The sequence below is a fragment of the Equus caballus genome, chromosome 8, assembly GCF_041296265.1.
Source record: "Equus caballus isolate H_3958 breed thoroughbred chromosome 8, TB-T2T, whole genome shotgun sequence".
NCBI classification, from domain to species: Eukaryota; Metazoa; Chordata; class Mammalia; order Perissodactyla; family Equidae; genus Equus; species Equus caballus.
Genome location: NC_091691.1, coordinates 99,724,739 through 99,796,827, shown reverse-complemented (window position 1 = coordinate 99,796,827; position 72,089 = coordinate 99,724,739). Strand labels below are relative to the sequence as shown.

At 42.5% G+C, this 72,089-nt stretch overlaps 1 protein-coding gene across 1 annotated transcript; it reads right to left on the bottom strand.

Moving 5' to 3' along the window:
• Window positions 1-43,271: 43,271 nt before the first annotated feature.
• Window positions 43,272-60,410, bottom strand: GALR1 (galanin receptor 1). The gene is made up of 3 exons (XM_001494643.7): window positions 58,969-60,410; window positions 54,672-54,737; window positions 43,272-47,325 (listed from the first exon to the last, which is right to left on the bottom strand). The coding sequence occupies exons 1-3, from the start codon at window positions 59,632-59,634 to the stop codon at window positions 47,008-47,010; spliced, it is 1,050 nt and encodes a 349-aa protein (XP_001494693.2). The 5' UTR covers window positions 59,635-60,410; the 3' UTR covers window positions 43,272-47,007.
• Window positions 60,411-72,089: the final 11,679 nt, after the last annotated feature.

The window sequence follows — 72,089 nt, the reverse complement described above, 5'->3', positions numbered from 1 at the left end:
TTCCTAAAAGCACTGTTGTTGAGGGGAAGGATGTAGATGTTGCAGATTTTCTAGATATAGTTAAATTAGTCTTCCACGAGACTACCAATTTCTACTCCCCCAAACAGTGTATTTTCCTACGTGCTTACCGATTTGATGGAAGAAAAACGGCATCCCACTGTTTCTAAAATTTCCTTGATTACTAGAGAGGTTGAGAATCTTTTCATATGTTTAACATTCAGAAGATTTCATCTTCTGCAAGAGAGCAGGTAGTGAAGGAAGCCTGAAAGTGATAGTTACTAAGCGCTAAGGACCAGGTGCTGTGACAGGCGCTCTACGCATAGGTGGTTGGTGCCGGTTTGACTCTTTAAACAGTGGTTCTCAGCTCAAGCTGCATCAGAATCACCTGAAGGGCTGGTTAAAGCACAGATGGCTAGACCCACCCCAGAGATCCTGACTTAGCAAGCGGGATGAGGTCTGGCCAGCTCCCAGGTGAGACTGACCTCCTGCTCCTGGGACCACATTTTGAGAACCACTGATCTAAAACATACGAGATTGAAAACAACTCCCACATTCAGTGCACATGTTTTTTTATTTACAAGACTGGGTACTTCTTTGATGATAAAACCCATTAGATACCTAAATCCAAGAGAAGTCATGTTAGGAGGGGGAGAAGAAAACCTGTGGTGTGTAAGATGAAACGTGTAGCTTATTCCACAGCACATTCCCTTGGGCGTTTTCCACACAGAATAAACACTGGACAAGACAGTTAAAAAAACCGTTTTCGTTCATGTGCAAATCACGGGAAGAAATACAACATAAACGGAAGGGAGGGTTGCGATGCCAGCAGCCTTTCTGGATCCCTTGGGGAGAAGTCATATTTGGTTTTGAGTTCGCCAGATTCGTTGTAAGTGTGCTATTCATTTCTCTGATATTTCCTCTCCTTTATAGTCCTAAAGCAACCAAGGATTGGATCACAGTTTCTGCCTCTCTACCGTGTATGTGCGTGTCTGTTTCTGTCTTTTCCACATAGTTGCATAGCATACAGATGGAAAGGCTAATTAATCGTTTTTGAAAAAATAATTTCTGTTTTTAAAAATCACCTGAGTGATTTTCAGTTTCTCATTAAAATACTTAAAGACTTCATAATAAAAGTCGTCTACTGAGAACATAAAATATGATGACGTGAAAGTCTCTGAAGGGGGCGTTCTTTCCCCAAATTCAAGCAGTCTGCAAAACTGGGGCGGGGGTTTCTTTCATTTTTACCAGTTAATAACCAACATTTACTAAGGTTTTATTGTAGAATGAACAATGCACCCAGTACTATAAAGAAACACAAAAAAACTATAAATACTAAAATATTTAAGAGAGATGTATAAAGACCAATAAAAACATAACTTTTGATGGCTAGGTTTTGTTTTTTCTATTTCTTTTTATTTCGTAGTAACAAAAACAAATGGTATTTGACACTGATAACCAAATTACATTTCCTTTAGCAAATAGGCCTATAAATCACCCTTTTTCAAGGAATTTGACCTATTTGCCTTCTAAAACACTGCTTTGCCTGTCTATTAAAAAGCTAAGTTTCAGGGCTGGCCCAGTGGCGCAGCAGTTAAGTGCGCACCTTCCACTTTGGCAGCCTGGGGTTCACTGGTTCGGATCCCGGGTGTGGACGTGGTGCCACTTGGCAAGCCATGCTGTGGTAGGCATCCCACATATAAAGTAGAGGAAGATGGGCACGGATGTTAGCTCAGGGCCAGTCTTCCTCAGCAAAAAGAGGAGGATTGGCAGCAGATGTTAGCTCAGGGCTAATCTTTCTCAAAAAAAAAAGCTAGGTTTCCAAATAATGAATGAAATCATATCTCAGAAAAGACTCTGCCTCTAGTCTTTTTATTTTGGATTCAGTCTTGAGGAGAATAAAAGACACAGGTGTTTATATTTGTAAAACAGAATTACATGATTCAATGCGTTGACCACTATATTCCTTTCTTGATCCCCAATTACAAAAGGATAGATTCTTTCAGTTGCATCATGAATTTTAAAACCCACCTACAGGGAACCAAATTCTGCTATTCTCTTGAGATTGCTAATTGTGAATCTGAATATGAGAGACTGAAATATTACTTCCTGGCTGTCAGCTCTTATTAAAAGTGAAATAAGTCATCGTTTTTCTTTTGTTTTTAGCAGTAAGATATGTCTGTCACATATAATGCCAAAGCTTATTTCTTTTGTAGATGTGACATTTTTCATCTCAAAATTTAAAGCATTTCACATAATAATAATTTACTTTCTAGAGACCCAATGACTGCAAAAGATATGTGGGTGTTGGGGATTCTGTGGGTACGTTGCGTCCACATCAAGTCCATGTGGATGGGCAGGATGTGCATTACGCCCGCTCTGCTGGACGTCCACATTGGCCCTGTTTTGCATGATTATCCACTATCCATGCTGAGGGCACTGCCATGGCGTCTGAGGTCCGAGGTCTCCACCACGGTGGAGTGTACACCAGTGTCGCTTGTTCCAAGATTGTTTGGATTCACTCACATTACCTTATTCTTCCTGTAACAGGAGATAGGAGGGAAGGTAGCTTGAAAGGGGAGTTCCCTTGTATATTTGATGAATCTGCATTTTAAGATTTCACATCTCACATCCCCAAAATCTCTCTCTCATAAGATAACCAGTGACTGTGCCTACCCCATTTTAGTAAGGTGATTACTGTCTCAGCAACAAGCTTTAATCTCAAGAAATCTAAAGTGAAGGAGTCTCATGGAAAGAATACATTTTCATCATTCCCTGAGGAATTTAAGTAAAATATAGCAGCTGCTGTTGGAGTGGAAGCTGTCACTCGTGCCCCTTTTAGCCATCTTTACTTCCATCTGGGAAGTCGCCTCTGAAAGAAGGGTTTGCTGTGTCCTATGAAGGATGGATGTTGTCTTCACCTGGACTGTTCCGGTGTGAGATGGGAGCAATCAGACTAATTTTCCACGGCTGGGCTTAATCAATAACTCTGTGACCTGCATCACCTGGAACACTGCCTGCCCTCAAAAAACTGGAATACCCAGTGCCTGTGAATTTGAAGTCTGTTCACGTTCAGGTTTTCATTTGAGCCTCACAACCACTTTTAAAGATAAGGTACACAATGTTCACTTCCTTTAGACTAATAAGAAAATAGAGCCTTTGAAGGTTCAGCGATCCCAGTGTCAGAGCCAAAATGATAACCCACGTCTCCGACTCCAAATGGAAAAGTGTTCCCGCTATCACCTCACTGAGACGCTAAAGGAAATTGCCATATGGGTATGTAATAGAATTTAAGCAATTGAATTCCTATAGACCTGTAGAAATGGACCGGGCAGAAGATAAATGCATTGGTGGATGTGAGCTTGGAGCAAAATAATTATTACTAAGAATCCATGAGTTTCACGATTTAGAAATTGTTACAGCTTCTTTCTTTAGAAATGAACAATATGCTCCCTCATATATTCTCAAAATCATCAGTTTTTCACTAGAATTTCTCAGACCTTGCAATGGGCAGTCGGGAGTCTACTTTTTAAAAGTCACAAGAAAACTTCCCATGGAACACAATTTCACCAAAAAATTAATAAAATATTATGTAAACGAAGAAGTGTCTGCTAACAAATATGGTTGGAAAATGCTGAGTTAGCCAACTTGAAATGAGATTTTTAATGATAAGATTATTCAGGATTATTGATATTCTAATGGACATTTAAAATTGTTAAGTAGAAAATACAATTGGCACAATTTTCAAAATTTATTGAACACAGAATACTTCTTTGTTAAATGTGTTAGGGTTTAGGGTTCACGGAAAACACTTGAGAGGCGAACGTTTAGATGACAAGAAAAACTGCTACCCCAGAGAGGAGGGGCCAAGATGGAAGCCAGCCTCCTGCTGCAGACCAGAGGGCACTTTCTGGGGCAAGATGGAAGCCAGCCTCCTGCTGCAGACCAGAGGGCACTTTCTGGGGCAAGATGGAAGCCAGCCTCCTGCTGCAGACCAGAGGGCACTTTCTGGGGCAAAGTAAAAGTTCTAAGTCACAAAACCTAGACTGTTGGCTTCTCTGTCTTGTAGGCGTCTGAGACGGAGATGTGCATGTGGGTGTCCTGCTGGGCAGCACTTGGAACAAACCTGTAGGGAGTGAGCACAGCAGGGTGGGGCCAGCCCCACGGGGTCTCAGCGGACCCCAGCTGGGGATCTCTGCAGCTGGCGACCCTGTGCAGGGGCTCCGAGTCCAGGCAAGGAGGGGCAGCCGTGGGTGAGGCAGCTTCCTTCAGCTGTGAGTCACAGTAGCCACACTGCAGGCTGTGGGAGATGACGGCCCAGGCCCTAAATGGAAAGTAAGGTGTCACACCCTAGAAGCCACTACGGTGGGGCTTCTTGACGAGCTATGCTGACAAACAGCCATCCGAATGGAGAGATACCCTGAACTGAAGAAGATGTGCTGCTCCTCCAACACACACACACACACACACACACACACACACACAGCGAAAACGTATGGGGACTTGGTTAAAATGTGTTCTGAAACATCCCCAAAGACAGCCCCCTGCCGCACAGCTCATAACCCATGCCTCTCTTCACACTGCGCTTAAGCAAATGGTTATTTCAAGTAGAACCAGGCCCATTCAAATGTGAAAAATAGATAGAAAAATTAATCATGGAACAAATACACACATAGTACCGGCTAAAGCAACCATCCCAACCCACACACACAGGAAAGGAGCTGACCCAAGAGAAAATAAACAACAACAACAAAAATTAATCCAGAAAACAAAACAAATGTTCAGGCAAATACTTCTCGATATCTTCAAAGTAATTAAAGGTAGTATGAACTCCAAAGGAAATATATCCAGGGGAGAGAGATGAAGATCAAGAAAGAGAGATAAAACAAAAGCATACACTTGAGAAAACCGTGTTAGAAGTCTCTCTCAACACGACAACTTAAAAACTGCTCCCAGAGTTACAAGGGAAAGCGTCATAAAGTCATACAAAATAAAGAGAAAAGAAGAAAGCCCTAAAAATGATTAGAGAAAGAATTATTCATAGGTAAGGGTCAACTGAGATTCAACATACGCATAATCAGCGTTCCTAAGTAAGAGAACAAATATGAGGCCAAAAGAAATATTGGCAAGTATTAAGGAGAAAGTCCTTTCTGAAAGAAGAGCAGATCTGAAGATCTAAATCAAAGGGCATACAGCAGACCTGGGAAATAATGAGACAATCAACCCCAGAATTTATGGTTGTGCAGTTAATAAACTTCAGGATAAAGAAAGAGCCCAATGAGCAAGTGAACTAAAAGGACAGAACACACAGTCTTGCCTCAGACTCCAGAGACGGCCGGGCTGGGCAGTAAATGCATATCTGCGATGCTCTCAGAGAAAGAAAACAGACACCTGCCAAACCACTGTGCAAACAGAGTCACGCACACGGAGGACATCTTCAGATAAGAAGAAAGCTTAGAAAACAGAACAGTCGTGAGCAGTCCCTTGTTCTAAGAGATGAAGTTACAGAGAAGACTCGGGAATGGAGAAGCTATAGGCTGACAGGGCAAACAACAGGCATTGAATCAATTTCATAAAAAGAACCAAGGCCAAAAACTTGTAGGAATTGTTCTTTCAAATAAACTATAAATGTCAACAATGTAAAAACTGTGACATCTTAGTAATTACCTGGTGGGAAGCAGAAAAAATCCCTATTCTTAATAATGGGCAGTCAAAAGATACTCTCCAAAGATGATAAATAGAAAAGTAGAGAGAAAATATTATTGGAAGTTATAAAGAAAAATATCATAACTAAAAATAAATTAAAATCCTTCAATATATATAATCTCTAAAGCAAAGACATGCACACACACAGCCCATACATACAAATGCTGAAAGATTAGAAACAAAATAAACAATAAAAATCAGATAATATAAAATATGTTTAAATCATAGAGTTAAAAATAACTCATCCAGAGAATTTTTAAATCTCAAATTTTACTTTTCCTGTAAAAGAGTAAACTTTGTTTAGATAAGCATTTGTAACACTGTGACTCCGAAAGTTTAAAAGTACAGTTTCACATAAAATCACACTTTGAAAATTAGAAAAAAAAAAAAGCAAAGCCAGAAATACCAATAATAAGACCAGTCAAGGCAGAATTAATGGTGTTTAATTAGGCGTAGAAGAGCATTTTCTTATAACAGTATGATAAACAGAACAAATCAAACTGTCAGGAGTCTTCTCATACAAATAGGGATCCAAAATAAAATACTTCAATGATGAGAAAAAATAGAAATGTAATTAACCAACTTCTCCCAGAACAAGAATTATCAAGTAGACTAAAATACATAGAGACGTAAAGATCTAAGTAAGATAATTAATGTCACATCTAAGTTACATGTGTGGTGTAGAAAGATATAAATCTTCTACATCCTGAAAATTAGGATTATACCTTTTCTTCAGGTAACCATGGAAAATCCATAAATTAAGCTACAAGATAACTGAATGTTTTTGATCCAGAGGGGAAAACAATTTAATCCAAAATAATACAGTAATACTATCATGAAAAGGCACAAGAGACAACAGTCTATATTTAAAGTGAGTAATTGTGTCCTAAGGCCAAGGTCAATGAAATGAGTTCATAAATGGACCTTCAAAATTAAAACATATTGCTCTTCTAAAGACACTCTCAAGAAAATGAGAAGATGAGAGCCAACTGAAAGAATATCTTTATAAGTCAAATATCTCAAAAGAACTTGTTTCCAGAATATATAAAGAATTGTCAAAATCAGCAATATGAATAAAAGGTACCCAATATTTAAAAATGGGCAAGAGATTTGAACAGACATTTCACCAGAGAAGATATATGGATGACCAAAAAGATAAAATGAAAAGATGCCAACACCATTAATTCAAAAGAAAATGTGGATTAAAACCACAAGACACCACGATACAGTTGCTATAATGGAAAAATAAAGACCTGACAACATCAGGTTCTGGAGAGAATACTGAGCATCTAGGCCTCTCATCCATTGCCAGGGAGAACGCAAAGCGGTCCAGCCTCTATGAAAAACAGCTGGCAACTCCTTAAAGCTTAAACACACACTCACTATACAAGGTAGCAATTCCTTTTGCAGGTATGCACCCAACTGAAATAAAAACTGACGTTTATACAAACACCTAGACATTAATGTTTATAATTTCATAATTTCCCCAAACTGGAAAGATCCAAATGTTCTCAACTAAGGAATAGTTACATAATTTGGGGTGTGGTTTATCCAAGCAATGGAACCCTCCTGATGGATGGAATAAACCCCAACAACACGGATGAGCCTCACAGCCATTACTCCAGGTGAAAGCAGCCTCAAGAGTCTGCACATTTATGATTCCAAGCCTGTGACATTCCAAAAGAAGCCAGCTGCAGAACAAAGAGAGATCAGCGGTCGCCAAGGGTTCATGGGGACCAGTAAGGGTTTGTGCACAGTGTCCCCTCGTCCCCGACTCTGTCTGATAATGTTGCAACTGCTTCCGAGTTTCTCAGTTAAACTTCCTAATACAAGTACATGAAAGGGAAAGTCTGCTTGGCTCAGCCAATCTTTCAGACCAGCAGGGCCAGCACCTCTGGGGTAACTGGCCAGCCTAGTTAATACAGAGGATCCACTCACCTAAAACACGTCAGACAGCCCACACGAGCAGAGCAGTCACCCTACTGTCTATGAGCTATCCAGAAGATAAGTCGTTCAAATTGCTGAAGAAAAATAATCAAAGAAAATGTAATTCACATTGCAAAAGAAATAGAGAAATAAAGCCAAAGAAACTTCTTAAATATAAGCAAAACAAAATGAAAAGGAACATGACCTATCGATTGAGAATTGATACAATTTTTGTTTATTACATTTTGAACTCAAAAAAAAATCTCACATTGAGAAAAATAATCTCCAACACAAAGCAGGCATACAGAAATTCCACAAAATCCACTTACCCAATGCCCACAAAATACAAAGCTAAAATAAAAGATACGGGAGTTTACGGGGCTGGTCCCACGGCCTAGTGGTTAGGTTCACATACTCCCCTTCTGCAGCCCGGGCTTGGCCAGTTCAGATCCCGGATGCAGATCTGCACACCACTTGTCAAGCCATGCTGTGGCGGCATCCCACATTGAACAGCTAGACTGACTCACAACTAGCATATGCTACTATGTGCTGGGGCTATGGGGAGAAGAAAAGAAAAGAAGATTGGCAACAGATGTTAGCTCAGGGCCAATCTTCCTCACACACACACAAAAAAAGATACAGGAGTTTAAAACTTAAAGAATAGGCATGTTAAATCAGTAAATGCAAACCATTAGGAAGGAAGTTTGCAACATTAATATCAGAAAAAGTAGAATTCTAAATTCAATGTATTAATCAGTATTTTAAAAGGTTATTGTTTATGGATAACATATGCTGTGTCCAAGTTAAAGTATAGCTAAAGACATGAGTCATTATTTATTCTTTATCTCAATCTCTCTGACTGAAGAAGAAAAAAAGAATAGAATAGGAGTCAGCATCCTACAGCCGGAGGGCCAGATCTGGCCTGCCCACTGTCAGTGTGATGGGAAAGCAGAGGCACGCAGTCCTTTGCTTGCCTTCGGCGGCTGCTCTCACCCTACAGCAGGAGGGCTGAGTAGCTGATGTCTGGCCCTGACCTGTACGTGAATCATTCACCAACCCTGATTTACGGTTAACGTCTGACTTAATAGATGTACAGAGAGCATTTGACCTCCCTTCCCAGAAACCATCTATCAGGCCACACAGAAAATCTCAACAAATTCCAAAAAAGAGAAATTACACAGGCTATGTTTTTCTAGCCAAATGCAACAGGACTAAAAGTTTATAACAAAAGTACAAAGGGAACAATCTTAACAATTGGACATTCTAAGAACTTTTCTTTTTTTTTTTTTTTTTTGAGGAAGATTAGCCCTGAGCTAACATCTGCTGCCAATCCTCCTCTTTTTGCTGAGGAAGACTGGCCCTGAGCTAACATTTGTGCCCATCTTCCTCTACCTTATATGTGGGACACCTACCACAGCATGGCTTTTGCCAAGCAGTACCATGTCCGCACCAGGGATCCGAACCTGTGAACCCCAGGCCGCTGAGAAGCGGAACATGCAAACTTAACTGCTGGGCCACCAGGCCAGCCCCCCAGACATTCTAAAAGCTTTTCTGAAAACACCAGTTAAAAATACGGTTAGACTGCTGTCCTGATATTACCATAACTAATATCAACAAATAAAGTGAAGCAATAAGCATACAATAAAAAGAGAAAGATATATTAAAATTTTAAATATGCACAAATGAGGGCCCATTACTTCTATATGTATACTAAGGGGAAAAGTAAAAATTTGATCAAAGATTTCATTTTCCTGCACTTCACCGTAGTTTTGTTTACGAAAGAAAAGAAATCTAGATGTGAAACAGTTGATTGCATTAATTATGGTAAACATACAAAGGAACACTGTAGCGGGCATCTGTGAATGACAGAAATATGATCAGAAATTTCTATTATCTAGAAAAGCAGATTCTAAAACAATGATAATGTGCTCATGCGTAGTTTTTAATTTTCCTATTTAAGTGTCTTAATCTTACTTCTTAGTTTAAATCTTAATCTAAGTGTCTTATCTTACCTCTATAATCACATGAAAGCCATCCACGGATTTTATTGTCCCCAGAAATAGCCACAAGACAAAATAATGTAATTCTCAGCACAAAGAATAGAACGAACTCTATTTGAATAGCATATTTTCTTATTCCTACAACCATTGAAATCTTTGAAAGTGAAAGGCATTTACACTGAGTGCTATTTTGATGTCATATGACTTACATTTCCAAATATAGTCTCAGTGCTAAAAATAGTTCTTGCAACAAAGAAAGCAATGTTGCCTTGAATATGAATGTGACACTTTTCTTTAGACATTAAGGAATCACTTACTTTCAGGGATAAGCTGAGCTCAGTTCAAAGCCTCAGCGACCAATGGCCTTGTGAGGGGCCAGTTCCTCAAAATGGTAAGACCTGTGTGTGACGGGGGTGGTGGTGGGAGGAGAGTCCAGTGGTCAAATCTCTGGGAGATGCTGCATCTAACTGGGTTTCTTTGCTGCAATGTCTCAGATCTTAACAGACTGATGACATATCCTATGCATCTCCTGAGAGGTTATAGACTTCATGAGTACTCAGAGCTTTTGGGTTTTGCTTGATTTTTGTTTTTGCTTTGGTTTGTAATCCTGGAATCGGTTTTTATGAAGTGACTCTCATAATTAGTATCCTGGCAGACATGCTTTGGCAAACGCAGCACTGAACAAAGGCTTTAGGCTTCTAGAAATGCACAAGGATGCCTGGCAAGTCAACAATAAAAAATGCCACAGTGGGTTTCATAAGCCCTGGGTCCCCAGTCTCCATCTTTACAGCGATGGGGCTGACACGAGCGACAGAAAAGCCCCCGGAGCAATCCAAACCTGCAATAGTTCTCTCACGTGGCCCAGAGCTGAGCAGCTCTGTGAGGAAGCCGGAGAGAGGCCTGCACACACACCCAGACACGTCGCTTCACATCCACGTCCAGACCTTTCTTTAGTGACCACCTGGCACTTAAGCTTTCTGTGGAGAACCACGCACACCCGGGGGTGGCCAACTTTTTCTGTAAAGAGCCAAATAGTAAATATTTCAGACTTTGTGGGCCCCACACCCTCTGTCACAGCTGCTCAACCCCGCCTCAGAGCATCTAAGCTGACAAATGGTCATGGCTGTGTTCCAGGACACTTATTTAGGGACACTGAGATTGGAATTTCATATCCCTTTCATGTGTCACAAAATAGTCTTCTTCCGGCTACGTATTTTTGGCAGGAGATTAGAAAAAAGAAACTTCTCCTGACTGCCGTGGACATAGCCAAATTCTTTCTGGGATCACAACCCTTTCCCGTCCACTAATCTTAACTTCAAGTGTGACGTGAGCCATTACCCGCTCTATGTAATTAAAGGAACTCCAGACACATGGGACGTTCCGAGCTGCATTCGGAGCGGATATGCCCTTCCATGCTATTTTGTTTTGTGCTTTACTCCACATACCCGTGCTCAGCTGTGGACACAGCCCACGTGTCCGACTATCGGTGAACAATGTAGCAGCACACTACATATCAGGACACAGCTTGTTGAAATATGCCGTTTAGTTGGATATTTGGGGAGGTTCTGAGCTCTTCCTCTTACAGTGCTACCGTGAATATGCTTGTTCAACTCATCAGGAGTTATTTCTTTGAGATTTATTCCCTGAAATTGAACTTCAAATCAGAAAGTACTAGCAGTGTTATTTCTTATTATATATTGCCATGTATTTTTTAAAAGCGGGTCCAGTGGATAGCCCATGTGATGGCACAAAGCATTTCAGAATACCTCCACGACCTTGGTTTGTCCTTTGAATTTGCTCCTGCTCCGTGACTGGGTATGGCACATCAACGTTTCCTACTCTGCGCTTGCTAACTTAGCTGTGCTCCTCATCAGGTAGTGACTTGCTGTTTATTTACTTAAATCATCTGTGATATTTTCAAAGTCCCCTCAGCAACTGGCAGAATTGCAGAAAATACATGGAAACACTTCCAAAAGAGTTTTTGTTGGGAAAACATAACTTCCAGTGCCCAGGATTTTGGAACTGATATGCTCCTTTCCTGCTGCCAGAGATAAACTCAATCCCAGATTTGGAACGTCCATTTAAATAGCCATTCCGCCCACCTCTACCCAACCTCCTCCGATGCCACCTGTCATTGTGCTAAGCCAGCTTCAACTTCCTGCCTGATCACGCACTCTTCTCAGTCTCTAACAATGTATCAACAGGGCATAACTTATCTACAGGTGACACCCTGTGCCTGTCCCCTCTGCGAGTGTTTACTACGAGTCCACTGCCATGTCTCATGCTCTGTCTGGGGAGTCACAAAGCAGTCCAGGTTCCAGCTCCTAGGAAGCTCCTCGTCCACTGGGACAGAGACTGAACAGGCAAACACTATACATGTCAACATTTTAGGTCCCCTAGGGGAAAGAGCCGGGGCAGAGAACAGGATGTTAACATATCCTATGAAGTTTAGATTTGGTCTGGCCATGTGGGGCCCCTGGTCACCTCTCGGCCCCAGTCCTCATATGGTGAACCCCAGCTTTCTTCTTAGAGCACTTTCTTCACTTGCTCCTAGGGCTTCACACTTTCCTGGTTTCAGTCCCACAGCACAGCTGCTCACAGCCAGTCTCCACTTCTAACCCCGCAAACCCAGAGTGTCCCGGGGCTCAGGCTCCAGCCCTCGAATGAACCTAGACTCACTTCCCCGGATGCCCCGTGATCTTAAATGCAATTTATTCCTGACTTGACAATACTGCATTTGTATCTTCAGTCCCAACTTTTCTCCTGAACTTCAGTCTCATTTATTTCAATGATCCACTTGACATTTCCATGTGGATGTCTAGTCAGTGCCTCCCATTTAAAAATGTCCCAAGCGTAGCCTCGATCCCCCATGCCCAGCCTCCACCTGCGTAACTCCATCCCCCGCAGCGGCTCAGATAAAAATACTGGGAGTCATCTTGTATTCCTCTTTCTCCTACTCCCACAGCTAATCCTGTTGACTCTAACTTCAAGTTACATCCCCAATAAACCACTTTTCCCTGCACCAATCACCAGCACCAACCTCTGTGCCATACCCCTTTAAATGTACCTAAAACAAAAGTGTTCTCACAGGATCCTATTCTCTACATGGCAGGCAGAGCCACCTTCCGAGGGTTCAACTCTGATTCTCACTACCACCGCTCCCAGCCCTCCAGTGGCTGATCCTGGGAGCAGGTCAGACTCCCCGGGACAGCGCGCCTGTGAGCCCTGACTCCCTCCAGGGGGATCCCCTGGCCCTCCCGCAGCGTCTAGACCGATCGCATCATTCCAGACTGCAGGGTCTGCCCTGCCCCTCTGCCCGTCAGTGAGGGAAACTCTGCAGGTTTGCTTCAGGAAGAGCCCTGTCTGGTCCACCAGCCCTTCCCTGGACATCTCTAAGTGTCTGCCCGCTGATCTCTGTTGTATGTACTGCAGGCAGCTCTCCTCTTCTGATAAAGGCTGTGTCGCTTGTACAGACTGACCCTTCTGCAGATTACATTTATGAACTCAGAGTGAAATACCAAACTGCTATTCAAAGGCACTGGAGTCCTGAAAGGCAGGTAGAAACTGGAGGTGAGTCACCCTTGAAAAAAGAGTTCTATGAGGTAGGATGACATTATGTGGCTTTTCATCTGCAGGCCTTCCCGGAGCAGGTGTGTGAGGCAGCCAGGACTCACGTGCAGACTTTCAGCCCTTGGAGGTCAGCTGAGGGGTGGGGCTGTCAGAGATGCCGGAAAGTGGTGGGGAGACGACTCAGAAAGGAGGGAACCACAGGGCGCACAGGGAGCAACAAAATCTGATACACACACATATATACACACATAGATATCTTTTTGCATATATATCTCTACATATATACCCATATAATCTATGTGTATATAGAAGCATATATGCATATATACATTAAATGTATTTGATATATTTATTATTAAATGTTAATAATTATACATTGATAATCAATATTTAAAACACTGAATGATTCATATACCAAATACATTTAATATTTTATATTGATATATAACTTGATGTCTTAATTAATGTTTGCTATATTTTAAATAGTAATTATATTTATTATTCATAAAGTATATTTGATATGTAAAACATACTTAATATATTAAATATATATTTAAACATATATTAAATATATAAATACATTGTTTTTAATGTTGAAGAATTGGACAATTGAGTTTCATAAGGTTCTCTTTGAGATTGCTCCTATATCACTCTACAGAACTTCCAAATATTCCTGCTGAAATGATGTCGTGTTGTGCCAGTCTTTTTAAGTTTCCTTCGGCACTCTTTTGTTCACAGTTAACAGTTTCTTCTAGGACTTTCTAAAGGTGAGTTAACAGCGTGGAAATGTAAGTGTGTGTGTGTGTATGTGTGTGTGTGTGTTGTCGAGTCTGAGAAACCAGGCAGCCAAAGTGGACCAGGGTTCCGACTCTGCAGTTAGACACAGGGTCCTGGGGGTGGCAGCGCCCCTCGGCTCGTCCAGCATCACGGGAGCCCCGCGGCAGTCACAGGCACGCTGATTGCGCTCTGAGCTGCACAGGGCCGCCAACGCTCATGTTCTGGCTAGTGGTTAAAGTCCACCAAGGCAGGCGGTGCACATGTACTCGACAGTGCACGGGAGGCAAAGCATTCCAAAACACAGATCCTTGTCTTGCTTTGTGTCAGCTGTATTTGCGGTGGTGGGTGGGACTAGCAGAAAGAGGCATGTTCCAACGGGAATCCCATTTTGCCATCTTCCCAGAAATTCACAACCCTGATGCCTTTGGATTCACAACCCTCATGCCTTTGGATGCCTTTAAATTGGCTTTTTAACTAAGTACTCTCTGCATAAGCATGTGCATCCTCACTTTCCCCATCTCATACTGAGAAATGAAATTCCTTAAGTGACTAAGTGACAGACACACATTTAAGGAAATGCATTTTTGATTAAATTTCACTACAAGAATACAAAGCAGGAGGAAGACAAGGAGCTGGGAGGAAGGGAAAGAAGAAAAGGGAATAAATATGGTCCTAATCTTTTGTTTCACTTCTTTTCTGTTCGAGAGGACCACAGATTCCCATGACTAGGAAACATGGTCCTGGCTGTTCTGGGAAGACTACAGCTCCATCCGATGAGGGGCAACCTGAGAGGGTCCTGACAGACCAGGAGAGCCATGGAGGGAAAGAATTATAGTAATGACACAAATGGAGGAAAAAAGATCACAGGAAATTAAAAATGCTAGAAGCCTGCTGGGGACAAATTGATACTTTATTCACAAATACTTTTGTAATTGACTTTCACCTGGGTTATTGTCTTATTGTCCACAAAATAGAGCCAATGTGTTACAATATGCAAAATCCCGAGGAATATTAGACCCAGAAAAGAATATTCACCCAAAGCAACTGTGAGAGCTTAAAATGTATAAAAGAATTGGTAAAATATGTTAGAATTTCACAGTTATGCAAAAAACATATCTGAGGGCGGTTGGCCACAGTTTGTTTGCATTTTAATTTAGATTTTATTCATAAAGTAATCAGGGAGGTATATGCCTTATGGGTCAGGGAAGAAGTTCCTAAATGAATAAGGATATAATAAAATATGTAGATACGCAACAGGCCTACCATCAAATTTTTTAAAAGTCTAATAGTGCTGAGGGCCACCAGTTACGGTTCTTGGCCTTGGTAGAAATCAAGTCTTTGTGTCTTGGGCCATCAAATAGTGATTACATGTCTTTAAAGCAAAATGAAATGTTAAAGTGCATTTGTCAAAAAATGAGTAACATAGTAAAGCAACATGTAGGGGACCTCTCTTCTGAGAATTTTATTTTTATTCCAGTAAATAAGCTGTAAAGTCCTCCAGTGTTAAAGCTGGAGAGAATCTTGGGAATATCCTCCTTAGTTTTCAAGCAAAGTGAAGCCCAAAGATGCCGTGTGATTGGCCTGTGCCATGCAGGAGTTGAGGCAGGGAGGGACTGCACTCCACTCCCATCTCCAGAGACACTCTTCTTCCACACACGCCAGCCCTTTCATCCAGATCCCCAGGGAGGGCCCAGTAGGTACTGTGAAGAGGGGGTGACTCTCCTGGTCCTCCCCGAGCAGAGCAGACTCTCTGGACTCCCCAGGAGCTACACCACATGGCAGTCTTGCTGTTGCAGGTCATAAGGCTTCAAACACGGGAAGTTCTTACGGAAACGTTAGTCAGTCTGTCCACGTCGCAGCAGGGCACATTGCTAAAGGAAAAGAATCCTGTTAAATTCAATTTAGAAATGAATCTGCAGGAGAAGCTGCTTTGTTAAATGGATGGACTTGAAACTAGATTTTTAAAGGATGGTCCTAAGATACTTCTAGGCTTCTCAACACTCTATGTTCCAGTTCTCCACCAGGCAGGCTAGATTTTGGAATCCACATGACACTAGACATACCTGGGGCCTGAGGTGAGCTGGGAAACTGAGTTGAGTTCAAGGTCCACATCCCCAGGGACCTTTCCTTCTGCCTCTGGGCATGATGAGCATGCGTCTCTGTGCACATGCTGTGGGTGAGGCCAAGGGCTGGAGAGAAGGAGCAGATGGACTGGTCTGGGTGGATGGGGTCTGGTTAGACACAGAAGACATCCAGTGTCCATCAGCTGCCTGAGACGACGCACTGCAAGAAAAGCAGGTCTATGGAGCATCTAAGACTGTCTTCAGAGAATTCCCAGAACTATTTGTCGGAGGAAATTTAGTGAGAAAGAGAGAAAAGAAGGGAAGAGAGGGAGGGAAGGAGGGAAGGAGGAAGGAAGGAAAGGAAGGAAGGAAGATGACTTCCCATTAGCACAGCTCTCTCTACTTTAATGCACACTTCACTGAACCAACTAAACATCATTTATAATATTTTCAATTTGATAGATGAAAAAATTTATTTTAATTTTATTCTGAAATTCTTAGATTATAAGTGAAATTAAATGTTTTTCTCTGTTTACTGATCATTTTCATCCCCTCTTTTGTATATCCACTTTGCTCCAAAACCTATTAGTATCACTTTTCTCTTATTGATTGATTGACATGAGCTCTTCACATATAAGGACATGGAGACGTTGCCAGATGTGCTGCATTTGGTTTTCCAAGGTCACCACCTGACTTTTCATTTGTGGTTTTATGGTGCCAGACACCCTGAATTTCCATGTGATCAAATCCATTACTCTTTTCCCATATGTATTCTGACGTTTGTATGCTTAAAAAAAAAAGTTTGGGCCAGCCCAGTGGTGCAGCAGTTAAGTTCGCACGTTCTGCTTCTCAGCGGTCCAGGGTTCGCTGGTTCGGATCCCGGGTGTGCACATGGTACCGCTTGGCAGGCCATGCTGTGGTAGGCGTCCCACATGTAAAGTAGAGGAAGATGGGCACGATGTTAGCTCAGGGCCAGGCTTCCTCAGCAAAAAGAGGAGGACTGGCAGTAGTCAGCTCAGGGCTAATCTTCCTCAAAAAAATAAAAAAGATTCCAAAAAAAAAAAAAGTTTATCTTAAGATGAAATACTTCTCTATACTCTAGTTCTGTCTCTCTGTTTAAATCTTTCATCCATCCAGAATTACTTTTGTTTTAAGATGTGAACTAGGAGTTTACCTTTGTCTGATGTCTCAAATGTTAAGCCAGTTTTACCGGTCACAATTACTGAGAAATCAATCATTTTTCTAACTAATTTGAAATTCTCTTTTATCTAATACTTAATTATTAGCAAGATCACAGTGTTATTTGTAGTGTTCTTATTTTATCATTTTCTTAATCAGCTGTTATTTCTTCAGGGGGCACAGAGTTTGCTTATAACCAAGTTATATATATAGGTATTTATGAGTTTTTGAAAATTATATATCCTAGATTTAAAAGGAAAAGATGAACAACCCAATTTAAAAATTGGCAAAGGACTTAACTAGACTTTTCTGTAAAGAAGATATACAAATGCTCAGTAAGCACATGAAAATATGCTGAACATCATTAGTCATTAGGGAAATGCAAATCAAAACTACAGTGAGATGCCACTTAAAATAGATAGATAGATGGTGATGATAGATAGATAGATAGATAGATAATTGGATGGATAGATAAATGGGTAGTCAAAATTATCAAATGTTTTAGTGAGGATGTGGAGAACCTTCATGCATTGTTTGTGGAAATGTAAAATGGTTCAGCCACTATAGAAAAAATTTTAGTCGTTCCTCAAAAAGTTAAGCATAGAATAATGAAATGACCCAGCAATTCCTCTCCTAAATATATACCCAAGAGAATTGAAACAGGGACCCGAAGAAGTATCTGTCCACAAATGTTCATGGCAGATCTATTCACAGTAGCCAAAAGGTGGAAGCAGCCACACATCCATCAACTGATGAGCGGATAAACACACAACGGAATATTGTTCAGCTACCAAAAGGAATGAAGTACCGATACACCTATAACATGGATGAACCTTGAAAATAATGTGCTAAATGAAAGAAGCCAGTCACAAAGTTCACATATTCTATGATTCCCTTCATATGAAATATCCAGAATAGGTAAATCTATTGAGACAGAAAGCAGATGGTAGGGGCCTGGGGACAGGGAGGAATAGGAGTGACCCCTGAGTGGGTTAATGGATACAAGGTTTTCTTTCGGAGACATGAAAATAACTTGAAACTAGATAAAGGCGATAATTGCATAACATTATCAGGTTACTAATTACCACTGGATTGTGCATTCTTAAATGATTAATGGTTAATTTTATGTTGTGTGGATTTTACCGCAATAAAAACATAATAATAATCTTTCATCTATGCTACTTACAACGATTACTTAGACTTGCCGAGAGAAGGCTCCCCGCCAGTCTATTTCTATCGTGACTCCTCATTCTTGACTTCTGTCTCTTCTCTGGGTAGCTGGAGCAAATTTTCAAGCAACTGTTTTCAGGAAAAGTATATGTGTGTCATGTTTACTAGCTCACACACATTTCAAAAATGCCTTTATGGAGGCTTCATGCACACTCAAAGTAACATGGAAAGGGGCTGAGACACAGACCTTCCCCTGCGTGGACCTGTCAGGTTGCTCTACTCCAGCACAGAAGTCAGTGTGGAAGAAGGAAGAGACTGAAGCCAGAAGATTTTTGCTCCTTGGCAAGTAACCTGTTTTCCAACCTTGAAGTTTATATAAATTTTCCTTATTTTGTAATTCAAAAAATATTGCAGTTTGTCTAGATGTCAGTTTGTTTATATTGATATTTCCTGGAATATACAAAACTGGTTTGATTCCTAGGGTTTTTTGGATCAGAAGATTTTTCTTCTGTTATTTCTCAGATAATAGTTTCTACTCTAGTTTCTCCTGGGAGAGCACACTGCTAGATTTCTACACTCTGATTTCCACTTCTATCATCTTGCTCTCTTGGTTTTTAACCCTTTATTATTTTGTGTGTTTCTCAAATTTTTTTTGCACATTCGATTTCTGGAGCATTCCAGACATCCAATAACATTTTAATCCCCATAACAACATTGTAGTTTTCTTCCAGTCCTTCATCACTTCTGTCTTCCTTTTTAGCTTATAATATTGTCTTTTGAGTTCAGTCCCCTATTTCTAATGCTTTTCTCCTATAATGGAGATCTTACCTTCTATTAAGGATTCTAGTTTCTCAAAATTCTTAAGAAAAGGACTTGAGATATTTCCTCCTTTTGTCCCGTCCAATTGTTTTCTTGGATTTATTATCTCTGAAAGGGTACAGATGGTTGCATAACTGAGGGTGAGGAGAGAAGAATATCCTGCTAACTAAGCTGACTCATCTTCCCAGTTCATGGCAATGCTGGCTCTCTGTAGAGACCATGGCAGAGGGGTAAAATGTCTTCATCCCTTTTATCTGACAGTCTGTGCTTCACGAGGCAAAGACAGGACAATGCTATGCGTGAATCTAGCTGTTTTTAGGTAGTAAAGAGACTCCTGGACCTGGACGCCAGGACGCCTATTAGCTTTCAGTAGCATTTCAAGTTTCCAATTTTTTCCTCTGAAGCAATAGTTATTTTACAGGGAAAATGAGAGAAATCGCCATTGGAATTGACTCTCAAACCAGTAATTCCACTTTTTAAGTTGTCCATTTTACCTGATTTAGTGCAATATGTGATACTGCAGATAATTTAAAATATTTAAATAATTCATCTAAAAACTAAGAATATCCAGTCAAAGAAGGTTATAGTGACCCTTTAATTCTGTTAGCGTTTTTGGTTACATTAGAGAAGCCGTTGTTGTAACAATGAACAAATTAATTGAGCGTGACTCTGATATCAATGAGGAATGTAATTCTTCCCCCCACTGTAGACTTTGATAAGCTGACTTTTACCCAAAAAATCCTATGGAGAAACTGTGTAGAACAGAGCGATCCCGGCTCTGTCCGTGAGCGGCAAGCTCGTACGGCCCTGGACACCTTTCTCAACCTCTGTGAGTCCTATTTCCTTCACCTAAAAACATGAAAAGATTTAACCATGTGATCTCTAAAGTCTTATTTGGCTAAGTTTCCATGATTTTTCCCCATATTTTTCTCATTATTTTATTTCTTCAAATGAATCAAATATCTGTAATGAGCAGCATCTGCTGTAAAAATTGGAAACAGTCTTATCTCTATTTCACTTTAATGAAAAGCCACACAAGATAACATTTTTATTTTTCAGGAAAACATTTTTTGATTGAAAGGTTTTGATGGCAGCTTTCAGTTTTATCAAAAGCAGTGCTGTTTGGATGTAGCTGGAACAGTTTCCAAGGAACTTGGTTCCTGGTGCCAGGCTCCTTCCCCAGGTCAGGGACCTGAAGAGCCCCTGCTGGGGGCCCCTGGTTCTGGTGCGCCGGCTCACCGCATCCCCGAGCCTGGACAGTGGTGGCTCTTACCACATAGGGGTGATGCTGAAGGGAGAGTGGTAACAATTTTTCCTTGTTTTTTGGGAAATGTATCTAGTACTCAACCTTCCTCACACTGCACAATTAATGAGATTATATTGGTGCTGTACATGGCATTGAATGCGTCCTACAATACTTTAAAGTTTTCAAAAACATTTTTGACGGTTGATTCCGGAAGAAAGAAATTCACACAAGAGAAATAACAAAAATTTTGCCAATATAATAAAAAAATCTTTCCAAACACTCCACTTGGAATTATAAAATTTAATTCTAACCTCATGAAAAACCACCCTTGAGAACCAAAGTAGAGTACACAAGAAGCAAATCCCCTCACTTCAATCAACCCTTAACAACGTACAGGGAACATGATCAGATTGTAGTGGTGCCTCAGGACCTATGCGCAGATGAAGTTGGGTGTTTGTTTGTTTACGTATTTGTCTCTTTATTAAGGGCATAAATCCTGGAGTCTTACTTACCCTCATCTCTTCAGTGCCCATCGCTGCTCCTGGCCCACCATAAGTGTCCAAAAGAATTGTTGAATAGATAAACGAATGCAAAGTATTGAAAAAGCCTACATAGAAAATAACTTGGAGCTTGTGCCAAAACTATTCCTCATATTTGCAGAAGAACAGGGTTACAGCTGCAGTATTTTCTTGAGTGCACAGTTACATCAGAGGAGTCCCATGAACACGACAGTGAAAAAGATATTAGCCAATTTAAGAGGTGCACGTTACAGCAGAATATTCCAATTATGTCCAAGTTACAGCAAATTGACAAAGTTCAAGTGATTGTAGTCATGTTCCTGCTCATTTCTGTCTGTTCTTGACAATTCCTTCTATAAAACTCCCTAACTACAGGGAGGCCAGCGAGAGGAAATGATACAAATGATTAAATATTTGGAGAGTTGGCGAAGTGGAACAAATACATATGAAAAGTTAACTAGAAATTCAAAATGATTTGCAAATGCCAAACGTGTGATGCAGACAATGAGCGAAGTTCCGACAGGGGAGGGCTGGCGGCTGAAATCGCAGGCAGGAGTTTGATGTGGGAGAAAGGAGCTGAGTCACTGGATTTGTCTCACACCCTGACTAATTGGATCTATATAATGTTTTTCTCTTCATTTAAAGCTCTCATCTAAACGCCCTTTCTCCAAACAGCATTATCTGATTATATATGGCAGAATACGGCTATCTTTTTAAGTGAGCACCTTAAATTGCAGAAAACCAGGAAATTTTAATATGTGAAAGTTTCATTACAAATCACTAGAGGTAGATTGCTCAATAAATAACGTTAAGACAATTAAAAAAATATTGTTATATTACTACATCTTATTAAGCAAAATGAATTTAAGAATACTAAAACTGTAAATGTGAATCAACTAAAAATATAGAAGTGCTGGAGTAAAATGCAGGTGAATTTTGGTTAAGCTTTAGCAAGGAAAGCCCTTTGGAAGCATCACGTCAAAGACAGGAGAACCTAAAGGAAAATATTAATAAATTCAACTGCATAAAAGTTACAAGCTTTCATCAAAATAGCATGCAATCAAATTAAAAACCATGCAATAAGCCCTTCAATAACAATAGTAGAAGAAACAAGAAGAAGTGGAGGAGCCACCAGAGCTCCCTCTCCCTATGAAGGCTCCAAGAATAGGCTGCCAGGGGGGACACAGTGTGAAGGCGGCCCCCTGCAAGCCAATGAAGGAGGCCTCGCCAGAAACCGACCCTGCTGACACTTGGATATTGGACTTCCAGCCTCCAGAACTGTTTACGTTGCTTAAGCTACAGAATATTTTGTTATGGCAGCCCAAGCTAACGCACCAAATGCCTCTCAAATGTCTCTGTTGCAGCTGTGCAATCAGCAGAGTAGAAATAGAAAAATTCCATGACTAGTGTGGACCCCTTTTTGTAAGGATGGCCACAAGCTTCAGCTGGAGAGCTTCTGTGTTAAATCTGGGCCAGAGCACATCCGAGTGCGGCAAGGAAGGACTGGAGAGTGTTGGCATCTGCAGACATCTCCATGAGTCTCCACCATGCAGGGATGACCTGCTTCCTTGAAATTACTGAGTGACGATCCTATGTTCCTAAGAGGCCCCTTATCCGACTTGTCTAATGTGTCCACTCAGGCCCCAGAACTCTGTCTCCGGTGTCTCTTTGGTTGTTTAAACACAGCTTAAATAACAGCAGCTAACTTGGACTGGGCCTGTGGTGCGTGCCAGGCACTGCGCTAGAAGTGCATAGAATTTCTGTAAGCCTTGCAGTCGCTCTACTGCAATCATCCGGCTGTTACCCAGGAGGAAAATGACACTCAGAGAGGTCGGGGCAGAAAGCCACACAATTGTAAGTGGTAAAATCACAACCAGAACCCAGGAAGCCACTTCAAGATGCCAAAAAGAATCAAGGATGTGCTCCCATGACTCATGACCTCACATTCTGTGTCTTCCGCTCTCACCGCCACGGGATCTGCATCCTCCCCCGGGACTCCAGCAGATTCCCCTCTTTTTTGGAGTGCAAAGTGGAGACAGTTCTCTGTCATGCTCAGAAGTGTGCACACCGTGAAGTTCTTCTGCACAGCATGACCAAACATCCCTGACCAACGGTAACCCAGGAATGTTACTTTTAGTCACCTTAGTGCTTATTTCACATAGGACACACACACACACAATTTGAGGGAAAAAAATTCAGTGCAGGTTTCCATTAATTTCTTTAGTATCATTCCTAAATGCTTTATTAAAAAGAAACACTTTTTTACAAAAATTAATTTAGGTTCATCCACACCGGGACACAAGTCTTGCCTTGGTGATTCTCATGTGGTGCAGTGTCACCCACCCTTCGAAACCTCGCCTGGGCCAAGGGTCGGTCTCATGTGCCCTTTGCTCAAAATCCACATGAACAGGGAGCTGATTTTTTAAAAGATTATATAATGTTGATAATTATAATGATTTAATATGTGGAGAACACTTGCCAAAGAAGCTGGGAGAATGTATTTCCCTTCAGATCTTTTAAAAAAGGCATATTTTCATCTTAATCTCCCAAGCTCCCTTTAAGTCTTACAGTTTTAATGCTAATCCATGATAGTCACAGGTTTTTTCTTCTTTTTTTTTTTTTGAGGAAGATTAGTCCTGTGCTGACATCTGCCACCAATCCTCCTCTTTTGCTGAGGAAGACTGGCCCCTAGCTAACATCCATGCCCACCTTCCTCTGTTTGTGTGTGGAACGCCTGCCACAGCGTGGCTTGATAAGTGGTGCATAGGTCCGTGCCCGGGATCCAAACCAGCGAACCCTGGGCTGCCAAAGTGGAGCATGTGAACTTAACCACTATGCCGCCAGGCCAGCCCCAATAGTTGCCATTTTGAAATAACTATGAGGTGCATATTCACCCAATTAGACTTTTAAGGAGTATTTTTTTTAATGCAATGTAGTGACAGATACTATCAAGTGCTTACTGCACAGCATGGGAGGGGATTCAGGCTAGAAGGAAAATTCAGAAAGCCGGGGTTGTTCTTTCCTGACTGTTCTCTGCATGCTACCCAGCACCCAGCACAGTGTCTGCACACAGAATCACTCCCTGCATGTACAAGAAAGGGAAGGTATGCTTTCTGAACAAAAGAAATTTGAACAGCATGAGATAGTTTTGTTTTTGTTTTTGAAGAAATTCAAGCCTTCTAACTAAGGTTTGAATAAAAATTCAAAAACAATTTTATGTGTGTGTGTGAGGAAGACTGGCCCTGAGCTAACATCCATTGCCAATCTTCCTATTCTTTTGCTGAGGAAGATTGTTGCTGAGCTAACATCTGTGCCCATCTTCCTCTATTTTATGTGGGATGCCACCATAGCCTGGCTCAATGAGCAGTGCTAGGTCCACACCCGGGATCTGAACCTGCAAACCCCAGGATGCCGAAGTGGAACACATGAACTTAACCACTGTGCCACCAGGCCAGCCCCTCCAGACGCACATTTTAACAGCTTCCGAAAGAAATCTGGCTGCACAGACCTACTGTAATTTCTGCAGCTTTAGTGAATCCTCTTGCGTTTGCCCAGTATTCTCCAAATCACTGGAAGTATCCCCATTACATAGATCGTGTCTCCAAGTCGCTACTGCCACCTCCCACTGGGTGTCATCTCGTCTAATCCTCCCTGTGGATTCATCTCTGCTCTTCCGCTCTCGCATCTCCATCAAGTAGAGAGTCTTCTTTTCTGTGCCTGAAACCTGGGCCCATCCGAAGATTTCTTCCGCTCTGCGGTGGACTTATCAAAACACGTTCTCAATAAGGTATTTTTTCCTTCAAATAATTCCACTACCATTGTGCGTTAGCTGGGAGAAACCACAGCAAACCCCCCAACGTTTGAGTGACATAACGCATCAAATCGTCATTCTTTCTCCTGCTCCACATCCCTGCCGTCATTTTAGATTTTGAACACACAAAAATTCCTATCCTGGCTTGTGCTGTCTTAGGCAGTGCAGCCATTTAAAAACTTTGTAGGCCAGGCTGGGCCGGTAGTGTAGTGGTTAAGTTCTCAGCCTGGGGTTCACAGGTTCAAATCCTGGGTGTGGACCTACACACCATTTATCAAGCCATGCTGTGGCAGCGCCCCACATAGAAAGTAGAGGAAGATTGGCACAAATGTTAGCTCAGGGCCAATCCTCCTCACACACACAAAAAAATTATAGGCTTCTTATCAATTTTATTCAAGTCAATTCTGTATGCCAGTAAACACACCCACAGTTCTCAGATTTACTGTGTAGACTTCCTTGCTTTCAGCCTTGTATCTATCCTCTTTTGCACTAGAAAGAGACAAGGCTCTCTGGCTTTTGTAGGAAGCTTAATCTGACATCTTTAATCTGACCCTTTGCCCTGAGTCATTTTATTCAATTAACAGATTTACTGGGTATGACATCCTTAGCCTCATCTTTGCCCTGAGACAATTCGATCAGTTGGGAGACTTTATTGGGTGTCTGTCCCTCAAAATCTTTCTCAATCTAATCTGTATCATTTGGGAACCAGAGCAGTTGGTTCTTCCAAACTCAAAAGGCATGGAATTACTGGAGTTTCTCTATATCCTTTTATTTCTGCTTGCAAACTGGAAAATGCTTTCTCTTCCATGTAGTGTGTTCACAAACATCCAAAAATGAAGGGTTTCTTGCCTTGGGGTCATGTGTTGATCTGATGCACAAGCTGCCTCCCGCATTATACTGGGCCTCTGTTCACAGAAGCTTTGAGTAACAGGCATGGCTGTCTTTCCAGCCACTGAGTTTATCACCCCTGCCACTAGACCTCGACCAGTGCCGACTATGTAAGGTTTTTGTCAAAATGGCTCTGTACATCAAGTTTCAGGATGAGCTAGAGTATAGCTTACTAGCAAACAACCTCTACATCTCAGTGGCTGACCATAGTCAAATTTCTTCTTGTTCAAGAGACCTATCCCACGGGGGTCAGGGAGGGTCTCTGCCCTGCAGTCCTCAGGGGGAACCAGTCTCCCAGGCCAGGAAAGGCTTCAGGTTCTGGCAACCACACCACCTGGGCTCACAGCCTCCTCATAGAGGGCCTCCTGCTGGCCTTTCTAAGCTGCAGCCACAGCCCACTGACAAGGTTAGTCATGCAAGGGGCCTTGTGCACCGACACCTCTGCCAGCGTGAGATAATGAAGCCGTCTCTGCTGTTACCTCACGTCCACTGCAGCCGTTTCAGCACCCCCTACCCCTCCTCAATCTCCTCCTTTCTGGACCCTTCCCACCCTGTCCCACCTACATCAGCTCTCATTTAGGAGGGTGTGTGTGTGTGTGTGTATGTGTGTGTATGTCTGTGTGTGTGGCATCTGTCAGTGTCACTGTTTGCCTGACTCAGGAAAATCGCACTCCTGGCTCTGTATGAGAAGAAGGGGGTGCAAAGCAACACGAGACATTAGCCCTCATTTTGTTTTAAATTACACACGGTATGAATTGTTCCCAGACATGGATTTTTTTCTTCAAAATTAAAACAGTTTTTCCTTTTGATTTAAAGAAGTACTGGCCGCTGAAGCCAGTCTGATGTGGTGAGATGGACGTCAGTTTGATGAGAGCTAGGCAGCATGATTTAAAACCAAAGCTTTAACTCTGAAAGAACAATCAAACCTATTTTATATGCAAAAAAAAACAAAGCAAATAAAGATAAAATCCAAAGTGCTCATCCTGGCCAACAGATCCCGCCCGACCTGGTCTACGTCCTGGGCTGGTCCACTTCCCTCTGCCCCACCTCTCATTGTCAGCGTTCCAGTCATACTATCCAGACCAGGGAGTTGTCTGTCGCTTGGAGAAGCAGGTCAACCACCTGTTGCCCTTCGCTCAAGCCTTTCCTGCCTCTGTGAATGCTCCTCCCCTCCCATATTTGACTTCCGCTCATTCTCAGCAGGAAGTGCTTCCTGCCTCTCCAGCCCAGGTGACTTCAAGCTGCCCTGGGACCCTGCGTGTCCCCACGTCCTCCCTGAGACGTTGGCTGCACTGTGTCCACTCGATCCACGTGCCGCATTCTGCTGGGCTATGAGTGTGGTAGGGCAGAAATCACAAGTGCTCATTCATCACTCCAACCATAGCAACCAGCGTTTTGCCGGATACAACTCAAATAGCCCAAGAGGAATTAGCTGAATGTCTTTGAGCAAAATATTTGATAGATACTTCAGGGTTTCAATATCCTCATTCTAAGACATAAGGAAACTTGACCAGATGATCCCAACATGCAATCCTGAGGTTTTGCAGTTGGTTATTAGAGTTGACATTGAGATAAATTTTATCTGCCTTATGTGGTCTATATATGAAAGCAGGTACTAGAATAAAACATTTCCCAAGGCTTTTCTTTCTGCCACTTACCTTAGTTCAGCAAGGCAGTATATGTCTGCTAATGATGTACTAGACTGGGGCCTATTTAGATTCTAAATCTGCTTTATTGGTTTTAAGAATATATCTCAGTGGGATGTTGAAAAAGATGGCCTTACTGCTGTTTTTAAGGCCATTTATTCAGCAAAGGAAGAAAACACCATAGCAAAATGCCTTAAATCAGAATCTTCCTAATCCTCTTCTTATGATAGCATCTAATTTTCCACTGGGGCAGTGCCCTCTCCACTTCCTGTGGTTCCAATGGGGAAATCAATCATGGTGCCCCAGGCTGCAGGTGCCTTGGAGCAACCCAGACCTCAGAACACGTGTCTGAAACGGAGCCACCATGGGACGTCTCTGACACAGCTGTTGACTACATTTGGAAAGCACAAGTCTAGGACTGATGGCAACCATCTTGCTCATCACAGAGACAAAGAACTTATCTTGAGAAGGAAGCAAGGCAGGCATATTAGCATGGAGAAAGAGGGACAGACGACATCATTCGTAACCCTTTATGTGCAGCCATGCTCACCCCGGACTTGCCTGGTAAAAATGCCTACATTTTAGTATTTTATCTTATTACTATCATCACCATCTTCGTCCTCTGCTTAAGAAAGTTGAGTTTCTACCTCTTGAAACCAAAAGAATTCCCTAATATAATGTTGTGGGTTTGGTTATGTGTCAATCCCTTCTTTCTCTCTCTCATTTGCCCTCACTTCCTCTTGTTGCCCCAAGGTCACCCTCTCTGTTAATGCACACATAGTACACCAGTACTGCCTGTTAAAAAAATGACCTGGGGGCTAGCCACGTGGTGTAGTGGTTAAGTTCATGCACTCCACTTTAGTGGCCGGGGATTCTTGGGTTCATATTCCAGGCATGGACCTACACGCCACTCATCAAGCTGTGTTGTGGCGGCATCCCACATACAAAATAGAGGAATATTGGCACAGATGTTAGCTCAGGGACGACCTTCCTCAGCCAGAAAAGAAAAAAAAATGACCTAGTACCATAATCAGGAGACCCAGAATACAGCTCTGGGCCTCCAGTATCTTCACGCATCCTTGACTGAATCACTTACATTTTGATTTCTGAATAAAGGAGGGGCCCACCAGTGCAGCCCAGACCATGGACACAACAGAATTAAGTCGTGTGTATTCTTTCGCCTTCCATATCACCCCACTGGCTAACACTTACCCATCACTGTTCCGGATATTTCCCCAATCACAAAACAGGAAGGAAGCTGCTTTGAGGAGGGGATGTTGCAGAGGCGACGGCTGGAGTCCGCGTGAGGGAAGGTGTTACCGTGAACTTCTGTCGCTGGGGATGCCACTGGCGGGATTCAGAGAGCTCTGCCCCAGACAGGCTCGCTCACACCTAACAGTGTGGAACAGCTCTGCTTGGGCCTGATATATTTTTCGTGAAGTCCCCGCAACAGCGCTATAACATAGGAATGGATGTCCGCACATTACAGACAAGGAAAGTGAAGCTCCCTGAGGTCACAGGGCAGAGGAAGCAGCCTGAACCTCTGAGACCCGGTCCTGCCCCCCGGCCACGCGCACCAGGGCTCAGGCTCTCACTTGTGGACCAAGCACAGCGCCAGCTCCACTGAGCGGAGTGAGCCAGATAAAGCCTGGGGTGCCACACCCCCCCACTGGGGAGCCGCCATCCACGCACCTGCCATGCCAGGTAAAGCACAGCTTTGGATGGAGAGAGCCGCTGCCACGGGCCTGACAGGGGCTCCCGGGGTTCGTGCCTACGCTCTCATGTCAATCATCTGACAGAGGGTGAAGAGGAGCTTAGGAAGAGTACAGGTCGACGGTCCTTAAAACAGCGTCAGATGCGATGAAAGCCAAGTTTGGGGCTTGTGGGCCAGAGTAGACTGTGGGGAACAACAAGGTAGGGACAGAGGGTCACTGACCGCTAAGCTCCTGGAGCTGAGGGGGCACTCCAGTTGTGGCAGCTACGAGCTGATGAACGTGCATGGATTTTTCTTTTAAAAACATAACAAAAGCATGGCATGGGAAAGTGTCATCGAAATAAAAATCACAAACCTGTCAAGAACTTGGAGTGTCAGGTAAAGTCACGACACTCGGTGAGTTCAGTGGAGGTTTGCAGCTCACGTCTGACTCCACACAATATCTGAGGGGATTACTGGGCCCCAGACGGCAGGACTTTAACTGTGGACCCGTTTGCTGAAAACAACCCAGGCCTCGTGACTGCCTATATATGAATTTCTCTAATGGCTTTCACTTTTTTTCAAATTTAAAATCAACGACTTCTTTTGGAAGAAGGCATAAAGAGTATTTATTACAACCAATAAAAATTACTCCAGTGAATTAATACGTATACATAGTTTAAATATATACACATATATTAATAGCATCTAAATATGGTTATAATAAAGAAGTTATACACTTTAAGTGCATAAAATAGAAAACTGCTCACAACCACCGCTGACTGTGGTCGCAGCCGGGTGTTCCACAGGCTGTGCTCGTGTGACTAACAGCCGGAACATACAGAGCCTGGTACGCGCCAACACTGTCGTCATTCCCATTCTACCAATGAGAAACTGAGGCACGTGGAGATTAGGTAGGGTAGCTAAGTTCACACAGCTAGAAAGCAGCATTCTCGCATGAGGATTCGTGCTCTTAAACATTTCACTACTCTACCTGTCTTTAGTGAATGTTAGAATTTACCCACGCTTGTCCTCAGGTTATTTTTAATAAGTTTACCCCAATGTTCAACTCATGTGCACCCAGCATCCACCAGATGTGAAGCACTCTACTGTTTCCTGGGACACAGCTGTGAAGACGACACCCAGCCTGACCGACGGAGTTCACAGTACAGAGGGCAACACACTGTGTAGACGGCAGAGTGGGAGCTGATGAGCAAGGATGACGGAGGATGCCACAGTCACAGAGAGGCTCTCACCCAGGACACCCTTGATCTGGGAGTCAGCACAGCTTCCTGAAAAAGCTGATGGACAAGCCAAGACCTGAAAAATGTGAATGAGTTTCACTCTGCCTGTGAGTAGAAGGGGAGAAAACTCAGGTGCAACGGAAGACCAAAGAGGACAGACGGTGTGTCAGGAGGAAAGAGCCTGCGGCACCTGACCCGTCACGGACCTGGACAGGAGATGCAGCCAGGCCAGGGCAGCAGGAAGCAGGGCAGAGGCCAGCAAGGCCCCATGTTCAGGGACCCTGGCCACCGTGTGAAGGGGTTGGCGCTGTGTCGCGAGGGAGATGGAAAGCTGTAGGGGGAAGCCATTTTTAACGTCCATTAGCTCTTGTGATGCTCGCAACAATCCCAAGAGAGGTTATGTTTTTGCATTTTGCAGTATGACATTCTTATTGTGCTGCAGCAAGAGAAAAACTGAATCGCCACTGTGCAGCCCGCACTTTCTAAGTCAGTTGGACTGAAGCTGAGCCCTGTCCTGTCTCGTCAGCCACCATGCAGCATTGACTATGACCACACGTCAGGGTCAGAATAAAGCAAGAGATAGAAATCAACAGTAAATCGGAGCTTAACAAATTGAAATACTTTTGTCTAATCTGTTGTTCTTATCTTGTCCCCATTTATTTACCTATTCAGCCCCAAATCTAAAACTTTATTTTTCAACCACCTTCCAGTCTCCTCAGCTTGTCATGGTTGTCTTTCCTCGTCTTTCCACCATGTCTACCCTGCAAAGTCCCAACCTGGGCCATCCACTCTAACCATCTTGCTTCTCCATTTTACACCCAAGACTGCTGGAACTTGCTGGAAAAGAAGCACATATCTTCACAGGTTAGTAGCACCACACCTGTGCAGATTTACACCAACCGGGGCCCTCGTTGAAAGCTGGCAACCTTTCATTTGTCCTGGTCACCTTTCTTTCTCCCTCTTTTGTCACTGCAAACAGCAGAAAGCTTCACCACCGTGCTTTCCCATTTTATCCTTCACATACCTGCTTCCTGAACCTCTCACTTCACAGGGAAAATAGAAGCCATCAGACAACGCCTCTCATCTTCTGTCCCACCCCACCTTCTAAGTCCTCTACTGAAACACCCATTTCTCCTCCAGGTTTCACAAGATAGATGCCTCTATCTGGCTCTTTCTTACCTGTGACTAACATATGTAAAGAAAGAAAAGGAAAAATAAAGCTCTAACTACAATTCTATCTCTTCTCTCACCCCCACTGAACAGCTTTTAGAAATAGTCATAAAAATTAACCGCCTCCCGTTGTCATCTCCCGTTCTGTCTCAAGTCCCTGAGGTCCGATTTCTCACTACCCCACTGAAGCCTGACCAAGCCTGCTGACATCATCCTAAGCGGCAAACCCAGCGGGCACTTTGAAAGCTACGTCCTCTGTAACTTCTTTTCAACTTCTGATGGGGTTTACTGCTCCATGTTTTAGAAACTGTGTTTTACCTGTGACACCTTTTTCCTCTGCTTCTTGTCATAGCTGTGGCCCTGCCTTTGCAAATATCCTGCAGGGTCACCTCTTCCTCTGCCTGCCCTGAGGGGGCTGCCTCACGGATGTTTACCCCGACCCTCTGGGTCTCTCGTCAACTCCAAGGTGACGACTTCTAACCTAGGTCTCTAACCTGAGTCCCCCTGAGCGCTAGGCTGTGGGTGTCAAAATGCAATCTGCAGAGGTCAAAACTGTTTTCACAATAATACTACGATGTCATTTGCCTTTTCACTGTGTTCACATTTGTACTGATGGAGCACCAGCAAGGGCGGGTGACGCTGCAGGCGCCCAGCACCAGTCGAGGCAGCAGCAGCCACCTGCACGAGCAGCCACCAAAGAAACAAAAACACAAACCAAAGCTTCTCTCCTCACTACATACATATACATATGTGTGCATACATACATATTTTTAAACATGGCCATCTGGATTAAAATATGCAATGTGGGGGCCGGCCTGGTGGCGCAATGGTTAAGTTCGCAGGTTCTAGTTCGGCAGCCTGGGGTTCGCCAGTTCAGATCCCCGGTGCGGACATGGCACCATTTGGCAAGCCATGCTGTGGTAGGCGTCCCACATATAAAGTAGAGGAAGATGGGCACGGATGTTAGCTCAGGGCCAGTCTTCCTCAGCAAAAAGAGGAGGATTGGCGGCAGATGTTAGCTCAGGGCTAATCTTCCTCAAAAAAAAAAAAAATATGCAATGTGTTAATTCTGGTTATTTTAATAAGCTAAGAGATATTTTTAAATTTCTATTTTAATTTCTAACATGGTTAATATAGGTGGATAGATGTAATCCGCATAAACAGAAGCTCTTTGGGGGCCTCAGTAATTGTTAAGAGCGTGGGTTGTCCTAAGACCCTTGGGAATCTCTGCTCTAGGCTTCTGGTCCCAGTTGCCAACCACACATTTCTACCTGGACTAACCCCAGTGTGCTTGAGATGAGCTCTTTCCCTTTGATACCTTCTTCTCTATCTGCTCAGGGAACACCCCCTGCACTGCCACTTACACCACAAGTCTCAGAACCTTGCTGCTGCTTCTTGCCCTTTCCTCTTCCTTCTTACAGGTCCTGACCGCATCCACTAAGCTGCCAGCTCCTCTCTCTTCTACCTGGAAAATCACCATCAACGCAGTCCCCCCTGTGGTCCCGCTGTTGTCCTCCACCGCATGGTAAGACTGAATACATTAATGTTCACTCAACAACTTCCATGGTGGCCTCCTACAGCCACCATTCTGGGCCAGATTTCCCAAGATTCTTCCCCAACCACCTTCTTCCTTACCTGTCTCAGCTCTACAAGCTGGAAAAGCTACAATACTCAGTTTCTCGCCTCCCTAGCAGCCATGGGCAGCTGTGTGATGTAGTTCTGGCCAATGAAACCAAGGGGGAATTTTGCTGGGGCTTCTCCTTCCTTCTTTCTCCCCTTCTTTTCTTGACTGAAGTAAAGACTGGAATTGCAACAGCTATTTTGTGATCATGAGGAAAATGTAAGAGAAATAAACACATTGGCACTGGTGTTATTGAGCTATAAGCCAATGACAGAAGCCACTTTACCTGACCATTTTATCCTTCACATACCTGCTCCCTGAACTTCTCGCTTCACAGGGAAATTAGAAGCCATCAGACAAACCCTCTCACCTTCTGTCCCACCCCACCTTCCAAGTCCTCTCTGCTAACTCTGCTACTCTGTGGATTTTCTCTCTCAATTCTTACATGACTTCTGCTTGACCACTCATTTGCCACTTGGTACTCTTGTGAATTTGTTTTATTAATAATTTATCTTCTCCTTTAAAACCATACAGTTACATTGTGTGGAGGACAAGGATCATGTTTTGTATTACATATTACAATATATAATATATATATTATTATAATATATTATAATCATTTTTATCCCTAGCAATGCTTAACATAGTGGAATTGCACATAAAATCCATTCAAAAACATGTTTATCATTAACTAAATGATAAAGAAGTTTCAATTTAAAGGAACACCTATCTCTAGACTACAAACTATTATTCATTAAGGTAATGTAATATTCCTAAGTTCATATTTCTGAAAGATTTCTAGTAAAAGAGACAAATCATAGTACATGATACATTCATCATTAACCATCTCAGCATATTCTTTAGTTTGGCAAATATTCAGATAATATATCTTAAGAATTATGGATATTTAATTTCCCAATGTTCTATACCCAGAATGTAATCTCTAGAAACAAATTCCTGGAATTTCGTTCATTCTGTCCCCAGTTCTCTAAACGATGTAATCTCTTAAGTGACACCCATCAGAAATTATGTCTAGACGAGCGCCTACAATACACATCTTGTAATTACTTTAGACTTCAGAGGGTAGAGTAGCATTTATATGTATCAATACCTTTATTTCAAGTGTCTGCAAGCATTTTCTCCTCCCACAGGTAGCCCTCTAAAGTCAAACAAGCTCAAATCACATTTTATACAACAGCATAAAAGACAATGAACAGCTTTAAGTGTACCAATTTAAGTTTTTAAAGTGAGAACTTTAAAACTTAATAATATACTCCTCAGGAGAGCTTTATGCATAGAAACAGATATCCACCTGCACAAGATTATCTTATGAACACAGCATCTCTGACTGGGCCCTCAAGAAGGTAGAGTCATAGAAGCTTAGAGTTGGCAGTAACATCCTGCTGGAGAACAATGCCCCTGGATTAAAGGGGCTCGCAGAGCAGAGGACTCCACCTTCAGAAACAGCCTGTCTCCCCTCCATGCCTCTGGGAGTCGCAGTGTCGTAGTTACTAAAGGGGTTAGGAACAAAGAAGGAATGTTATCTCCCTGCGTCCATCCAAAAATCTACCAATTATATAAACGAGGCTGTAGCTGTCCAGGGTGGTGAGGCACAAGCAGAGATTCCCTTCTCTTTCGTCCCTTCAGCAGGTCAATGAGCATCTTAGATGAGCATAGTGAGGGTCCTAAATTCACCCAGATGTTGTGCTGGACCTCAGGCATAGGGACACAGGACAGAGGAGCAGGCAAACTGAATCTGGGGAAACTGCAAGGGGGTGAGTGCAAAACCATGATAGGACAGGCTCGATCACCGAGGAGGGTGCTTGGACTGCGTGTCTGTGTTCCCCAAATTAATTTGTTGAAACCTAACCCCCAATGTGATGGTGTTTGGAGGCGAGGCCTTTGGGAGGTAATTAGGTCATGAGGGCTGAGCCCTTATGAATGGAATTAGTGTCCTTTTAAAAGAGGCCCCAGAAAGCTCCCTTTCCCTTCTGCCACGTGAGGACACAGAAGAAGACCAGGAAGTGGGCCCTCATCAGACACCGAACCTGCCAGCACCTTCATCTTGGACTTCCAGCCTCCAGAACCATGAGAAACAAACGTCTGTTGTTTATAAGCGCCCAGTCTGTGGTCTTCTGTTGGAGCAGCCCAGACTAAGACAGAGGACAGCTGATCAACAGAACCCAGCGAAATCCTGGGAGACACAGCTGACACAGGCCAGAAGTAACAGGGTACGAGGCCAGAAAAATGGAACAGGGAAGACATACCATGGTGCAACACCATCTCATTGATGGGTGCTCCTAAAGATGCTATTTTAACTCCGTAGATCCCAGGGTCTCAGTATTTACAGCATATCATTAGCGCTGGAATCTTTTTCCATTTTTTTGTTGAGGTAAATTGGTATATAATATTATATAAGTTTCAGGTTTGCATTATAATTTGACAGCTGTGTATACTACAGAGTGGTCACCACCAAAAGGCTGACTACTATCCATCACCGAAAAATTGACCCGCTTCACCCATTTTGCCCTCCCCACAACCCCCTTCCTCTCTGGTAACCATGAAACTGTTCCCTGCACCTATGAGTTTATTTTAGTTTTATTTTGTTTGTTTGCTTGCTTTGTATGTTTAGATTCCACATATGAGTGAAATCATACCGTATTTGTCTTTCTCATTCTGACTTATTTCACTTAGGATAATACCCTCAAAGTCTATCCATGTTGTTGCAAATGTTGGCAAAATTTCATTCTGTTTTATGGCTGAGTAGCAGTCCCACACACACACACACACACACACATATGAATGGATAAATATATGGATATATGGATATGGACATATATATGTGGAATATATATATATATATATATATATATATATATATATATATTCATTCATCTATTGATAGACACTTAGGTTATTTCCAAGTCTTGGCTATTGTGAATAACACTGCAATGAATATAAGGGTGCAAATATCTTTTCTACTTAGTGCTTTCATTTTCTTTGGATAAATACCCAGCTGTGGAATAGCTGGATCATATGGTAGATCTATGCTTAATTTTTGAGGAATCTCCATACTGTTTTCCATGGTGGCTGCATTACGTTGCACTCCCACCAGCGATGTATGAGAGCCCCCTTTTCTCCACATCCCTTCCAACACTTGTTACTTCTTGTCATTTGGGCATGAGCCATTCTAACAGGCGTGAGGCGCTGTCTCATTGTGGTTTTGGTGTGCATCTCCCCAGTCATCAGCGATGTTGAGCATCTTTTGATGTGCCTGTCCACCTTCGGTATGTCTTCTCTGGAAAAGTATCTATTCACATTTTCCACTCATTTTTTAATCAGGTTGTTTGTTTTATTGTTGTTGAGTTGTATGAGTTATTTATATATTTTGGACATTAACTCCTTGTCAGATATATGATTTCAACTATCTTCTCCCATTCAGTAGGCTCCCTTTTCACTTTGATGATGGTTATCTTTTTCCATTTTTAAATGACATTTTACTATGTCATTGAATAATACCTATATTAGAGAAAATTATATTAGAATATACACTTTAAAATGGCTTTTATTGAAGACATAATTTTCTTTTAACTATCAAGTCCATTAATTTTTAAAATACTTTTCACTTAAAGGAAGTGTAATGAACTACTAATGTTATTTACACCATACATCATAATTACGGTAATTTTTGTGTTTATTTTAAAAATTTTCTTGACAATGGATGACAAGTCCTACAGATTAAGATCTTTTCTCTTGTACGTGTAGGGAAAATCATGTCAAATCTGTGTATACATAACAAAGGAAAATATGGAGCTTCCTCTTACTAATTAAAATAATAAACATGACAGAAAGTAGAAAGGAAAATTAAGGCATTATGCCACCCTCTGCAGCACCTCAGATTTGGGCACAAGGATTTACTATAAAGCAGACAATATTAAAAAGCATTATTGGACTCAAGATAGATTTCGGCTCAGTGTCCCTCAAAACTATGATCAAGACAAGAAAATGAAAAAGAAGTGTGAAAGAAAAGGGAGACTAGACTGAATGAATCTGGGGACCCAGCTCTGACATTCCAAAGTCCAGTGACCCTTATTTTAGAGGTACAGATGTGTCCCATAATTTGATGTAGGGAGCTCTGAAGTCTCTTCAATGATCAAGTTCAATTCGAAATAGCCTTGTCTGTAGACCGAACAAATTACCTCTCACTCTGTATATTACACATTTTAATGCATGTAGATTATGCTGTGATTAATAAAATATAAATCATTTAAATGTGTAACTGATTCACTGTTCCATTTTTTCGTTTTGTATTTGGCGTGTTGATCCTGTATCCTGTGATCTTGCTGAAATCACTTATTAGTTCGAGGAGTTTTTTGTAGATTACTTGGGATTTTCTATATAGACAATCATATCAGCTACAAATAGTTTGATCTTCCCCTTCTGATCTTATGCCTTTCATTTCTTTTTCTTGCTTTATTGCAGTGGCTGAGACTTCCATTCCATGTTGAGTGAGACACCTGTGCCTTTTCCCCATCTAATGGGAAAAGCATTCGTCTTTCACCATTAAGAGTGATGGTAGCTATAGGTATTTTTATAGATGCTATTTATCAAGTTGAGGAAGTTCCTTTTTACTGCTAGTTTGCTGAGAGTTTTTACTCATGAATGGGTGCTGGATTTTGTCAAGTGCTTCTTCTATGTGAATTACGATCCTATGATATTTTTTTACTAGCCTGTTAATGTGGTGGGTTGATTTTTGAATGCTGATCCAGTCCTGCATTTCTCGAATAAACTCTACTTGATCATGGTGTATAACTCTTTTTAAACATCCCTGGGTGTTATTTGCCAGTATTTTATTGAGGATTCTTGTTTCTTTGTTTATGAGAGCTATTAATTTGTAGTTTCCTCTTTTTTTTCACTTTGTATTTTCCCTGTCAATATATAAGTACACTTAGTCACATATGAAAGTTTGGTAATTATTTATGTATTAAAAAGAATCCTGATATAAATAAATAAATTATCAAAAAAATCCTTATACTCCTTTGAAATATAGAATTAAGAGTTTTGGAAGATAGTTTTACATGAGAAAGAAAAATAAATGCTGTCTAAAGCTAAAATGTGTTTATATTTATCAACATTATGACTCCAATTCCTTTCAGCCTTTTATAAATTAAATTCAAGTAATTTTTAAGTTAATAATTTTATTTACTAACAATATGCATAGTATGATCCAATTTTTCTAAAACTCCTTCCTTTCTCCATCCCTTCCTTCTATCCTTTGTTACTTTTATGTTCATTGGAGAGATGTCTAGAATGATATGTAGAAGATCTTGATGATGGCTATTTCTTGATAACGAAATTTTGGAAGAATGTTTACTTTCTTACTTATAACTTCTTACAGTAGTTTTGTGTCACTTTTACAAAAACAAACATTTATTCTTTTTAAAAATAGAGAAAAGGAAAAAAAGAGTAAGAAGAAAAAGAAAAAGAGAAGGAGGAGGAAGAGAAAGAGAATACATTTACAAACACAGGTGTCAATTTTCCACCAACATGATTCATCCATATTTTCCATGATGGCTCCCAGTAACAGTGAAACTAATTTAATTCAACAACTTTGTTTTGTGTTCCTATTGTAGGGAAATGCCTTACGAAATGATGCAAAGCGCTTTGTTTGAAAATAGCACTCATAAATAATAACACTTTGAGGAAGAAATTTTATTTTCACTTCAAGAATACTGGTTCAAACCACAAATTCCAACTAGATTTCATGTAGAACATAGAGGCAGGGTGACCTAGAATGCCTACATTTGGTACTAAGTGGATTAATTTAAGCTCTTAATTTTCGGCTTTTGCTTTGTAAGTTTATTGGCATTCATGCTAAACTTATACATGATATTCATACTAGATTTATACATGATGAGACAAATTTTGGAGAAACAAACTTTAGAGAACAGTTGTAATAGCATCTGGTGAATGAATATCAAGGCTCGGCATTATTTATATAGCAGCACTTAAGCAATCACATTATAAAATAAAAATACAATACGCATAGATTTTCTTCCTTATCCATACTAACTTTGTTATCAGGAGATATTTGATTGAAAAACTTTAAGCACAGAGTAAGTTACATTTACCTCTTAGAGATAGTAATGGAGTTAAAAATTAGCAGCCACAGAGAAAGACATGCACATATTTAATTTAAACATTAAGTTCAAAAAAATCACATGTAACACCTTTGAATACTATATTTACTCCTCCCTATTTTCGGGGAACAAAGTGTATGTATAGATGCTCTTTTCCACCAAGCTATTTTATTTCATTCTTTTGAAAGAAAAATTATGATAATCTCTGAAATCTTTACATGTAAGTTATCAAACTCTTTCACGCTCTTGAAAACACACACATTTCTCTAGCTAGGGTAATGGAATCATTGAAGAGACATTTTATGAATCTGATCAATGTAAACAAAACTCTGAATGATTTAGATCCCATACAAGCACATTTTTTTCACAGAATCACAGAAGGTCAGACTTGCAAAGGGCCATGTACTCCACTTGAGTTGGTCTCAGCTCTGTTCATGCCCCTGGAGGCCTTAAAAAAAAATGCTTGGGCTCCACTTTCAAACTAACTAGATCAGGTAGTATTTCTGAAAACACAGTCCCTAGTTCTCAAAATGTGATCCCTGGACGAGCAGCATCAACATCACCAAAGAGTTTGTTAGAAATGCGTATTTTGGGGTCTCCACTCCAAATCTACTGAATCAGAAATTCTTGAGGTGAGGCCCGGCAATCTGAGTTTTAACAGCCTCTTCAGATGATTCTGGTGCTTGATAGGTCGAGAACCACTGCTCTCAGGGGAGGCTGGGGCGTCAGTACCTGCTGTAAACCTCCCAGGTCAGGAAGCACAGAGTCAGATCAGAGAGTCATCCAAATTTTCCAAACTCTTCCCGTATATACGAGCATGCCAAAGACAGCATTTCCAACAGCAACCACCCACCGAATGCAACCACCTCAAGCATCCTAATGTCCACCACTCTTTCTGCAATGCACCACTACTCTCCTCCTCACTCAGGCAGAGGCAACTTGAGAAATTAAAAGATTTGTCCAACGATTTTCAAGAAAACTTTGAATTTCTATCATTCGCCAAATCTTCAGTCTTTATGAAATATATGGCAGTAAAAACTCACTGTTAGAAAATAACATTTACAATCCATGTCCGGGTTGAAAATATTCCTAAATTATAATCTTATTTAATTTCAAGAGAAATATTAAGTTTAATTCTTTAACCTTGCTAGGCCTATTTCAAAAATATTACAAATCCAAGAATCTGTTCATTTACTCAGTAAGTGCCTTCCATGCACAGTTCCTCTGTGGGGCCGGTGAGGCTATGAAAATAACAGGACACGAGTGCCTGAAGATACTATTAACTCCTGTTACCTGACCCTGAGCTGTGTCATTGAAATCTATTGCTTACGCTGGATCTACATACGAGCAACAGTCTCTAGGAAAACAATGATACGCTTCCGGTTTTAAACAATATTTTCTCACAGTCAAAGTTAGGTGGCCCTGACAAAATGTGCCAAAATAGCATGTTTACTCTGATTCTTTTCCCTCTAACAATAGGAGAAGATTTCCGCTGAAAATTAACTTGACCCCCACCCACTGTGCTTTCTTGCATCTTTGCTGTTTTTAAAAGGATGCCTTAACAGACGATACCTACGATAGTCAGTTAAGTGACAAGACACCCATTTAAAATTCTGATTCTGTTTCTATCACTTACTGTGTTCTGCACCCAAAGTTCCCACCTATATTTCATCTTCATTCACGACAGTTCACAAAAAACCGTAGCCCAGGGATTGTGGAAAGCCAGTCCTCTGCTCAGATCCTGGTAGACAAGTGGCTGCAATGCGTGGTGAGAGTGGGTCAGGGGAAGGTCATTCTGCACAACCAGATGGAGCATGCCCACGAGACCCCATGCAGCCCAGCCACAGTCCAGCCTCCCGTCCCCCGCCGTCCATGGAGTCACAACCTTTCAGAAGTAACGAGCCTGGCCGGCCACTCACAGGAGGTGAGCCCTGGTAGGTGCGGCTCCATCAGAATCGGCAGCCCAAAGACGGCCCTCAGGATGAACGTGTCCACGGCCCTGCTCAACTTCCTTCCTAGTCTATGAAGAAACTGGTCATCTGGGATCCCTTATACAAGTATATTTCCTTATGTTTGTTCTTGAAGCTTGCATTTCTGACGCTTTGCTGTTAAAGGGAGAAGTATTGATAGACTAACCAGGAAAAAGTCACTAATCCAGCCAAAAAATAGAGATGTGAGAGGTGTAGGGCTCAGGCCCTTCATGAAGCCCTCAACAATGACATTTTTGGAAGATCCCAAGCACTGACATAGGATCAATGCAGAAAGGAGCAGGGGACAATGAAAAAGGACATATATATGAGAAATAGAAACAGTGAATAAAGAGTGATCAGGAAAGTTTAACATAGATAATAGATAATATGTTCCTTGGATTAGCTGCTTTTGACTAATTTTCAATGAAATATTACCTGGAAATACAAAGGCAGACAGAAGCAGAAGTTCTGGTTGACCAGGAGAGGAGGAACCTGGAGCTGCCCCGGTTCCTCAGTCAACAGCCCTGATGGAGATCTACAGAAGTCCCAGGGCTCCGGGGAGCAGGTTCAGTGAACCAGCACTTAGATGATGCTCTGTGACTTCCTGAACGATTCAGTGATGCTCTAGGTGCCTGACGGAGCCCTTTACATCCTGACGGCCTTCCATTTCATCTCTAGTATTGCACACCAGAATCTGACACATCATGTATTTTCTCCTAGGAATTGATACTCATTTCCAGTCCTGACAAAACCTCTTACTTCACCTGCTACATCAGCAATACACACCACAAGTGCACCTTGCACACAGATAAATCACACCCCCAGGGGTTTGTGCTCACTACCTTGAAAGTGCCCGGAGGTGTGCCCTGCACTTGCTCTGATGCTACTGTGTCATCGAGTGCTACCAGACACTTCCACATGGGGCACAGTTCATTCTCCACCAGCACCAGCTCCAGGACCGTCTCACGTCTGCCCATCGTACTGCGTTAGCTTGACAACCCAAAACAAGCTCATCCAAGGGGGGATAAAAGAGCTTAATAGATCCACAATGGTCTTTAGAACAATGACACATAAGTAGTTCAGTTTTAATAGTCAATATCCAATCTTTTGAAATAAGGTACTGTAGTGCATGGTGTCCTATAGAAAACCCACAGCCGACCACAAAATGCATCCCAATTTATGGGTTACTTTATGGATTATCACTACCAAAGGGTCTGATGAATCTGAATGGTGGATTCAGTTTCCATCTATCCCAGCAGCCAGTGATCTTTCCTTTGACTTCTCTAATCGCTGACAATGTGAAATGATACAACATACCTTAAGATATCCAGAAATCTGTTCCCCAGCAAAAAGGATGAGACTTTCCACCCCAAAAGTGACATCTATACCTTTAGCTACAGGATAAGCTCTTCATACAATTGTCTGACTATGGCAAACAGCCAACGTTAAGAAAGAGAGAGAAGGTCCAGCTGAGATTATTTCTACAACGTACACAAAAGTAAAAAACTTACCACCACCTTCCCTTCCCACTCCCACCCCCATGATGGCCTCTCCCACTCCTGCTGTGCCCAGGACACAAGCACGTCAACAAGGATGCTGGAGAGGTGCAGTGAGCACGTGCTCAGGAGCCTGCAGGGAGCAGCGCCAGACACAGCAGAGAAGCCAACACCCAGGGCAGGGCCTGCTCAGGTCTCTAAAGATCGTGCCACATCAAGTAGACATGCTGACCTCAGGATCCCAGGATGGCAGCCAGAGTTAAAAGGGTAAATGTGAGTGAATCTGCCACACTAAGAAAAGAAACCACCATCTAGAGTCTGTGATGTATTACGATTTATGGTCCACTCTCCTGAGATATGCTTGCCTGATCTAGACACAGCCCACATCAAAGATGGTTTCAGCAGTTTAAATTGTTCTTCAGCCTCAAGAAAAGAGAAAATGTTAAAATACAGTACAGGGCCAGCCCCAGTGGCCTAGTGGTGAAGTTTGGCTCACGTCGCTTTGGCAGCCCAGGTTCGCTTCCCGGGCACAGACCTACACCACTCATCTGTCAGTGGCCATGCTGTGGCAGTGGCTCACATACAAAAAGAGGAAGATTGGCAACAGATGTTAGCCCAGGGTGAATATTCCTCAGCAAATGAAAAAATTTAATAAAATAAACTAAAACACAGTACAAATTAAAATCATATATAATTACCATTTTGTAATTTACTCCTTCCAAAACAATAAGTAACTAGCAGCATTTTAAGCAACGTACTCTTACTATATATAATATTTTAAAAATAAACAAGTCATTAATATCTACTTGACAAATTACGTAATATGCACATTTTTTTAAAGGTCAAAAAATTTGATTACCTTAAAAAGAAAGTCACTGACAAATATAAAACCTGGGAGATATTTACAACCAGCACTGATCGAAGTTTACAAATATTAGAGGATAAGTTGCCAGAGGAAGTAGCCACATTGATATATTTACCCAATTTACCCTACTATGTAGTTTATATAGATGTACTTAGTAAATCCTTTTAAGTAAGAACATGGTGAAGCTAAACAATGCTTTATTTTGCTCAATGTACTGCTGCTTCGACACAAGCGTTTCAGGGTTACAGGTGTCTACGGCCACCTGTGGAAAGGAAATGGGTGCTTAGATAAGTTGCCGTCTCCTGCCCAGAAGAAGCTGGACCCTGGGTTTCAGTTAACATATGGGAATGATCACGGCACTGTCTCAGTGCATCTGAGACAGCAAGCAAACGCGGTCATTTGCAATATCCCAATTTCAGGTTGAGTCACACAAGGTCTTAGCCTTGCACGGCTCATGCAGTTCAGCCCTCACCCTCCTCCCCACTCTAACTCCTTATATCCGAGATGAAGGAGGAATTCTGCTATGGTAAACACAAGAATGAGGAATTCTGGATACAAGCAAGTTACGATAGAAGCACTAGAGGTTGAGGGTAGGGAAGAAGGAAATGGTTCATTTCCAACATGTGCAGTAGAAGGATTTCATTAAAAGCACAAGTATTTACCTAAAATGTTCAGAAAACGGCCCCAGGCCTGGGGAGGTCGCTGAGCACATACATGGTCAAAATAGCAGAGAGAGAATCTATTTAAGAAATCTCCTGGGAATACAGGACAAGAAAGTCTTTCCAACCACGTCACTATATTCATCAGTAAGAAACTGAAATTGTTGCCTGTCCCTGTGACAGAGTAAGCATTTCAGCCATTTAAACGTTCCAGAGCCTGTCTCCCTATGTGACAGCAAAAAGCCCAGAAAAGGTCCACCTGCCCTGAGGCAGCCAAATCTGAGGAGAATGCATCAATTTTTTTTGAAGTTCACTGAAAAACATGGTTTTCAAGCATCACGACTTCAAAGGCACGCACGGTATTTCTCCATTAGTCTGGCTGCCGGGGGAAAAGGCGTGTGTTTGGGAGGCCTTCTTTATTTGATGAAGGAAGAGAAGGTGCTTCTGAATTTGTCACATTAACTATACACCAGGAAAACACCCACCTGGGCAGCAGACGCTGGGCCAACGCAGAGCATCCCCCAGCACTTCTCCGGGTAACTGAAGTCTGTTACAACTTCTGCTGGAACTCCTCATTCAGAAAACTTCATATAGGTTTCCATCTTTGCAGGACATAAGTTATCATCAGTATCAAAATCTGCCGTAGAAGTAGACACCCTAAACTCTGAATGAGAGGAACTGATTAAAAGAGGAGGGCAGGAGGCCCATCCTATCTAACTATACAACGTAGCAATTTGCATTTACACACTCAGCAAAGTTGGGGTTTTGCAGGTTCCAGTTATTACTTTGGTGCTGTGCCTCTAGCTTCCATCATGCCAACTGCTCCGGGAGGAACTGGAGGAATAACATGGGTAATACATCATGCTGAAGCACGTTTTCAATTTGCTTCTTAGAAAATAGCAGCATCAGCTATTGTATTTTTTTCAATACTTCCGTGTATGTGCATAGGAATCAGAAGAGGAAAACAAGGGGTCATTCACGGTGAAGAAAATCGTTTGCATCCATGGAAGTACAAAGGCAACCGGGGGGCACCTCATCAAACCGACGTGGGAGTCCACACAGAGAAGTCATTCTGGGGTCAGGGATGGCAACTTCGCATTCCACAAAGCACATGAGGTATCATTGACAGGATAAAATGTTTCTGCTGCTCTATTTGAATAACGTGCAGAAAATTTCTGTGCAAAAGACTTACGCTGTTCTTTAAAATATTCACATATATATATACACCACTTCTTTCCTCAGCCACAAAACGTGAAAGCTCATGACTTCCCATCCTCTCTAACAATTTTCTCCTATTCTGTCCAGAGAGCTATTTATACCATCGCAAATGTAAACACTGTTTGGTGAAGGAATATCATCAGTGAAAATAAGTGATGAGCCAGAGAATTTAACATGCAAAGACTTACAGTGAGTTTGTTTGTTGATTTAAAATTTGATATTTCATATGGAGTCCTGATTTGACACAGCTGTACATTACACAAAATCCTTTTCTTCAAGATCTTGCTTTTGTATCCTTCTAAAATATAGCAAAGTCTTGCAGTCTGGAAATTATTTTCCAGTATAGGATAATTTAATCTTTTCACACCATTTTCTCCTTGTAAACATGAATAAATATGAGATTGTCATGAAAACTACATTTGAAACTCAAGTTGTGATGATTTTAACCCAAAATTAACACTTTCAGAGAGAATATTATTTGGGGTAAATGTGCATTACACAGCATTACAGATTTAATGAAAAAAGCACTTGTTTACAAGATAAGATATCTCTAGATATATCCATTCACAAGATTTGTTTTCTTCAAACATCTGAATCAAATGTTTAGTGCTTTCCTTGTGTGCCACATGACTTCCTGAATTCTGACTAGTCTTTGGCCCCATAGAAATGATCATCTACACATTGACCATCGACGTCTACCTTCACTGATTTTTTTTTTTAATCTCTCTTTTGGATAAGTTCCATCCAATGCATAGCTAATACCTTGACCAAGTAGATAAGCAATTTTAATGCCCAGTTTCTTTCTCAAAGCCTCATTCACAGCTTCTGCTACTAGACGAGTTGCACTTGGCACTGCTTCCTGATTTTTTTTAGTCAACTCTACAAAGCCTGAGCTCACAGGACGGTTTCTAATCGACAGCTCCAACAACTAATGCCCTGGAGCCACTGCTGCAACACTGCGTTGGCCTCCTGAGACAAACATCGCAGACCTCACCATCACACCTGGACGCCGCACACCCGCTGAAGCCTGTACACTGTTCACAACTGGGAGGAAGTGTGCCCTGTGCAAAGGAACTTAGCAGAGTTGTGTTTTCAGTTAATAGATATCTCTGCATAAATAGCCACAAAAATAAAATTCAGGGAAAACTTTGTGTGTCCACAATCATATTCTAAAACATATAGCTTATAATAGTACTCCTTTTCTTGAAATTGAAGAACTAATGCATAAATGCTTTTTCTAAATAAATTTGTTTCAGAATGTAGATCGCAAGTATTTCTGACCATATTTATAGGTCCTTTTTCCTTACTGAACGAAGAATTGAACATGCCTGTGGAATTCTATGAAACGTTCATTTCTGTAGAGTATAAAACTATATAGTATTTTCTTTTGTCTTTGAAATATAATTTAGAAATAAAATAAAATTTAGAAATAATCTTCACTAGACCTAGGGATTTCATAAATGGATCAAAGTACTCTTAAACACAAGTGGAATTTAATTAAAATAATATGAATCATTGTTAGGCTAACAAGTCGCAGCCTTGCGTATCACCTCATTGTGTGTGTCTGATCCACATCCACGGGAACTCCACAATAAAGTATTTCACTGTACCCTTCTCACACATGAGTACAGTTGGTTGATGGTGGGGTGTCCATTCGACTTTTATTTTCTTTATTATCATTGAGAGAAGATTCATTGCGAATGTGGCACTTGAACACTTGCTTGTAGGCCTTCCTGAAATTTTCAGAGAGAAATGCGTATATGATGGGATTCACCGAGGAATTACTGTACGCCAGGCAGTGGGCCGTGATTCTGAAGAAGAAGGAAGCAGGGGTCAGTGGGAAGACTCCAAACTCAGCCCAGAGGTGGATGACATGGTGCGGCAGCCAGGATATCCCAAAAACCACCACCACCACCAGAACCGTCTGCGCCGTCTAGAAGAAGACGACAAGAGAGGAAAGGCATGGGTTACAACAGAAAAAGAGTACGGCCTTTTAAAACACGCCCTAAGACAATTTTATGTATCTTTCATGGCACCAAGTAGATGCTAAATCTGCTTTAAGCGTTAACCTTTACTTTGTGTAACAATTTTGTTCAAAACTTCTTCAGGACCTGCCACCAACTTCCGTAGGAATAATTTTACCACACGTGTGAAACACAGGTGGATGATGGGAGCGTGCTTTGAATCACGGAATAGAAACGTGCAGATTGAGCACTGTCACTTGAACGCCTACGACGCTCTGCAGCGTGGCGCGCAGTGAGACTGCCACCAGTGAGCTGCCTCAGCAGCCAGGTGAGGATGCTTATTTCTCCTCGTTAAATTTTGGCAAGTTAAAGACCGCCACACATGGCTTCCCAAATGCACTGGCGCGCACCTCAGTCTCCGTCGAAGGCCTGAGCAGTCCTGTGTGTTTGCCTGCATGCTAACCTTCCCTTGCTGCTCTGAAAGCAGAAATGCTTGGAAATCAGACACAGCGTCCATGTGCTTCCTTTGAGATTTCTGCTGAGCTGATGACTGGAGAAAGTCTTCCCTCAACGCAAGAGGAGCCTTACCTCCTGTGGGCCATGCTTCGTGCCCTATGCCACCCCCTGCTTCCCCGTCTGCAGCCTGCTTTGTGTGCACACACACCACCTCCCCAATGGGCTGCAAACCCCAAGGGCTGAGACAAGGCCTTCAGGCACTTCTCCTGTGTTTCAACGTCGCTGGCTCAGTACGTGTTGAAAGGCAACAACTAGGAAGCTAACGTTGTGCTTAATTGAAAACTCTATCTCCACGGAGTCCAACAAAAGACCGTGGCCTATTTTATTAAAACGCCTTAATGAAAGGAGTTTAATATTTTTTAAATAATAAATACAAGGCAATCAGCTGATTGCTTTTTCTTACAAGGTTACCCTACTTCAATAAGCACAGCTCAGGAAGCCAAACAGGCACTCGACTGCCCGATGGCTACAGCAGAGCCAGGGCAGTGGTGGGTGGCACTGAGAACCGACACTGATGACTGCTGGCTGTGTGCAGTTTTCATTTAGTCCCCCAACTACCCCGTGAATCAGACCCTGTAATGATCCGTGGGTTGCAGATGGGGAAACTGAGACTTAGAAGGGTAAGACAAGTGCCGAGCGTCCCACAGCTGAAGGCAAAGTTAGAGCCAGGAGCAGCTCTACGTGATCCCAAACCCAGCTACGCACGGCTCAGACACAGGGGAGAACAGCCTACAGCATCTGCCCGGTCCCCATGAACTGCATCTCCCGCTCCACTCGCACCCCGGGCTGCCTGTACAGCACAGCGTCGTGGCAGTTACACGGGCAGTACCAGCCCCAGAAGACAGCGGGCGTCCCAGCTCTCTAACTGAATCACAGGAGGACGTTTCCTGGCCCCTGTGTACGACGGCCTCAGCTCCCCAGTTCACCCCACCAGGGAGTTTACTCCTCCGAGGAAAACGGGACATGAAGACCACAAGAGGCCCTGGCCTGTAGGTTAGGAATCAGGTCACCTCTGTTCTTTGTCAGGTTTGGTCCAGGTAGTGACATTTTAAAAGTCTGCTCAATTTGTGGAGCGGAAACGTGAAAGCTGGGACCCCTGGGTGTCACAGCACATCCCAGACCAGGCAAGTGCAAGGCACGGGTCTTCCCTGACCTCTTAGTCACGACGCTGGAGGGGAATCCAAGCTTTACCTGGGGGCTGCCGGGCTCTGCTCCCTTCTACACAGAAATAATCCTGACTAACATCCATGAACAAGAGGAAGGGGGCCAGGAGGAGAGAAGAGAAGGAAGAAGAAGAAACAACACATGGAGGCTTCTTTTTCTCATGACTTCACACTGAGGGAGAGTAAGACACAGGAGAGAGATTTCATGACTAAGAAATCACTGCGTCACCACAAACTTTTCCAAACGGAAAACGCAGACCTTACCCCCCGCAGCAACGCTGGTGGGCGGGGAGCAGTCACCCCACCACGCTGCCTCTGGGGGTATTCCCGCATGACAACACGACTTTTCCATCACTTCCTACGAATGTAGGAAAGGACGCCCAGAATATAACGAGGAAGAGCCCAGCTCAGAAAGGACCAATGCTAGGCAGCAGCAGACACAAGTACAAGTCTGTCGAAGAGATGGGCTGGAAGCCGGGGAGTTTCTAACCAGGGGGAGGCAGAGATGGTAGAGACAGTCGGATTTCAGGTCAAAGTCAGAACAAAGGCAGTGCTCAGGAGGGCCAGGAGGTGAGAGTTAAGCTCACCATCAAAAGGCACCATGGATTGTGCAAAGGCCCAGCACTGACATTAGCCATAAACAGTTGGACGACCTTTGGAAAGTGAGGTAACCTCCCTGGGCCTGGACCCCCTCTCCTGTGGAGAGGATGACCCAATGGAATGGTTCCCTCACTGTGCCTCGTCCCTTTAAACACTTACAACGACTCAGGTATAACCCTGATGGCAGGTTTGTATAGGGTGCAAGAGCACACACATCAACTGCTCACAGTGCACAACACATAGAGCAAACGTGTGACTTGCTCCCATATATTAAGGGAATGCCTGCTATCAACCATTACTGCACGGCCATTCCATTAGTGCACGGAGACGCCATTCCCAGATGATCTCATCAGAGCAATCTAGACATGATGACACCTTCAAATAGAACAGAAAACCTCATCTTTCCATTCTAAGATAATATGAACATCTCTCTACTTCACAAAAAGAATGCCCTCTGGGTATTCCATTTCATTGCTTCGTTTAGGAGGTTCTTCCTAAGTACCAAGCTTAGGGCAGAAATAGACCCCAGCAGCTTACTCCTAAGATCCATGCCGTATCAGGATCCGTAGGGCCAGTGGCAGTGTGCGTGAATATGCCATGTTTCCTATGGCGTGTGTGTTAGCTATGTGTGTTTGCCGTTCATTCAAAATTTACCTTTTATTTTTAGTAATCCCACTGGTCTTCTCAGAACCATGAGCAAGGTTCTTTTTCTTGGTCTACCCGTAACTTTGTAAGGTGACTGGATTACAATTTACGATATAAATATTGGGAAAGAATACTTAATGGGTACTTACATAAACTATGTCATTTATCTAAGGCTGTTCCCCAAAGAGTTTAATATGATGTTTCTCAGCCCTGACTGTGCTCCCAGCAAGATATCTTCAGGGATTGACCATCTTCTCCCTCTTTCATCTGGCACCTCAGTCCGTCATAGCTGCGTCCTCTCAGCTGGTACACGGTCAGTGCTCTGCACTGGGGCTCTAGCACTCAGTGCTGCAGTCCTTGTGCTGACACCAAGCCAGCCATGGTGACATCAAGTTAGATGAATGTGTCCATGTGCAGAGTTGGAAACAGTAGAAGATTTTCTTCTTCTGTCTCCCTTGAACAGCTGCTTGTAGGCCTCCAGGCCCAGGGAACTGAGAAGACGGGGGAGGGGGCACGCAGGAAAGAAGTCCATTGGGACAGAACAGCATCCTCCTAAATTCACCACTGCTCCCCATGCCCAGTTCAGAAAACCACGTGCCCAGAATACGCTGGCTCCAAGTTAAAGATCTGGTCAAACTAACACATTGCACTAATCCCAAACCTGGGGTTTAAGCAAGTCAGTGTGCTCATCGTTACCATTACCCAGGGCGCTGCTTGTTTAAAAATTCAGAGTTCTAGGCCTCATCCCCCATGGCTCCGCTCAGCTGGCAGAGAGTATCAGATACGCACCCAGGAATCTGCCTTTCAGAACAGCTTAGGCAAGTGTTTGAAGAACCACTGATGGATTACATAAAACCCACAACAAAAGCGAATTATCTCACCCAGCTCAAGTTAAAGGCAATGGTATCTCCTCCATCTCAATGGACCCTAAGGCTGATCCACATCTTTCCCTCAGAAAGACTCAGAAAAGCTGCTTCCTGTCTCTCCCTTTGAAACGTCAGAATGTAAGGACAGAACTCCCATCTGGAGAGAGCAAGGCTGATTTTGTTTCATTTCTTATAGTATCATTTGCCTCAATCAGAGACGGAGTTGTACCCAGTGCATCTACTGCTGACCCCCTTTGTCCATGTAGCCTACGGAATCACGATCTTATCTTTTGACAGAGAAAAAAAGTCATCATTTAAAATTATGTCCTCAATCTCTATACTAATTTTTATGATACTTGAGACTGGGCTCTTTATTAGCTTCATTTCTTTTTGCTTTTTAGGCTGAAAGTATCTGAAAAATAATCTCTCTTCTTCCTGTGAGATGATCTTTTTCAAGTCATCTGAGACATCTGTTTTTTCTTCAAAATTTTTGCTCACAGTATGTCTAATGGAACATGGCTGGGAAGAAAAAAGTGACTAAAAGATGAGAATGATGAAAAACGTTTCATAAATTGTATAAATGACAGCCAAAAAGCTTACTGAATTACTTCAGGTCAGAGAGGGAGAAAAAAAAGAAGCAACTTTTAAAAGAACCCAGCAGAGGAGCGGGTACCCAGAGGTCCTCTCGTCCATTTCCTCCTGGATGTGCCCCCAACACGGATGTCTATCTCTGTCTGAAGTCTTCTTGAGATTATTTAAGAATCTTGTTTCAGAGTCTGATCAACCTCGTGCCAGAAAACACGTCTTTGTATCTGGCAGAATTCGAGCAAAGCATTTAATCAATCACAGGGCCCTAGACTACTATTACTACTTTTCTGCAATGGAAATCAGCCTTTTGTATTTTCCTCCAAGCATGCAGAATAACGGCTCAGCATCTTTATCACGAAAGCCCTCACTCTCTGCCCCATGATTATTATAAACCCTAACAAGAAGTCCCTGTGTAGATGGATGTAGCACAGAGAAGGGGAATTCTACTTTGCCATTGAGAGGAGGAGCTGGAAACAAGTGAAATTTAAATGAGAAAACTATCAAAATCTATATCACATTGATCCATTATGCACCAAAAAGGGAACACGGACACGTGCCAGTTATACTTTCCTGTGCTGAGACCCAGGGAACACCGGCAATGAGCCATCCCTTCCTGCTTTCAGGAATCAACAACGTGGTCTCGCTTTCTGTTCTAGTCCAGATCTCTCTCTGCTGTCCCTCTGCTGTCTCCCATCTCTTTGCCGTCTCCTCTCCACTTCTTCTCCTCGCTCATCCCACTCCCCCTTTTTACCCCTCCCCTGCAACACTCTGCTCTCTCTTTCTTAGATGCACATACACACACACACGTGCACACACACACACACACACCAGCACCATGCTTTATTTGTTCTATGCAAACAAGGAAGCAATTAAATATATTAAAAGAGACCTGACATCTGTTCTGTGGCTACTAAGGGCCAGAGGCTGTAAGAATGGACGATAAAATCTTCCCCCCTTCAAATGTTAAGCCCTTCTCCCTTGGTAAGAATTACATTTATGCACACACATATAACATGCACACACACATGTACATACATACACACATGTACATATAGACACATACATATGTACTTACATGCATACACACACATTAAACAAAGTAATTGCTAAACTAATCACTAATCTTTAGACCATTTTATTGTAAGATAAAACAGAAGCTTTTCTAATCATTTCTGATAAGACCTATTTTCATTCTTTTAATCACTTTATCCTCTGGAACTTTCACAATTATTCTGCAACACTTTTCAAATACAGGGACTAAAACTAATGCTTGCATGCAAGTAAGATCCAGCCAATGGGAAAGAGATGTCTTATTTGGCTCCTTGCATGAGCACAAGATCTTTTGCACCAATAAGCCTTCTATCAAGGGCATCACCTCTGTAAGTGTCCAGCAAGCCTCTCCCTCCTTAAGGCTGTTAACCTCTTCCTCCCCGACTCCAAATGCTCTCGATGGTGAAGAACGCTTCCATTCCCGGGTCAGCTTCTGTGAGGAGCCAGCTCCTCTTAGATTCCCCAGGTCAGCCCTTCCTGTGTGGGGCACGTGCTCTCTAAATAACTGTCTGGGGGAAATTACAAACAGGCCCTAATTGCTTTTAATGAATCATTTTCTTGGAGATGAGAAGTGTGGCTCAAAGGAAAAATTAAGTGTTACACTAAAAAATTGGGAAAACTCCAGCATAACAACACATCATGGAAAACAGGAAAAGAGCAGCTTTTAGGGCTCATTCCACTCATACAGCCTAACACTTCGCCAGCTGTTGTAAAGAGGGATCCAGGAGCTTAAAATAAAACCTACATAATAACCGTGCAGATGTAAGGACGATCAGTGACACGCAACCGTGAGACAGTCTCGTCATTTATGCCACACCTGTTATTCCTCGGTGGTCGTCCTGAGAGCTCAAGGATGGTTTTAAATAATACAAGCTAAATTTTGTGCTTTTTAATCAACTGTCTACTACTGCCTTTCGTTGATTCTGGGAACAGATGTGTTTTTTGCCACATTATTGTTTATAAACATGGAAAGTCAGGAAGATCTGTGCTTTTAAGTAGGATTTTTCAAATAAATATGATTATCTAAACTATAATTTCTGAAAATTATGTCACCGATCATAATAAATATTTAGAAAGAAAAACAAGATATTTTTAAGATGCTATGACTAATATTTATGGTAAAATGCCTAATTATACTCTCCTCCTTCCTAATCATATGGTCTAGTCATCTCATGCTACTTTCATTCTACCTTCTGAAATCATTAATTATACAGGCACTATCCAAGTAAGGGTTAAATTAATCCTGATTCATAAAACAGTTTTTCCTCAAAATGTGAAATGTAATAAATAGAAGGATGCTTTAATATTACTCAGGAGGAGCTTGTTTAAATCAGGAATTGATGAGAAAGAACTGAAAACGGGTAGAACTCCCCTTGAGGCCTCCTTCCCTCTGTAATTCTCTGCCCTCTGGGCGACGGGAGCACCAGTGCCGGCGGAGGGCGGACTGACGGCGCACCCGCTCCGGGGGCTTTAGCGAGAGATCCTAACAACGCCCTCTCGGCCGAGAATTAAATCAGGCTTCCAGAGTCACATCAGAAATGGTAAATATGCAATAAAATTATTAATTTTCATGCAAATTATGGATGTCAGCAACTGCCCACTGTCCCAGTCGACCTGGAACACGCCTCCCAAGAGGCCAGAATTCAGAAACGCGTTTCCTCCCCTCCCCACGTCCCAGCTGCGCTTTTCTGCAGCATGCGGTCATCTGCGGGGCTCCCACCAGAGCTGCTCTCCATCCCCCTAGGCCTGATGGTAAGAGGTTCATTTCAAACATCTGTGCCAAGGAACCTCAAGTTTACAGGCATTGGGAAATGTGAGGATAATTAAGAAGAAAAATAAACTAAGCTTGGAAAAGTGGCTTATGTAACATAAATTTGTGCGTATTACCTTTTTCTTCGATGCTTCTGACTTCTTTGACATGTTCTTCAACTTTTTATGCAAATGATTAAGGACCTGAAAAACACAGACTAGTAAAATCGGTTTGCCTCATACCCCACAATTCATTGTCTATTTTGCATTGACACTTCTTGACATTCTAAAATGGTGATACCATTATTTAGAAAATCATTCAAATTGAAATACACATAACGTGATAAAGTAACAATGAATATGAATTGCCCACTGCCTCTATTTTCCTAACAGTGAGGCAAATCCCGGTGCGGGTGGCTGTCACAGCTTGTGTGTGCAGAGAGTTCTGGTGCACATAGCTCTGGGGTTTTGTCCAGAAAGCCACACCGCTATCCATATATACATTGTGTGGGTCTACCTTCCACCTTGGTTTCCCCCAAGAGTCTACATTTTATCAATCACCAGGTCCCTGCTACATGTGGAACAAGATGTTAACTCCTAGATATGTGGAAAAACTAGAGACTTCCCTGCCGTGCACCATCCAATGTGGAGAGCAAGCGAGGAAATAAAGGAGATATAATCAGACGGCTCTCCCGTGTGGCCAGCATTTGCTCCAAGGTAAACCTGTGTTCCCTTCATGGGCCGTCTCTGCTACAAGTCTCCTTCAAGCAAACCTCCGCTGGTCAGGCCTCCCTCCATTCCTTGTTCTAACTGTTCCCCCTGGGCTGTGCTTCAGATGACTTACATCTGGGGATGCAGTGTCACTCATGATTCATAGACTGTTTAGCAAGGTTTTACAACTAATGTGCCTGTCAGGGAGTCTCCTTGAGGGACGCTGTCTTCATTCACTAGAGAAACTGTTTTTGTCTTCTCTTGCCAGTGTCCTACTCAAGAGAAACGATGTGAAACATTTGGGTTACAGATAAAAATTTACAACATAAGCTTGGTCTTATGTCACAGGGCCAACCAAGCCTGCAGACTGGCACTTGAGTACGTTTTTGTATCCTCTCTGAGGATAGGAAAGGATAGGGGAGATTCGCCTCTGGATGACTAACGGATTCGGGGGTGTCTATAGCTTGCCCCGCGAGTCTCTCAGAACTGGAAGCCACACTGCAGACACTTCCTTGTTTCCCTCTAGCACCACAGCATGGAAATAACGTAATCGAATTGGACGTATTGCAAACCTGCTCCACTTAGCTAGATGCAGCACTTCCGGAGAAATCAGTCACACCTTAATGGAGAAACCACAGGATTTATTTATCGACCTTACGAGTCCCACACAGTTTGAGCAGACATCATTAGGGTAGGAATTTCTGGCTCCAAATTCCCAGCCCTACTAAAATACTTCTCGCTTCCTACAGAGGCTGAGTAACATCTACAAGACAAGCCTTTCACTTGCTACGTTGAATTTGGGATCACTCTCAATACGTTGACAATGGGTTAGTTTACTGTCCTGTCAGCAGAAATTGGGGTACCAAAAACTAAATGTAAGGCAAAGATAGGAGTTTCTGCAGGAGCAGATGAGAAAGTCTTTCAAGGGGAAAGGAAAGAGCTGGAAGAAGGACCCTGCCAGGAGAGGACAGGCCTCGTTCAGTTCCTTGGTGGCAGCCTTCCCAGTAGGAGACCACAGGAGGACTCTGGTCACAGAGGACAAGGGACAGAGGAGAGAACAGAGGAGAGGCTGTAAAACAAAATCAGAGAGGGACCCCTGGAAAGGAGGTCAGAACAGAAAAGTCAAAATGTTATCTGCTTCATAATGGTGCCCAGGGCTCTATTCATTCCTTCAACAAACCCAGCTGGGTCACAGTTCAGAAACTTCAAAATGCCTAAGGAACCTTGTTGAGTGGTCAATGAACAAAATACCCCAGTGTGTTTTCTTAGCTCTGTTTCACTTCAACAGCCTACACTAAGAGCATGTATTAATATATCATGATGCATCTCCATGAAGTTCTTGTCATCAAAGGAGAAAAAGTGCAGGTATCGTGAAGAATTATGATTATATTTATTTTAAAGTTGATGATGACCTGGCAGCATTTCTCCATCCTTCTGAGCTTTTAGGAGTGCGTGTAGGAAGGCACACACTCAAACCTGAGCAAAGGTCACCTTGAGCATCAGATATCTCTGGGGATGTGGAGGAACTTGGTGGGTAGGCATGTCAAGAGTGATGGAAGTTCTGAACCTAAGATTCAAGTATCAAAATCCTTAACTGGACAGCATACACTTAGTAAGTGAACCAACGGAAAGCAATTTGAAATACCTTGTTATCTTCACCTATTCAAGATTGGAATTAATTTACAAATATTACCTTGAATTCAAAAGAAATTTCCAGCTATTCTTAGAAGCAAACTATTTCCATATAAAAAAATCCCGGCGATCATGTATTTATTGAATTTTTAAAAAGATTTTAAAACTTTGCCCTACATCTGATTTTTATAAACTCCCAAATGACAGAAATGTAGCCTAATTTATTCTTAAAAGTTTACCTTGTCGTTTTCCTTATGAAGACCTAAATTATTTTCGCTAAAGATTTTTGGGAAATGAAGGCAGAGTATGTTTCAGTTCTAATTTGGGTAATTATGAATTAAAAGCCAAGTCTTTTAAGAATGCGTCTAGTCCCATGCTTCATGTCCTCAAGGCTCTCGGCACCTGTCCCCTCCCTCAGGGACGGGGAATTCCTGCATTAAAATCCTTCCTGAACCACTTAGCAGCTTCATAACCTGGGTCAGTTGCTTCACTCCCCTGAAACCCTTTCTCCTTATGGATAAAACAGGAACAATAGCTCCAACCATAGGTTATCATGCAGATTAAGTGAGACGGCACTCGTATCAGATCCCTGTGCTGCGTAGCACCAGCCTCTGTTCTGCATTTGTGGAAGACTAAGTGGATAAACCAGCTCTTTACCAAAGAGCCGAGCTAGAGTTCTTATCCAAATTCTCCATCTCTCTCTCTTTATACATAACCCCTGGATGCAAGCCATTCTTTCAGATAATATGCAAAATGATTACCATTCAAAACAGACATCACTCTACACAGATGATAGAGGAGGAGGGGAAAAACAAAAACCAAGTGGCTTATGTGAAACTTTTTTGCTGGGAAAAATAGTTTATGAATTGGATATAAGAAATTACTGTTCTGCTTCATCTGGTTATTCATGGTCATGGTCCTGCAGTCGCAGCCTTCCCAGGAATAAGGGGAGAGACATGAGGATAAAATGGTGCGAATTTCGGAATCTGGTTACAGAGGTGTTTTTCTAATGCTGATGGTATTCTGAGGAGTGTGTTGGGGATGCTGGACTAGACCCCATGAGTCACTAGCCCATGATTATTAAGCATATACTCTTAAACGTAACAAGTTGCATCAAGAGGTTTAAGACTTTTTGATGAGTATAAAATCTTCAAAACCTTGAGTTATTAATGAAACAATGTGAGTTCGCTGAGCTCTGTCAGGCTACATAAAGGAGGATGAGAACAATCTCCCAATAAACGGGTGGTGCAGCTGGACCGGCTCTGTGTCAACAGTGCGTCTCTCTAGAGTTGGAGTTTTAGACCTGACACCTGTTAGACCTCCCTTAAGATTGTTTACACGACCTTTTAAAAAGGACTGAACCCGGGGGAACGTAGCAGCTGGAAAACCACCCATCCGAAATTCTCTGGAGAATTTCTGGAAAATCTCTGGAGTCAAGACTTTGAAGAAATGCTATTTTAACACTTGGGTTTATAAGGCTAAACTGGCGCATGAAATAAAATTCGAAGTTCTGTCGCCAGGGGCAGCGGCTTCCCAGAGCCAGGTCCTCACAGAGCCGCCCCGCGTGCCCCGCGGGCAGAGGCCGCACGGGAGTCACCCCTTCACGTCCCAGCCGAGGACTGGGGGCGGGGTACCGGGCCGCCACCCCGGAGAGGCCGCACGCTCAGACCGCCCAGGCGCTCGCGGCGCTTCTGCAGTCTCGCCAAGTTCATTTCATCCCGCGGGCGCTGAGTTGCTGAAACAGAGCAGTTTTCCTCCACTAAGAAGGAGGCGTTTGAGCGCCTGCCCGCTGCAAGGACACCTCGGGGCTACGGGCTGCGGGGGCCGGGAAGGGGAGGGCAGGCGGGACGTTCGGGAAGTGAACTGCAAACTTTCCCCAGCGTCTCCCAAACCCCAAGTAACTTTCTCAGCCACTTGCAACGGACAAGCCCACGCAGAGGCGAGGGCAAACTGCCGGGGAGAAGGTGCCCCACGCCAATCTACCCAGAAAACTGCAGGGCTGAGGGCCAAAGGGCGCGGGGACACACCGGACCACCACCGGGCCCTCAGCGCCCGCCGCCCTCCCCCGCGCGTCCCGGCCCCGCGCCCCCACCTTGGCATAGCAGAAACAAATGAGCAGCAGCGGCAGCAGGTAGCCGAAAACGAAGGTGCACACCACGTAGGCCTTCTTGTGGCGCTGGTTGGGCCACTGCTCCCAGCAGAAGGTCTGGTTGCTGACGTCCCGGTGGAAGAGGCGCTGGTGGTATGCCACCGGCGAGGCCATGGCGATGGACAGCGCCCAGATGAAGCCCAAGCCCAGCAGCGCGTTGCGGGACACCCGCAGGGAGGAGGAGCGCCGCGAGTGCACGATGGCCACGTAGCGGTCCACCGACATCGCGGCCAGAGTGAAGATGCTGACCAGCATGGAGACGGTGAAGAAGTAGTGGATGAACTTGCAGATGAAGGCGCCCAGCACCCAGGTGGGCAGTGCGTACACCGTGGCCTGGAAGGGGATGCAGAAGAGCAGGTAGGCCAGGTCGGCGATGCTCAGGTTGAGGATGAACAGGTTGGTGGTGCTGCGTGGCTTGCCGGGCTTGCTGCGCGCCAGCACGGTGATCACCAGACTGTTGCCCAGCACGCCGAGTGCGAAGATCAGGCCGAACACCACCAGCGTGATGAAGTTCTCGACGCCGATGCCGAAGAGCGGCCTCGGCTCTGCGGTGGGGGCCTCGGGCTCGCTCGCGTTCCCCTCGCTGAGGTTCCCGGCCGCTAGCTCCATAGCGAGGGGTGCTTGCCGGGGAAAGAGGGCGCCGTGGGGAAGTGGAGAGCACCCGGGATCCCAGCGCCGAGCACGCGGAGCGCGAGTTCTCGAGCCTGAGCCTCCTCGATGGGCACGCGCCCGGGCGGCCGTGCTAGTGGCACTGTCTTCGTGCGGGGCTGTCGGGAGAAAGGACGCGGGCAGGGGCCCCGAGCTGGACTTTCCCGGGCGGGGACGGCAGTCCCGGGAGCACAGGGGTCCCCCTGCCCAGGCACCACTGCCCGCCGCGCGGCCACCGAGCCGGGGAAGAGGGACCCGCCGGTGCAGTCGTGGAGGTGGAAAGAGCCCTCTCTGCGCCTTACCGTCTCCAGATCCTTGCTGGCCGTTTCCCGTGCTCCAGGAGTGGCTTCGGGCTGCACCTGTTGCTCTGAGCCACTCCCTTCCCGCGGCGCTCACCGAGCTCTGCCTGGCGCAGCAGCGCACGGCGCGGTTCGTGCAGAGGGCTCCCCGTGTCTGCCAACCGGCCGGCGCCTCCGTCTCCACCTTCTAGTTTTTGCAGGGATGCCAAGCCGTCAACAGGGTGAGCGCTCTTTCTGTGTTTGTCTGTGGTCGGCAGGGGCGGTGCTCGGGACCTCTCTTGCAACTGAGTCGTGGTGAGGACTAAGCGTAGCTAAAATCTGTGTCCCCTGGGCCCCCGCCCCGCTTCTCCCCCGGAAGTCACAGCGTGCGCGGAGACTGGACAAATCCTAATGGGATGGGTCGCCGCCTACCTCCTTGCTAGCATCACCCGCGCGCTCTCTGCAAGCTGCGGATCTGCCTGCGCCCAGCGAAGGCGGCAGCTGCCCGATGCAGCAGCAGCGCAGCGGGCCGGGGAGGCTGAGCGCGCCAGTGCGCCCTGGGCGGGGAGGCGAAGCGGTGCCGGGCCTCCCTGGCTGTCAGTACCGTTCATCTCTCTGCCCTCTGGAGTGGCCGTCAGTGAGAGCGCTCCCTGCTCCGAGAATAAACTCCAGGAGATCAGTGGTTGGCACCACTACCTGGAGTTTTGTAAAATCCCTAATTCCCACCCTCCAGCTGCCCACTGCTGGGGAGGAAATAAGCAGGAAAGAACAATGAATGGCCTGTTTGAGTTTTCTTTAGAAACATGTATGAAATTAACGGAGAAGGTTTCATCTTACGTCATCCAACTTTAGGTCAATTTTGTCTTATATTACTCATCTGAGTGACATAAACAGAAGTACTGACGTGAAGTATTTGTAAAGTGGAAAGAACACGTTTAGTAAATCATCACTGTTGTCAATTGTGGATATCCAACAAGAAATCGAGCTGTTTACGTATAGTAGTGTTAGTAAACATTATCCTTGTTTATGGTCTTGCTAGCTCCCAGGTAGAGAGCCGAAACTGACTCAAATATTTGCAGTGTTTCTGTGATTTGTCTATATTCACTTTCAAAAACAGCAGTGTGTTTCCAGCCTTCTCCAGATGATGACTGAGTGTCTATTATGCACAGATGCAGTGCTGGAGGCGACAGGTAATGCAAAGATGAATAGGGTGCAGCATTCCCTGTGTGTGGGAGGCAGAATTTACACACAGAACAGAGCCAGTGCTGTGATAGCAGTATGCACAGCCAGGAGGCAGGGCCCTGCTTGCCTGGGGAGTTTGGGAAGTAAACAGTACCTCCTTTCTCTTTCAGTCCATCTCCCTAGTTCTATTCTGCCTCATTTCCAGAAAGATGTTGATGCAGTTCATGGAACACCTACTATGTAGCAAGTACTTTACTTATTCTCATTGTTTCATTTAAGACTCACAGTTCCCTTGCAAGAGAGTTGTTACATCCACACACATTTCCCAGAGGATGAAATGGAGCTTAGGTAACTTGTTTATCTGAGTATCTTGCTAAATCAAGAATACTCTTACCTTCCCAAAGAGGGTGCCTCAAAACCTCATGAAACTGTCTTGCCCATCAATAGTGCTTTTCTTCCCCAGGGGCTCTCTGCCCTAAACCTTCACGTATCTTGTCTTGGGCAGCTCTGCTGCATTGAAAGTTACATGTAATAAGATTTGGAAGAGATGGTTTTTATTGCTATGAACTATTTTCAAGGTGGAACATATATGATGAAATTATTTCAAGTACCCATGTACCCACCACCCAGTTTAGAATAATAAAAAAATTACCACAGAGTTAAAGCCAATTTTGTATACAATTCTCCAATCACAACTTCTACCCCCATCACCACCGTCTCTAGGTAACCTAAATATGTTGTCTATTAGTCATTTTTATACATTTATGGCATATATATACATTCTTAAATAACTGTGAGGGTTTGCTTTATTTTAATGTTATATGGTTGTTCTTATATACTTTTTTCTTAGAGTGTAAATCATCTGGTATTACTATAGATACGCCAATATTCTTTGCTTTTTTTAAAATTGAGGTCATAGTAGTTTACAACATTGCGAAATCTCAGTTGTACATTATTATTTGTCAGTCACCATGTAAGTGCACCCCTTCACCCCTTGTGCCCAACTGCCAACTCCCTTCCCCTGGTAACTGCTACCCTCTTCTCTTTGTCCCTGTGTTTATCTTCCACATATTTGTGAAATCATACTGTGTTTGTCTTTCTCTGTCTGGCTTATTTCACTCAACATAATATCCTCAAGCTCCATCCACATTGTTGTGAATGGGATGATTTTGTCTTTTTTTGTGGTTGAGTAGTATTCTACCGTATGTATATACCACATCGTTATCCAATCATCAGTCGGTGGGCACTTGGGTTTCTTCCACACTTTGGCTATTGTGAATAATGCTGCGATGAACATAGGGGTGCATAAATCTCTTTGAATTGTTGATTTAAAGTTCTTTGGATAGATACCCAGTAGTGGGATAGCCGGGTCATATGGTATTTCCATTCGTAATGTTTTGAGGAATCTCCATACTGTTTCCCATAGTGACTGTACTAATTTTCCTTCCCGTCAGCAGTGAATGAGGTTTCCCTGATCTCCACATCCTCCCCAACATTTGTCTTGGTGATTATAGCCATTTTAACGGGTACCAGATGATATCTCATTGTACTTTTGATTTGCATCTCCCTGGTGATTGTGATGTTGAACAGCTTTTCATGCGCCTATTGGCCATCTGTACATCTTCTTTGGAGAAATGTCTGTTCACATCCTCTGCCCATTTTTTGATGGGGTTGTTTGTTTTTTTGTAGTTCAGTTGTGTGAGTTCTTTATATTTTATGGAGATTAACCCCTTGTCAGGTATCTGATTTGCAAATATTTTCTCCCAATTGGTGGGTTGTCTTTTCATTTTGATCCTGGTTTCCTTTGCCTGGAAGAAGCTCTTTAGTCTGATAAAGTCCCACTTGTTTATTTTTTGTTTCTCTTGTCTGAGTAGACATGGTATTCGAAAAGATCCTTCTAAGACCAATATCAAAGAGAATACTGCCTATATTTTCTTCCAGGAGTTTTATGGTTTCAGTTTTTGCCTTGAAGTTCTTGATCCATTTTGAGTTTATTTTTCTGTGTGGTGAAAGATAACGATCAACCTTCATTCTTTTGCACTGGCTGTCCAGTTTTCCCAACACCATTTATTGAAGTGACTTTCCTTTCTCCATTGTGTGTTCTTAGCTCATTTGTTGAAGATTAGCTGTCCATAGATGTGTGGTTTTATTTCTGGGCTTTCAATTCTGTTTCATTGATCTGTGTGCCTATTTTTGTACCAGTACCATGCTGTTTTGATTACTATAGCTTTGTAGTATATTTTGAATTCAGGGATTGTGATGCCTCCAGCTTTGTTCTTTTTTCTCAGGATTGCTTTAGCTGTTCGGGGTCTTTTGATGCCCCATATGAATTTAAGGATTCCTTGTTCTATGTCTGTGAACAATGGCATTCTTATACTGATTGGGATTGCAATGAATCTTTAGATTGCTTTAGGTAGTATGGATATTTTAACTATGTTTATTCTTCCAATCCATGAGCATGGAATATTTTCCATTTCTTTATGTCATCAACAATTTCTTCCAGTAATATCTTACAGTTTTCATTGTACATGTATTTCACCTCCTTGGTTAAATTTATTCCTACATAGTTTATGCTTTTGTTGCAATTACAAATGGGATTGTATCCTTGAGTTCTCTTTCTGTTAGTTCTTTATTAGAGTATAGGTATGCAACTGATTTTTGTAAGCTGATTTTGTACCCTGCAACTTGCTGTAGCTGTTAATTATTTCTAATAGTTTTCCAATGGATTCTTTAGAGTTTTCTACATATAAAATCATGTCATCTACAAACAGTGAGTTTCACTTCTTCATGCCTGTTTGGATACCTTTTATTTCTTTTTCTTGCCTAATTGCTCTAGACAAAACCTCCAAAACTATGTTGAATAAGAGTGGGTGCCCTTGTCTTGTTCCTGTTCTCAGAGGGATGGCTTTTAGTTTTTCCCCATTGAGTATGATGTTGGCTATGGGTTTGTCATATACGGCCTTTATTATGTTGAAGTACTCTTCTTCTATACCCATTTTATTGACAGTTTTTATCATAAATGGATGTTGGATCTTTCAAATGCTCTGTCTGCGTCTACTGAGATCATCGTGTGGATTTTATTCATCATTTTGTTAATGTGGTGTATCGTTGATTGATTTGCAGATGTTGAACCATCCATGTGTCCCTGGTACAAATCCCACTTGATCATAGTGTATGAGCTTTTTTTTGTTTCAGGTGTATATCGTTAATATATTTTGAATTCTGTGTTGATTACATCATGTTCACCACCCAAAAACTAATTAGAATCCACACATGAGCCTAATCGCCTCTTTCACCCTCCTCCCTCCCCCCTTCCCCTCTGGTAACCAGCAGTCCAATCTCCGTTGCTATGTGTTTGTTGTTTTTATCATCTACTTATGAGTGAGATCATACGGTATTTGACTTTCTCCCTCTGACTTATTTTACTTAGCATAATACCCTCAGGGTCCATCCATGTTGTCACAAATTGCCAGATTTCATCCTTTCTTACAGCTGACTGGTATTCCATTGTGTATATATACCACATCTTCTTTATCCATTTGTCCCTTGATGGGCACCTAGATTGCTGCCAAGTCTTGGCTATTGTGAATAATGCTGCAATGAACATAGGGGTGCATATATCTTCATGCATTTGTGTTTTCAAGTTCTTTGGATAAATACCCAGCAGTGGAATAGCTGGATCATATGGTAGATCTATTCTTAATTTTCTGAGGAAACTCCATACTGTTTTCCATAGTGGCTGCACCAGTTTGCACTCCCACCAGCAATGTACGAGGGCTCCCTTCTCTCCACATTGTCTCCACCACTTGTTATTTCCTGTCTTGTTAATTATAGCCATTCTGACTGGAGTGAGGTAATATCTCATTGTAGTTTTGATTTGCATTTTCCTAATAGTTAATGATGTTGAACATCTTTTCATGTGCTTGTTGGCTATCCATATATTTTCTTTGGAGAAATGTCTGTTTAGAGCTTTTGCCCATTTTTTATTTGGGTTGTTGGGCTTTTTGTTGTTGAGATGTATGAGTTCTTTGTATATTTTGGGTATTAACCCCCTTATCTGATACATGGTTTGCAAATATCTTCTTCCAGTTGTTAGGTTGTGTTTTCATTTTGTTGATGGTTTCCTTTGCTGTGCAGAAGCTTTTTAGTTTGGTGTAGTCCCATTTGTTTATTTTTTCCATTGTTTCCCTTGCCCAGTCAGACATGGGACTTGAAAAAATGCTGCTGAGACTGATGTCAAAGAGCATACTGCCTATGTTTCCTCCTAGAAGTTTTACGGTTTCAGGTCTTACATTCAAGTCTTTAATCCATTTTGAGTTGATTTTTGTGCATGGCGTAATGACCTAATTTCATTCTTTTCCATGTGCTGTCCAGTTTTCCCAACACCATTTATTGAAGTGACTTTTCTTTCTCCATTGTATACATTTGGCTCCCTTGTCAAAAATTCAATGTCTGTAAATGTGTGGGTTTATTTCGGGGCTCTCGATTCTTTTCCATTCATCTGTGTGTGTGTTTTTGTACCAGTACCATGCTGTTTTGGTTACTACAGCTCTGTAGTATATTTTGAAATCAGGGAGTGTGATACCTCCAGCTTTGTTCTTTTTCCTCAGGATTGCTTTGGCTATTTGGGGTCTTTTGTTATTTCATATAAATTTTAGGATTCTTTGTTCTATTACTGTGAAAATGTTTTTGGAACTTTGATCAGGATTGCATTGAATCTATAGATTGCTTTAGGAAGTATGGACATTTTAACTATGTTAGTTCTTCCAATCCGAGAGCACAGAATATCTTTTCATTTCTTTGTGACTTCTTCAATTTCTTTCAACAATGTTTTAAAGTTTTCAGTGTACAGACCTTTCACCTCCTTGGTTAAGTTTATTCCTAGATTTTTTATTCTTTTTGTTGCAATTACAAATGGGATTGTATTATTAATTTCTCCTCTGCCACTTGGTGGTTAGTATATAGCAACACAACTGATTTTGTATATTTTTGTCTTGCAACTTGACTGTATTCACTTATTATTTCTAAAAGATTTTTAGTGGATTCTTTAAGGTTTTCTATATATAAAATCATGTCTTCCGCAAATAGTAACAGTTTCACTTCTTTTTTTCCAACTTGGATCCCTTTTATTTTTTTCTCTTGCCTGATTGCTTTGGCTAGGACTCCAATACTATGTTAAATAAGAGTGGTGAAAGTGGGCATCCTTGTCTGGTTCCTGTTCTTAGAGGGATACCTTTCACTTTTTCTCCATTGAGAATAGTATTACCTGTTTGTCATTTATGGCCTTTATTATGTTGAGGTGTTTTCCTTCTATACTCATTTTGCTTACAGTTTTTATCATAAATGGATGGTGTATCTTGTCAAATGCTTTCTCTCACCTAATGAGATGATCATGTGATTTTTATTCCTCATTTTGCTAATATGGTGTATCACTTGACTGGTTTGCAGATGTTGAACCATCCCTGCATCCCTGGAATAAATCCCCCTGATCATGGTGTATGATCTTTTTAATGTATTCTTGTGTTCAATTTGCTAGTATTTTGTTGAGGATTTTTGCGTCAATGTTCATCAGTAATATTGGTCTGTAATTTTCTTTTTTTGTGTTGTCCTTGTCTGCTTTTGGTATCAGGATAATATTGGCTTTGTAGAATGAGTTAAGACGCTTTCCTTCCTCTTCAGCTTTTTGGAAGAGTTTGAGAAGGATAGGTACTAAGTCTTCTTTGAATGTTGTGTAGAATTCACCAGGAAAGCCGTCTAGTCCTGGACTTTTATTTTTGGGGAGGTTTTTGATTACTATTTCAATCTCCTTGTGGGTGACTGTTCTATTCAAATTCGCTACTTCTTCTTGATTCAGTTTTGGAACACTGTGTGATTCTAAGAATTTATCCATTTCTTCTAGATTATCCAATTTTTTGGTGTATAGCTTTTCCTAGTATTCTCTTATAATCTTCTGTATTTCTGAGGTGTCCATTATAATGTCTCCTCTTTCATTTCTGATTTTATATATTTGAGCCTTCTCTCTTTTTTTGTTGGTGAAGGTTTGTCAATTTTATCTTTTCAAAGATCCAGCTCTTTGTTTCATTGGTTTTTTCTCTTTTTTTTTTTTTGTCTCTATTTCATTTATTTCTGCTCAGATTTTTTCTTTTTTTTGGAGGAAGATTAGCCCTGAGCTCACATCTGCCACCAATCCTCCTCATTTTGCTGAGGTAGACTGGCCCTGAGCTAACGTCTCTGCCCATCTTCCTCTACCTTATATGTGAGATGCCTACCACAGCATGTATGACAAGCAGTGCACAGGTCTGCTTGTGCACCGGGATCTGAACCAGTGAATCTGAGGCCACTGAAGTGAAACATACACACTTAACAACTGCACCACCAGGCCAGACACTTTATGTGCTCTGATTTTTATTATTTCTTTCCTTCTGCTGATTTGGGTCTTTGTTTGCTCTTCTTTTTCCTGTTCCTTTAGGTAGGTGTACTTTTAGATTGTTTATTTGGGAGTTTTCTTGTTTGTTGAGGTAGGCCTGAATTGCTATAAACTTCCCTCTTAGAACCACTTTTGCTGTATCCCATAGATTTTGGCATGTCGTATTTTCATTTTCATTTGTCTCCAGGAATTTTTTGATTTCTCCTTTGACTTCTTCATTGACCCAACCGTTTTTCAGTAGCATTTTGTTTAGTCTCCACCTTTTTGTGGCTTTTCTGATTCTCTTCCTTAGCTGATTTCTAGTTTCATAACTTTATGGACAGAAAACGTGCTTGGTATTATTTTTATTTTCTTAAATTTATTGAGACTTGTTTTGTGGCCCAATATGTGATCATTCCTGGAGCATGTTGCATGTGCATTGGAAAAGAATGTGTATTCTGAGGTTTTTGGATGTAATGTTCTATATGTATCTACTAAGTCCATCTGGTCTAATGTGTCATTTAAGGCCAGCGTTTCCTTATTGATCTTCTGTTTGGATGATCTATCCATTGGTGTAAGTGGAATGTTAAAGTCCTCTACTATTATTGTGTTACCATCTATTTCTACTTTTATGTCTGTTAATAATTGCTTTATATATTTAGATGCTCCTGTGTTGGTTGCATAGATATTTACAAGTGTTATATCCTCTTCTGGGATTGACCCCTTTATCATTATGTAGTGCCCTTCTTTGTATCTTGTTACAGTTTCTGTTTTAAAGTCTCTTTTGGCTTATAGAAGTATGGCCACTCCAGCTTTGTCTTTACCATATGCATGGAGTGTCTTTTTCCATCTTTTCACTTTCAGTTTGTGAGTATCTTTAGTTCTGAAGTGTGTCTCTTGTATGCAGCATATATATGGGTCTTTTTTTTTTTAATCCAATCAGCCACCCTATGCTATTTGATTGGAGCATTTACTGCATTGACATTTAAAGTAGCTATTGATAAATATGTATTTATTGCCATTTTGTTACTTTTTTTCTGGGTGTTTTAGTAGTTCTTCTCTGTTCCTCTCTTCTTCCCTTGCTCTCCTCCCTTGTGGTTTGATGGCTTTCTTTAGTAATGTGTTTGATTTCTCTCCTTTTACTTATTTGTTTACTTATTTTAAGTTTCTGGTTTGTGATTACCATGAGGTTCGTATACAATATTCTACATGTGTAGCAATCTATATTGAGTTGATAGTCACTTTAGTTTACCTCTTTCTAAAAGCTCTACTCTTTTACTCCCCTCCTCCTACATTTTATGTTTTTGAAATCATATCTAATGTCTTATTTTGTGTGTGTCTATCCATTACCCTCTTATCATTGAAATAGATGATTTGAGTACATTTGTGTTTTAATATTCATATTATATTCATGGGTGGTTGATCTTTACTGTATTTTTGCCTTTGTCAGTGGTTTTATTGCCTGTTTTTTATTTTTTGATAATTCTCTTGTCCCTATTTATGGTCTTCTCTTTCCCAGTTAAATAAGTCCCTTCAGCATTTCTTGTAGAACTGGGTTTGTGTTGATAAACTCCTTTAATTTTTGCTTGTCTGGGAAACTCTCTCCTTCCACTCTGAATGATAAACTTGCTGGATAGAGTATTCTTGGCTGTAGATTTTTTTTTCCTTTCAGCATTTTAAATAAGTTGTGCCACTCTCTTCTAGCCTGTAGAGTTTTGGGTGAGAAGTCCACGGATAGCCTTATGAGCTTCCCTTTTCCAGTCACTGTTGACTTTTCTACAGCTTTTAGGAATCTCTCTATACCTTTAATTTTGGACATTTTAATTATAATGTGTCTTGGGATGGGCCTCTTTGGGTTTATCTTGTTTAGTGCTCTCTGTGCTTACTGTATTTGGGTGTCTGTTTCCTTCCTTAGGTTAGGAATGTTTTCAGCAATTATTTCCTCAAATAGATTCTCTGCCCCTTTGTCTCTCTCTTCTCCTTCTGGGACACCTATAATATGAATGTTAGTGGGCTTGATATTGTCCCAGAGTTCCCTTAGACTGTTCTCATTCTTTTTAATTCTTTTTTCTTTTATCTGTTCATTTGGATGATTTCCTCTAGTCTTTCTTCCAGCTCACTGATCTGTTCTTCTGTATTGTCTACTCTGCTCTTGAGTCCCTCTAGTGAATTTTTCATTTCCAGTATTGTATTCTTCATTTCTGATTGGTTCTTTTTTATATTTTCCAGTTCTTTGTTGATTTTCTCACTGTGTTCATCTAGTCTTCTCCCAAGATCAGTGAGCATCTTGAGGAGTTTTTATTTGAACTCTTTGTCAGGTAGATTGCTTTTATTCTTTTTCATTTAGTTCTTTTTCTGGGGTTTTGTCCTATTCCCTTGCTTGTAATGTATTCCTTTGCCTTCTCATTATGTTTCTTTCTCTGTGCTTGTGTCTGTGTTTTAGGTAAGTCAGCTATGTCTCTTGTTCTAGGAGAAGTTGCCTTGTGTAAGAAATTCCTTTTGAGGCCCAGCAGTGTGCTATACTCCCATCACCAGTCCAAATGGTCCAGGAGTGACCCCTTTTGTGCACTACTTGTGTCCTTCTGTTGTGGCAGGGTTGCTGTTACTGCAGGTAACCAGGGAGTCTAGGCTTTGCCCTCCTGACCAGCTGTTTATAAATTGGGTTTGCAGAGATCCAGCACCTTTGGCTACAAGGTCTAAAAGTACACTCCTGTTGCAGTTTTCTTGTTAGATGAGCTGGTTTCTAGGTTCAGGAGCTTACAGTTGCTGAGGCCATCAGGCCTGCAACGCTGTTGTCAGGTCTCTTAGGATTGCAGCTGAGTGGGGCTGGTCCCAGGCACAGGAGCACCCAATTTTTTCAGGCTCTAGAAGGTGGGACCATTCTGCTTTTTGGATGTTTGTGAAGCAAAGGTCTTCTGCCACTGATAAGCGCCATCCCCCAACGGGTCCACACACACCATCAACATGTCCTGGTCCATGCACACTTCTGGACCCCCTGGAGCATACACAGTCATCCCACTGCAGAGGCCCCCACCTCACCACCAATGCCCTCCACAGTTCACATGATCCTCACACAGGCCCTGCCTCACTGAGGTGGACACACTCTCCTGCCTGTAGAGGATCCAGGCACCCAGTCTATGCAGACTGGAAAGTTACCCGAGGGCTTGCTGTTGAGTGGGGCAGGTCCCTAGATTGGGCTGCCTGCCCTGGCTGAACTGGATTAAATCTGCACTCTAGTGAGTGTGGCAGACCCCTGGGCTCACAGGGCAGGGGAGGAACTCCAATGGCACCTGCTGGCATCTGTGTCAGCATGCCTGTACTAGATCACAACAATGGCTGCCACCAATGTCCCAGTCTCCAGAGAGGCCCCACCCTTCACCAAAATTCATCCAGAGCCCACAAGGTGTGAGTCTGTTTTCACCAAAGGACTGTGCATCTTTTTTTCTGATGATTTTAGGTTGCTCTCTGAGACAAGTGAATGTGTGCATGGGCCCTTTAAGAGCTGAATCCTTTATCTTGGAAAGCATTTATTTCTCCATTATATCTGAAGGATATTTTTGCTGGCTAGAGTATTCATGGCTGAAACCTTTTGTCTTTCAGAATTTTGACTATATCATTCTACTCTCTCCTACCCTGTAAGTTTTCTGCTGAGAAGTCTGCTGAAATCCTGATAGGAGTTTCTTTGTAAGGTATTTTCTTCCACTTTGCTGGCGTTAATATTTTTAGTTGTCATTTACTTTTGCCAGCTTTACTATTATATGGCTTGGAGTGGGTCTTTTTACACTGATTTAGTTTGGAGATATTTGGCTTCTTTCACTTGTATTTCCATCTACTTCCCCAGGTTTGGGAAGTTCTCCACTAATATTTCTTTGAACAAGCTTTCTGCTCCACTCTCCTTCTCTTCTCTCTCTGGAAAACCTATAACCCTTTTGTTGTATTCCCTAATTGAGTTGGATATTTCTTGGAGAATCTCTTCATTTCTTTTTAGACTTAATTATCTCTCCTCCATCTGAAGCCTTTCTATATTTCTATCCTCAAGGTTGCTAATTCATTTCTCCATAATATCAGCTCTATTGTTCAGAGCATCCTTATTTTTCTTTATCTCATCCATTGTGTTTTTCATCTCCAACATTTCTGATTAGCTCTTCTTTATAGTTTCAATCTCTTTTGTGAAGAAATTCCTGATTTCTTTGAACTATCTGTATTTTTTTGTAACTCATTGTGTTTTATTATGATAGCTATTTTTAACTCTGTCATTTAGATTGTAAATTTATGTGCCTTCAGGATTGGTTTCTAGGTACTGGTCATTTCCCTTCTGATCTGGAGATTTAATATATTTTTTCATCCTGTTTGATGGTATGGATTTGTGCCTCCACTTGGTGATAGTATTTGGTCACATCTTCCACCTGCTGCCACTGAGTGGGAGTCAACAGCTGCGTATCCCAAGCCTGCTGCAATCCACAGCTCACTTGCTCCAGCCACTGGCTGCCTCTCTGTCTGTGCAGCTCTGGCCAATGGGCTAAACTGGACCACCAGGCAGCAGGATAGGT

What these genes read in the sequence shown, in the direction of transcription:
- GALR1 (XM_001494643.7), bottom strand. Translation starts at nt 59,634, where the DNA reads ATGGAGCTAGCGGCCGGGAACCTCAGCGAGGGGAACGCGAGCGAGCCC. An exon ending in TTTGTTTCTGCTATGCCAAG is followed by an intron (nt 54,738 to 58,968) that starts GTGGGGGCGCGG and finishes TGTGTTTTTCAG; the next exon opens with GTCCTTAATCATTTGCATAA. An exon ending in CAGAAGCATCGAAGAAAAAG is followed by an intron (nt 47,326 to 54,671) that starts GTAATACGCACA and finishes GTCTTCTTCTAG; the next exon opens with ACGGCGCAGACGGTTCTGGT.